Source organism: Hordeum vulgare, chromosome 4H, assembly GCF_904849725.1.
Source record: "Hordeum vulgare subsp. vulgare chromosome 4H, MorexV3_pseudomolecules_assembly, whole genome shotgun sequence".
Lineage (NCBI taxonomy): Eukaryota > Viridiplantae > Streptophyta > Magnoliopsida > Poales > Poaceae > Hordeum > Hordeum vulgare.
In genome coordinates, this window is record NC_058521.1 from 63970887 (window position 1) to 64042975 (window position 72089).

The 72089-nt window shown below is 43.1% G+C and overlaps 2 protein-coding genes across 3 annotated transcripts; both read left to right on the forward strand.

Moving 5' to 3' along the window:
- Positions 1 to 19952: 19952 nt before the first annotated feature.
- LOC123451207 lies at positions 19953 to 23417 on the forward strand. 2 transcript variants are annotated; one of them, XM_045128216.1, is made up of 7 exons: positions 19953 to 20530; positions 20778 to 20934; positions 21059 to 21121; positions 21283 to 21534; positions 21786 to 21851; positions 22007 to 22229; positions 23094 to 23417. In XM_045128216.1, exons 2-6 carry the CDS (start codon positions 20788 to 20790, stop codon positions 22034 to 22036), a joined length of 558 nt encoding a protein of 185 aa, XP_044984151.1. In that variant the 5' UTR covers positions 19953 to 20530; positions 20778 to 20787; the 3' UTR covers positions 22037 to 22229; positions 23094 to 23417. The 2 variants fall into 2 exon arrangements, with proteins under 2 accessions (XP_044984151.1, XP_044984152.1); XM_045128217.1 differs by having other exon boundaries at positions 21807 to 21851; positions 23094 to 23135.
- Positions 23418 to 28084: 4667 nt separating this feature from the next.
- On the forward strand, positions 28085 to 33516 carry LOC123451208 (probable cysteine desulfurase). The gene is made up of 4 exons (XM_045128218.1): positions 28085 to 28408; positions 28511 to 29018; positions 32179 to 32803; positions 32911 to 33516. The coding sequence occupies exons 1-4, from the start codon at positions 28123 to 28125 to the stop codon at positions 33304 to 33306; spliced, it is 1815 nt and encodes a 604-aa protein (XP_044984153.1). The 5' UTR covers positions 28085 to 28122; the 3' UTR covers positions 33307 to 33516.
- The last annotated feature ends 38573 nt before the right edge of the window (positions 33517 to 72089 follow it).

Genomic DNA, 72089 nt, shown 5'->3' on the forward strand with positions numbered 1-72089 from the left:
TTAATAGCACTCAGTCTCAGGCTTGGGTCCATTCTTGAACTTCTTCCCGGCAACTAGTTTACCGGGCGCGGCAACTACTTTGTCATCCTTCTTGAAGTTCTTCTTACCCCTGCCTTTCTTCAAACTAGTGGTCTTATTCACCATCAACACTTGATGTTCCATTTTGATTTCCACCTTCAGTGATTTCAGCATTGAATACAACTCGGGAATGGTCTTCTCCATCCCTTTCATGTTGTAGTTCATCATAAAGCTATTGTAGCTAAGTGGAAGCTACTAGAGGATCATGTCAATAACCGAGTCGTCCGGAAGGTTAACTCCCATCTAAGAACAGCGGTTGTGCAACCCACACATTCTGAGTATGTGTTCGCTGACCGAACCATCTTCCTCCAACTTACAAGTGAACAACTTGTTAGAGACTTCATATCTCTCGACCCGGGCATGAGATTGGAAAACCATTTTTAGCTCTTGGAACATCTCATATGCTCCATGTTGCTCAAAATGCTTTTGGAGCCCCGATTCTAAACTGTAAAGCATGCCGCACTAAACCAAGGAGTAATCATCACTACGCGATTGTCAGGCGCTCATAATGTATTTAGCCGCTGGGAAAATGGGTGCGTGACCTAGCGGTGCATCAAGGACATATATTTTCTTGGAAGCTATGAGGATGAGCCTCAAGTTATGGAGCCAGTCCGCATGGTTGCTTCCATCGTCTTTCAGCTTGGTTTTCTCTACGAACACGTTGAAGTTTAGTGGGACATGTGCGTGGGCCATTGGCTCTACAATATAGATTGCAAAGACAATTTTAGACTAAGTCCATGATAATTAATTTCATCTAATAAAATTATTTAATGAACTCCCACTCAAATAGACATCCCTCTAGTCATCTAAGTGATACATGATCCATATCGACTAGGCCGTGTCCGATCATCACGTGAGACGGACTAGAACTTCTCCATGTTGATTGTATCTCCATACGACTCATGTTAGACCTTTCGGTCTCTCGTGTTCCAAGGCCATGTATGTACATGCTAGGCTCGTCAAATTAACCAAAGTGTTTTGCATGTGTAAATCTGGCTTACACCGTTGTATGCGAACGATAGAATCTGTCACGCCGATCATCACGTGGTGCTTCGAAACAACGATCCTTCGCAACGAGGCACACTTACGGGGGACACATTTCTTGAAATTTAAGTGAGGGATCATATTATTTACTACCATCGTTCTAAGCAAATAAGATATAGAAACATGATAAACATCACATGCAAATAATATAGTGACATGATATAGCCAATATCATCTTGCGCCTTTGACCTCCATCTTCGGGGCGCGACATAATCACCATTGTCACCGGCATGACACCTGATCTCCATCATCATGATCTCCATCATTGTGTCTTCATGAAGTCGTCTCGCCAATTATTACTTCTACTACTATGTCTAACGGTTAACAAAAAAGTAAAATAATCACATGGCGTTGCATCTCATACAATAAATTAAGACAACTCCTATGGTCCCACTAGCCACCTTATGCAACAAGTGCATGTCGCGCGATGGAACCAGTCTCACGTAAAAGTACATGTAAAGTCGGTCCGGGCCGCTTCATCCCACAATGCAGCCGAATCATGATAAGACTAGTAACGGTAAGCAAATTGACCAAATCATCGCCCAAAACTACTTGTGTTCTACTCGTGCATGGAATCTACGCATAAACCTGGCTCTGATACCATTGTTGAGGAACGTGGTAATAACTCAAAAAATTCCCTACATCACTAAGATCAAACTAGGAGAAACCAGCAACGAGAGAGGGAGAGCATCTTCATACCATTGAAGATAGCTAAGCGGAATCGTTACTATGAATGCGATCGATGGAGTCGTACTCGCGGTGATCTGATCCAAGCACCGAATGAACGGTGCCTCCGTGTTCAACACACCTACAACACGACGACGTCTCCTCCTTGATCCAACAAGGGTGAAGGAGAAGTTGAGGGAGAGCTCCGGCAGCATGACGGCTGATACGTCCATTTTGCATCATGCTTTCATGTTGATATTTATCGCTTTTTGGGCTGTTATTACACTTCACGGTACAATACGTATGCCTTTTCTCTCTTATTTTGCAAGGTTTACATAAAGAGGGAGAATGCCGGCAGCTGGAATTCTGGTGTGAAAAAGGAGCAAGTTTCAGATACCTATTCTGCCCAACTCCAAAAGCCGTGAAAATCAACGTGGATTTTTTTGGGATTTATAAAAAATACTGGGCCGAAGAAGTACCACAGGGGCGCCAGCAGGAGGCCACTAGCCTGCTAGGCGCGGTCTCCCCTTGGCCACGCCTAGGGGGCTTGTGGGCTCCCACTTGGCCCTCTAGCTCCCCCCTTTTGCTACAAGAAGGGTTTCGTTCCAGAAAAAATCAAGAGGAGGCTTTTCGGAGGATTCGCCGCCGCCACGAGGCGGAACTTGAGCAGAACCAATCTAGAGCTCCGGCACGACGATCCTGCCGGGGAAACTTCCCTCCCGGAGGGGGAAATCGTCGCCATTGTCATCACCAACACTCCGCTCATTGGAGGGGACTTGTCACCATAAACATCTTCATCAGCACCATCTCATCTCCAAACCCTAGTTCATCTCTTGTAACCAATCTCCGTCTCGCGACTCCGATCGGTACTTGTAAGGTTGCTAGTAGTGTTAATTACTCTTTGTAGTTGATGCTAGTTGGATTACTTGGTGCAAGATTATATGTTCAGATCTTTGATGCTACTCATTACCTCACTGGTCATGAATATGATTATGCTTTCTGAGTAGTTATTTTTGTTCCTGAGGACATTGGATAAGTCATGCTATAAGTAGTCATGTGAATTTGGTATTCGTTCGATAATTTGATGTGTTGTATGTTGCTTTTCCTCTAGTGGTGTTATGTGAACGTCGACTACATAACACTTCACCATTATTTGGGCCTAGAGGAAGGCATTGGGAAGTAGTAAGTAGATGATGGGTTGCTAGAGTGACAGAAGCTTAAACCCTAGTTTATGCCTTGCTTCGTAAGGGGCCGATTTGGATCCACTAGTTTAATGTTATGGTTAGACTTTATCTTAATTCTTCTTTCATAGCTACGGATGCTTGCGAGAGGGGTTAATCATAAGTGGGATGCTTGTCCAAGTAAGGGCGGTACCCAAGCACCGGTCCACCCACATATCAAACTATCAACGTAACGAACGCGAATCATATGAACATGATGAAAACTAGCTTGATAGAAATTCCCATGTGTCCTCGGGAGCGTTTTACCCCTTGCTACAAAAGGGATTGGGCCACTTTGCTGCACCGTTGTTACTTCTGTTACTTGCTACTTGTTGCGAATCATCTCACCACACAACTACTTGTTACCGATAATTTCAGTGCTTGCAGATATTACCTTGCTGAAAACCACTTGTCAGATCCTTCTGCTCCTCGTTGGGTTCGACATTCTTACTTACCGAAAGGACTACGATAGATCCCCTATACTTGTGGGTCATCAAGACTCTTTTCTGGCGCCGTTGCCGGGGAGTGAAGCGCCTTTGGTAAGTGGAATTTGGTAAGGAAACATTTATATAGTGTGCTAAAATTTATTGTCATTTCTCACTATGGAAACTAATCCTTTGAATGGCTTGTTCGGGGTATTTTCACCTTGAACGGAAGCACAAAGAGTTGCTCCTCAACCTTCTGCACCTACTGAAAATATTTTCTATGAATTTCCTTCAGGTATGCTTGAGAAACTTCTGGCTAATCCTTTTACAGGAGATGGAACATCACATCTAGACTTGCATCTAATCTATGTAGATGAAGTTTGTGATTTATTTAAGCTTGCAGGTTTACCCGAGGATGAGGTCAAGAAGAAGGTCTTTCCCTTATCTTTGAGGGATAAGGCGTTGACATGGTATAGGCTATGTGATGATACTCGATCATGGAACTACAATCGGTTGAAATTGGAATTTCATTAAAAGTTTTATCCTGTGCATTTAGTACATCGTGATCGGAATTATATTTATAATTTTAGGCCTCGTGACAGAGAAAGCATCGCTGAAGCTTGGGGGGCTTAAATCAATGTTATATTCATGCCCCAACCATGAGCTCTCGAGAGAAATTATCATTCAGAACTTCTATGCTCGACTTTCTCATGATGATCGCACCATGCTTGACACTTCTTGTACCGGTTCTTTTATGAAGAGAGATATTGACTTCAAATGGAATTTATTGGAGAGAATTAAATGCAACTCTGAAGATTGGGAGCTTGATGAAGGTAAGGAGTCAGGTATGAATTCCAAGTTTGATTGCGTTAAATCCTTTGTTGAAACAAATACCTTTTGTGATTTTAGCGCTAAGTATGGACTTGCCTCTCAGATAGTAGCTTCATTGTGTGAATCATTTGCTGCTCATATTGATCTCCCCACAGAGAAGTTGTTTAAATATCATCCTCCCTTAGAAGTCAATGTAGTTAAACCCAATCCAGTTGAAGAGAAAGTCATTGCCTATAATGATCATGTTGTTCCCAGTGCTTACATTGAGAAACCACCTTTCCCTGTTAGGATAAAGGATCATTCTAAAGCTTCAACTGTGATACGTAGGGGCTACATTAGAACACCTACACCCCCTGAGAAAATTAGGGTTGAACCTAACATTGCTATTATCAAAGATCTCATGTCTGACAATGTTGATGGCCATGATATTCACTTCTGTGAAGATGTTGCTAGAATTGCTAAACCACACGCTAGAGACAAACATAGACATGTTGTTGGCACGCGTGTTGTTTCTGTTAAGATAGGAGATCATTGTTATCATGGTTTATGTTATGTGGGTGCTAGTGTTAGTGCAATACCTCAATCCTTATATGATGTAATTAAAGACGAGATTGCACCTGTCGAGATAGAACCCATTGATGTCACTATTCAGCTTGCCAATAGAGATACTATCTGCCCTGTGGGAATTGTTAGGGATGTTGAAGTCTTGTGTGGTAAAGCGAAGTATCCTGCTGATTTCCTCGTTCTTGCTACCACACAAGATAGCTTTTGTCCCATCATATTTGGTAGACCTTTTCTCAATACTGTCAATGCTCATATTGACTGTGAGAAGCAAACTGTCACTATTGGCTTTGAAGGTGTGTCACACGAGTTCAATTTCTCCAAGTTTGATAGACAACCTCATGAAAAAGAGTTGCCTAGTAAGGATGAAACTATTGCCTTAGCTTCTATTGTCGTGCCTCCAATTGATCCCTTAGAGCAATACTTTCTTGAGCATGAAAATGATATGCATATGGATAAAAGGGATGAGATAGATAGAGTTGTCTTAGAACAATATCCTATCCTTCAGAATAATTTTCCTGTTGAACTACTTGGGGATCCACCCCCACGAAAGGGTGATCCTGTGTTCGAGCTTAAACAGTTGCCTGATACCCTTAAGTATGCTTATCTTGATGAAAAAGAGATATATCATGTTATCATTAGTGCTAGCCTCTCAGAGCATGAAGAAAAGAAGTTACTAAAAACTCTGAGAAAGCACCGTGCTGCGATTGGATAGACTCTTGATGATCTTAAGGGCATTAGTCCCACTCTATGCCAGCACAAGATTAAAACTGATCCTGATTCCAAGCTAGTTGCTGATCATCAATGGAGATTAAATCCTAAGATGAAAGAGGTGGTAAGAAAATAAATACTAAAGCTCCTCGAAGCAGGTATTATCTATCCTGTTGCTCATAGTGATTGGGTGAGTCTGGTGCATTGCGTCCCTAAGAAAGGGAGGCATTACCGTTGTCCCTAATGATAAGGATGAATTGATCCCACAGAGTATTATTACTGGCTATAGGATGGTGATCGATTTTAGGAAATTGAATAAGGCCACTAGGAAAGATCATTACCACTTGCCTTTTATCGACCAAATGCTAGACAGACTGTCTAAACACACACACTTTTTCTTTCTAGATGGTTATTCTGGTTTCTCTCAAATACCTGTTGCACAATCTGATCAGGAGAAAACCACTTTCACCTGCCCTTTCGGTACCTTTGCCTATAGACGTGTGCCTTTGGGCTTATGTAATGCACCTGCCACCTTTCAAAGATGTATGATGTCTATATTCTCTGACTTTTGTGAAAAGATTGTTGAGGTTTTCATGGATGACTTCTCCGTTTACGGGTCTTCTTTTGATGATTGCCTCGGCAACCTTGATCGAGTCTTGCAGAGATGTAAAGACACCAACCTTGTCTTGAATTGGGAGAAGTGCCACTTTATGGTTAATGAAGGCATCGTCTTAGGACATAAAATTTCTGAAAGAGGTATTGAATTTGATAAGGCTAAGGTTGATGCAATCGAGAAAATGTCATACCCCACAGATATCAAAGGTATAAGAAGTTTCCTTTCCTTGGTCATGCTGGTTTCTATAGGAGGTTCATTAAAGACTTCTCTAAGATTTCTAGGCCTCTTATCAATCTCTTGCAAAAGGATATTCCTTTTGTTTTTGCCGATGATTGTGAGGAAGCCTTTGAAATACTTAAGAAGGCTTTGATAACTTCACCTATTGTTCAACCACCTGATTGGAACTTACCTTTTGAAATCATGTGTGATGCTAGTGATTATGTTGTTGGTGCTATCCTAGGGCAAAGAGTTGATAAGAAGTTGAATGTTATTCACTATGCTAGTAGAACTCTAGACAGTGCCCAAAGAAACTATGCTACTACTGAAAAGGAATTTTTAGCAGTCGTGTTTCCATGTGGAAAGTTCAGGTCTTACATAGTTGATTCCAAAGTAACTATACACACTGATCACGCTGCTATTAAGTACCTCATGGAGAAGAAAGACGCTAAACCTAGACTTATCAGATGGGTTCTCCTGCTACAAGAATTTGATTTGCATGTTGTCGACAGAAAGGGTGCTGATAACCCAGTAGCAAATAACTTGTCTAGGTTGGAGAATGTTCTTGATGACCCACAACCTATTGATGATAGCTTTCCTGATGAGCAATTGAATGTCATCAATACTTCACGTAGTGCACTGTGGTATGCTGATTATGCAAATTATATCGTTCCCAAATATATATGCTACGGCAACAAAAGTCCTTCCCTGGCGTGTAGGAATTCTTCTTGTTACTTCTCTGGTTTGCGTCGGTTTTTCCCTTGAAGAGGAAAGGGTGTTGCAGCACAGGAGGAGTAAGTATTTCCCTCAGTTTGAGAACCAAGGTATCGATCCAGAAGTAGGGCCTCGTCAAGTCCAAAGTACATGTGCAAACACAAACAAGCTTGCACCCAACGCTTCAAAGGGGTTGTCAATCCCTTCAAGATTGTTTTCAAAGTGAGATCTGACGGCGGAAAGAGCAACGAAGTAAAAAGTGTAAGGCTGAAAATATGGTGTGGAGTAGACCTTGGGGGCCATAGTGTTCACTAGAGGCTTCTCTCATAATAGAAAATATCATGGTGGGTGAACAAATTACTGTCGAGTAATTGATAGAACCGCGCAAAGTCATGACGATATCTAAGGCAATTATTTAGCATATAGGCATCACGTCCGAGACAAGTAGACCGATACTTTCTGCGTCTACTACTATTACTCCACACATCGATCGCTATCCAGCATGCATCTAGTGTATTGAGTTCATGACGGATAGACTAACGCTTTAAGCAAGATGACATGATGTAGAGGGATAATCTCAAACCAATGATGAAAACCCCATCTTTTTACCCTTGATGGCAACAACATGATGCGTGCCTCGCTACCCCTTCTGTCACTGGGTGAGGTCACCGCAAGGTATGAACACAAAACCAAGCACTTCTCCCATTGCAAGAATCATAGATCTAGTTGGCCAGACAAAACCCACAACTCGAAGAGAATTACAAGGATATGAAATCATGCATAAGAGAGATCAGAAGAAACTCAAATAAGATTCATAGATAATCTGATCATAAATATATAATTCATCGCATCTCGACAAACACACCGCAAAAGAAGATTACATCGGATAGATCTCCATGAAGATCATGGAGAACTTTGTATTGAAGATCCAAGAGAGAGAATAAGCCACCTAGTTACTAGCTATGGACCCGTAGGTCTATGGTGAACTACTCATGCATCATCAGAGAGGTCATGGTGTTGATGAAGAAGCCCTCCGTATCCGAATCCCCCTCCAGCAGGGCACCAGAACGTGCCCCAGATGGGATCTCGACAAACACACCGCAAAAGAAGATTACATCAGGTAGATCTCCATGAAGATCATGGCGAACTTTGTATTGAGGATCCAAGAGAGAGAATAAGCCATCTAGTTACTAGCTATGGACCCGTAGGTCTATGGTGAACTACTCACGCATCATCAGAGAGGTCATGGTGTTGATGAAGAAGCCCTCCGTATCCGAATCCCCCTCCGGCAGGACACCAGAACGTGCCCCAGATGGGATCTTGCGGAGACAGAAGCTTGCGGCGGCGGAAAAGTAATTGCGATCGTCTCTTGATTTTTTTAAGAATATTTGGGAATATATAGGCGCAAGATCTAGGTCAGGGGACCTCCAGGGGGCCACAAGCCTGGATGGCGCCCCCCTGGCCGCGGGGTGGGGGCTTGTGGGGCCCCTGGGGCTCTTCTGGCTTGGCTCCCAAGTTCTCCGATCTTCTTCCGTTCCAAAAAAAATCTTTTCGGGTATTTTCTTCCGTTTGGACTCCGTTTCAAAATCTCCTCTGAAAGGGGTCAAAAACATGGAAAAACATGAACTGGCACTTGGCACTGAGTTAATAAGTTAGTCCCAGAAAACAAATAAAAGGCATGCAAAACATCCGAAGTTTGACAAGATAATAGCATGAAACCATCAAAAATTATAGATACGTTGGAGACGTATCAAGCATCCCCAAGCTTAACTCCTGCTCGTCCTCGAGTAGGGAAGTGATAAAGAATGAATTTTTGATGTGGAATGGTACCTAGAATAGTTGTCCTTTGCAACTTCTTTCACGTGGCATGAATGTTCAGATCCGTAAGATTCAAAACAATGGTTTGCTATTGACATGAAAACAGTAATACTTCAAGCAAACTAGCAAAGTAATCATGAACTTTCAAAATAACAATGCCAAAGAAAGTTATCCCTACAAAATCATATAGTCTGGCTATGCTCCATCATCCTCACACAACTAATGTAAATCATGCACAACCCCGGAATTGGCCAAGTAATTGTTTTCGCACTCTTACTTTCTCAAACTTTTTATAACTGTCACGCAATACATGAGCGCGAGCCATGGATATAGCACTATAGGTGGAATAGAGTGTGGTGGTGGTTATGAGACAAAAAGGAGGAGATGGTCAAATTGACTCGGCGTATCAATAGGCTATGTAGATGCCCATTACTAGATACCAATGTGAATGAGTAGGGATTGCCGTACAAGAGATGCACTAGAGCTATAAGTATGTGAAAGCTCAAGAGGAAAACTAGTGGGTGTGCATCAAACTTGCTTGCTCACGAAGACCTAGGGCAATTTTGAGGAAGCCCATCATTGGAATATACAAGCCAAGTTATAAAACGAAGATTCCCACTAGCATATGGTAGTGATAAAGCAAGAAGCTCTCAATCATGAAGAACATGGTGCTAACCTGAAGCACAAGTGTGGAAAAAGAAAGTAGCATTGTCCCTTCTCTCTTTTCTCTCATTTCTTTTTTTTATTTGGGCTCTTAGGCCTCTTTTTTTTTCTTTTCTCTTTTGTTTTTGTTTTTGGGCTCTTTGGCCTCTTTTTTTTGTTTCCTCACATGGGACAATGCTCTAATAATGATGATCATCACACTTTTATTTTCTCACAGCTCAAAGATCACAATGATGATGACTCCATAGGAAATGCCTCCGGCAGTGTACCGGGATGTGCAACGATCTAGTATGATCATGCAATGGCAATATGAGAGTGACGACACAAGTCATGAGATGGGTGGGAGTTGCATGGCAATATATCTCGGAATGGCTATGAAAATGCCATAGTAGGTAGGTATGGTGGCTGTTTTCAGGAAGGAATTTGGTGGGTTTGTGCACCGGCGAGAATTGCGGGGCACTAGAGAGGCTAGCAATGGTGGAAGGTGAAAGTGCATATATACCATGGGCTCAAATTAGTCATGAAGAACTCACATACTTATTGCGAAAGTTTTTATTAGTAATCGAACCAAAGTGCTAAACGCATACTCCGAGGGGAAGGGTTGGTAGGTGTAAACCATCGCGCGATCCCAACCTCAACACAAAGGATGACAATCAATAGATCAATCATGCTCCGACTTCCTAACTTAGCGGTTCACCATACGTGCATGCTACGGGAATCACTAACTCCAACACAAGTATTTCTAGATTCACAACACCCTACTAACATAACTCTCAGTATTACTGAATCCACGTCTCAAAACTAATTGAGAGGAATCAAAACTTCTCTTTCTATTCAATGCACATGAAGATGGAGGTTTTTACATCCTCTTTGGGTACCTTGTACATTTGGGAATACTTTCATAGCATAAGCCAACTACAAAATCACGCACCACCGTGCTCTAAAGATATAAGTGAAGCACAAGAGCAAAAGTATCTAGCTCAAAAGATATAAGTGAAGCACTAGAGAAAAAGTATCTAGCTCAAAAGATATAAGTGAAGCACTATGAGCATTCTAGCAAAATCACGATGAGTGCATGTCTCTCTCTCTAAAAAAGGTGTGCAGCAAGGATGATTGTGACGCAACAAAAAGAAAAGAATCCTAAGATACAAGACGCTCCAAGCAAAACACATATCATGTGGTGAATAAAAATATAGCTCCAAGTAATGTTACCGATGGATTGAAGACGAAAGAGGGGATGCCTTCCCGGGGCATCCCCAAGCTTAGGATTTTTGGTGTCCTTGATTTTGGCTTGGGATGCCTTGGGCATCCCCAAACTTGAGCTCTTTCCACTCCTTATCTCGTTGTCCATGAGAACGTTACCCACAACTTGAAAACTTCACAACACAAAACTTAAACAGAAACTTGTGATAACATTAGTACAAGAAAACAAACTACCACTTATTTTGGTACTGTAGCAAACTTGAATTCCATCCATATTGATGATGGGCTACTGTATTCTCACTTTTCCATGGCTAGTACCCCCCGATACTAACCATAGTTTTATCAAAACAAGCAACCATCTCAATAAAAAACAGAATCTGTCAAAAACAGACCGGTCTGTAGCAATCTGTATACTTCGTATACTTCTGTACCTCAAAAAATATGAACAATTACGACGGTCTGGGGAAAAAGAATATAAATCATCAGCAAAAAGAATCAACTCAAAATCTCTTTCTGAATAAAAATTAAAATCATCTCGTGAGCGAGAAGTTTCTGTCTTTTTCCAGCAGGATCAAACAACCATTACCAAGACTAGTCATAAAGGTTTTGCTTGGCTCAAACACAAAAAGAAACAGAAAAAACACAATCACAACAGAATTATGAAAGTGTGGACGCAAACAAATAGAAAGAAAACTATAAATTCATTGGGTTGCCTCCCAACAAGCGCTATTGTTTAACGCCCTTAGCTAGGCATAGAAGCGATAGAATCATGTATCGTCGTCTTTGGTGCTCAAACCATAAGTGGCCCTCATCATGGATTCATAAGGCAATCTTATTTTCTTTCTAGGAAAGTGCTCCATGACTTTCCTTAAAGTAAATTGCAATCTAATATTCCCTTCCTTCATATCGATGATAGCACCAATAGTCCTTAGGAAAGGTCTACCAAGAATAATAGGGCATGTAGGATTGCAATCAATGTCAAGCACAATGAAATCCACGGGTACATAGTTCCTATTTTCAATAATAAGAACATCATTGATCCTTCCCATGGGTTTCTTGATAGTAGAATCGGCAAGATGAAAATTAAGAGAACACTCTTCAATCTCATTAAAACCCAGAACATCACATAAAGACTTTGGAATCGCAGAAACACTAGCACCCAAATCACACAAAGCATTGCAATCATAGTTTTTGATTTTGATTTTGATGGTAGGTTACCACTCATCATGAAGCTTTCTAGGGATAGAGACTTCCAATTCAAGTTTCTCTTCAAGAGCTTTTATCATAGCTTCGACGATATGATCGGTAAAGGCTTTGTTTTGGCTATAGTGTGTGGAGAGTTCAACATGGATTGCATAAAAGAAATGCATTCAATCAAGGAGCAACTATCATAATTGAATACCTTGAAATCCACGGTAGTAATTTCATTACTACTCAAAGTTTTAACGTCTTCTACTCCACTTTTAATGCTTTTAGCATCAAGATAGATGGACTCCGAATCCTTGGGGCACTTTTCAACCAAAGTGGATTCATATCCAGCCCCATAATCATTAGGTTTGACACGAGAAAACAAAGATTCAATGGGAGTCACACCAAGCACTTTAAGATCTTCATGATTCTCATCACGAGAACACGCCTTTTTAAGCCATTCATGTCTAGCACGAATTTGGGCGGTTCTTTCTTGGATCTCAATCATGGAAACACGCATAGCTTTCAAAGTTTCATCCATGTTGATTTTGGGAGGAGCACATCTAGCTTTCAAAGCATCAACATCACAAGCAATCCTATCAACGCTTTTAGCCAAATCGTCAATTTTGAGTAGTTTTTCCTCTATGGACACATTGAAAATCTTTTGAGAGTTGATGAACTCTTTGATATTACTCTCTAGATCAGAGGGTAAGCTATTCTAATTTCCATGAGGATTGTTGTAGGAGTTGCCAAAGTTATTAGAGGAGTTACTAGGAAAAGGCCTAGGAACATAGTTTCCTCTAAAAGCGTTGTTGTTGCCAAAGTTATTCCTACCAACAAAATTAACGCCCAAGCTAGCATTGCTATTCTCAATCAAAGAATACAAAGGCATATCATTAGGATCCAAAGGAGCACTTCTACTAGCAACCAAATTCATTAACTCATTCATCTTAGCACTCAACGAGTTAATTTCTTCTATAGCGTGTACCTTCTTACTAGTAGGTGACCTTTCAGTGTGCCACTGAGAGTAGTTCGTCATGATGTTGTCTAAGAGCTTTGTGGCTTCTCCTAACGTGATTTCCATGAATGTTCCACCTGAGGCGGAGTCCGAGATATTTCTAGAAGCGAAATTCAAGCCAACGTAAAAGATTTGCATAATCATCCAAAGACTCAAGCCATGAGCGGGACAATTTCTAATCATTAATTTCATTCTCTCCCAAGCTTGTGCAACATGTTCATGATCAAGTTGCTTGAAATTCATGATATCATTACGGAGAGAGATGATCTTAGCCGACGGAAAATACTTGGATATATAAGCATCTTTGCACTTATCCCAAGAATCGATACTATTTTTGGGCAAAGAACAAAACCAAGTTTTTGCGCGATCTCGCAACGAGAAAGGAAAAAGCTTCAATTTAATCACGTCATTATCCACATCTTTTTTCTTTTGCATATCGCAAAGCTCAATGAAGGTATTGAGATGGGATGCGACATCTTCACTAGGAAGGCCACATAATTGCTCTTTCATAACAAGATTCAGCAAAGCGGCATTGCTTTCGTATGACTCCGCACTAGTGGCGGGAGCAATCGGAGTACTAATAAAATAATTATTATTAGTATTCGAGAAGTCACAAAGCTTGGTGTTTTCGCTCATGATGACTTCAGCAAGCAAGCAAGCACACGAGGAAACAAAGAGCGGGCGAGAAAAAGGGCGAACGAAAAAGGCAAATAGGTGAAGTGGGGGAGAGGAAAACGAGAGGCAACTGGCAAACAAAGTAAATGCAAGAGATGAGTTTGCGAAACCTACTTGGATGAGTTCTTGACTTGATCTTCCTCCCCAGCAACAACGCCAGAAATTCTTCTCCTACGGCAACAAAAGTCCTTCCCTGGCGCGTAGGAATTCTTCTTGTTACTTCTCTGGTTTGCGTCGGTTTTTCCCTTGAAGAGGAAAGGGTGATGCAGCATAGGAGCAGTAAGTATTTCCCTCAGTTTGAGAACCAAGTTATCGATCCAAAAGGAGGGCCTCGCCAAGTCCAAAGTACCTGCGCAAACACAAACAAGCTTGCACCCAACGCTTCAAAGGGGTTGTCAATCCCTTCAAGATTGTTTGCAAAGTGAGATCTGACAGCGGAAAGAGCAACGAAGTAAAAAGTGTAAGGCTGAAAATATGGTCTGGAGTAGACCCTGGGGGGCATAGTGTTCACTAGAGGCTTCTCTCATAATAGCAAATATCACGCTGGGTGAACAAATTACTGTCGAGCAATTGATAGAACCGCGCAAAGTCATGACGATATCTAAGGCAATGATCTAGCATATAGGCATCACGTACGAGACAAGTAGACCAATACTTTCTGCATCTACTACTATTACTCAACACATCGACCGCTATCCAACATGCATCTAGTGTATTGAGTTCATGATGAACAGAGTAACGCTTTAAGCAAGATGACATGATGTAGAGGGATAATCTCAAACCAATGATGAAAACCCCATCTTTTTACCCTTGATGGCAAGAACACGATGTGTGCCTCTCTACCCCTTCTGCCACTGGGTGAGGTCACCGCACAATATGAACCCAAAACCAAGCACTTCTCCCATTGCAAGAATCATAGATCTAGTTGGCCAGACAAAACCCACAACTCGAAGAGAATTATAAGGATATGAAATCATGCATAAGAGAGATAAAAAGAAACTCAAATAAGATTCATAGATAATTTGATCATAAATCCACAATTCATTGGATCTCGACAAACACACCGCAAAAGAAGATTACATCAGGTAGATCTCCATGAAGATCATGGCGAACTTTGTATTGAGGATCCAAGAGAGAGAATAAGCCATCTAGTTACTAGCTATGGACCCGTAGGTCTATCGTGAACTACTCACGCATCATCAGAGAGGTCATGGTGTTGATGAAGAAGCCCTCCGTATCCGAATCCCCCTCCGGCAGGGCACCAGAACGTGCCCCGGATGGGATCTTGCGGAGACAGAAGCTTGCGGCGGCGGAAAAGTAATTGCGATCGTCTCTTGATTTTTTTTGGGAATATTTGGGAATATATAGGCGTAAGATCTAGGTTAGGGGACCTCTAGGGGGCCCACAAGCCTGGATGGCGCGGCCCCCCTGGCCGCGGGGTGGGGGCTTGTGGGGCCCTTGGGGCTCTTCTGGCTTGGCTCCCAAGTTCTCCGATCTTCTTCCGTTCCAAAAAATATCTTTTCGGGGATTTTCTTCCGTTTGGACTCTGTTTCAAAATCTCCTCTGAAAGGGGTCAAAAACATGGAAAAACAGGAACTGGCACTTGGCACTGAGTTGATAAGTTAGTCCAAGAAAATAAATAAAAGGCATGCAAAACATCCAAAGTTTGACCAGATAATAGCATGAAACTATTAAAAATTATAGATACGTTGGAGACGTATCAATATACCACCTAGTTTCACATACGAGCAAAAGAAGAAATTCTTCTTTGACTTGAGACATTACTTTTGGGATGATCCTCACCTTTATAAGGAAGGAGTAGATGGTGTTATTAGACGTTGTGTACCTGAACATGAACGTCAAATAATAGGTAATATCGGTAAACGTCAGGAAATGCCTATGAACTATTCACTTGTCATTGAAACATTTGATGTCTGGGGCTTTGATTATATGGGATCTTTTCCAAAATCCAACGGGTATACTCATATCCTAGTTGCTGTTGATTACGTCACTAAGTGGATAGAAGCTATCCAACCAGTAGTGCTAATTACAACACTTATATCAGGATGCTTAAAGAAGTTATTTTCCCTATATTTGGAGTCCCTAGATATCTAATGACCGACGGTGGTTCACATTTCATTCATGGTGCTTTCTGTAAAACGCTTGCTAAGTATGATGTCAACCATAGAATTGCGTCCCCCTATCACCCTCAGTCCAGTGGTCAAGTAGAGCTAAGCAATAGAGAGATTAAACTAATTCTGCAAAAGACTGTCAATAGGTCTAGAAAGAATTGGTCTAAGAAGCTCGATGATGCACTGTGGGCTTATAGAACTGCTTATAAGAATCCCATGGGCATGTCTCCGTACAAAATGGTTTACGGTAAAGCATGTCATTTACCTCTTGAGCTAGAGCATAAGGCTTATTGGGCAATCAAAGAGCTCAACTTTGATTTCAAACTTACTGGTGAGAAGAGGTTATTTGATATTAGCTCACTTGATGAATGGAGAGCTCAGGCATATGAAAATGCCAAGTTGTTCAAAGAAAAGGTTAAGAGATGGCATGATAAAAGGATACAAAAGTGTGAGTTCAATGTAGGTGATTATGTCTTGCTATATAATTCTCGTTTAAGATTTTTTGCAGCAAGCTTCTCTCTAAATGGGAATGTCCCTACATTGTTGAGGAAGTATATCATTCCGGTGCTATCAAGATCAACAACACGGAAGGTAATTGTCCAAGAGTAGTAAATGGGCAGAGAGTCAAGCATTATATCTCAGGTACTCCCATAAATATTGAAACCAATATTATCAATACCATAACTCCGGAGGAGTACCTAAGGGATATTTATCAGCCTGCTTCAGACTCCGAAAACGAAGAGGTATGTGATTCGGTAAGTAAACAGACTCCAAAACTTTTCCAGTGGGAATTTTTCTCCGTTTTGGAATATTTAGAAAAATAGAAAAAATTGAAGTAGTCCGGAAAGCGCTCAAGGAGGCGACAAGCCTACCAGGCTCGGGCCACCCCCTGGCCGCGCCTGGGGGGCTTGTGGCCACCTCGTGTGCCTCCCGGACTCCGTTTTCTTGCGGAGTACTCCTTCTGGTCTGAAAAAAATCATTATATATTCTCCCGAAAGGTCTGACCCTCGCATCACGCAATTTTCCTCTGTTTTTGTTTCAATCCTGTTTCTGCTGAAGATCTAGATTGCTATGGCTTCCCCAAAAACTCCGAAGGACAAGATCTTCGAGAAGGTCATCAATCCCTACCTTGCGGGAGTGCTGCAACACCCTTAATCTATCGAGATGCGTGAGGGGATGTTGCACAACTGTGACGTTGAGGGGCCCAAGAAGACCATAAGCGTGGAGGCAAGGCTCGAAGCAATGGAGCAACAGGTCTTCAAGTGCCAAGGGATGGTGGAGCGTGGACTCAATGCCAACCACATGATGATGAAGGAGTTCACCAACAAGCACAAGATCGATGCCAATGACATCAGGAAGCACCTCTCGAGGCTCTATGACAGAATTGATCACCTCCAAGCCCAGATCTATGACCTGCGGAACCAAAACTGTGAGTATGAGTATAGATTTAAATCAATACGGTTGGCTGCAGATTTGAGGATTCCGAAGACTCGGTCATCTTTCCATGATGGAGCACCTATGCCTTCGAAGACGGAGGATCAAACCCAAGTTTCAACAACTCCACCACCATCACCTCCAAAGGAAGACAACTGATCATGGGTATGGGAATCCCCTTGGCTTGTGCCAAGCTTGGGGGAGTTGTCTCGGTATCGTATCACCATCACATCTTTTGCCTTTACCTTTGTTTTAGTTTGTTCCTTTTCAGTTTTCTCTTTCTCTAGTAGAATAAAGGTCTTAGTGTTTTAGGCTTGAGTTTTGCTTTGTGTCTCCCCCAATGTATTCGAGCTCGTGAGTCATATAATAAAGAGTGTCTTAGTTAAGGGCCTTGCCTCATGCCATGATCAAGAGAATGATAATGGAGCAAAAGCATGAAAGATCATGTAATGATCTTATGGGAAGTGATGGCTTCACATATAAAAAGAATGTTGATTGAAACTTGAGGTAAATAGTTGGGAGGCGAAACTATAAGCCCCTATCTTTCTCTATGTCCAACTGAAACTTTGATCTCATGAGTACCACGTGAGTTGTAGCAATTGTAGAGAACGAAAAGATAATTGAGTATGTGGATTTTCTTTACAAGCTCTTATTTGACTCTTTCCGATGTTATGATAAATTGCAATTGCTGCAATGACTAAAGGCTATCGGTTGTTAATTCTCGGTAAGGTTCTTGATCCATACTTTACTTTGTGAAGAAATTGTCACTTTAGCATGAGAGATGATATGATGGAATTGCTGTTCTGATCATGATCATGATGCCTGCATGTTTGTATCTTGTTTTGTCGACACCTTTCTCTCTAAACATGTGGGCATATTTATTGATCTCGGCTTTCACTTGAGGACAAGCAAGGTCTAAGCTTGGGGGAGTTGATACGTCCATTTTGCATCATGCCTTCATGTTGATATTTATCGCTTTTTGGGCTGTTATTACACTTCACGGTACAATACTTATGCCTTTTCTCTCTTATTTTGCAAGGTTTACATAAAGAGGGAGAATGCCGGTAGCTGGAATTCTGACCTGAAAAAGGAGCAAGTTTGAGATACCTATTCTGCGAAAGTCCAAAAGCCGTGAAAATCAACGTAGATTTTTTTTGGGATTTATAAAAAATACTAGGCCGAAGAAGTACCAGAGGGGCGCCAGCAGGAGGCCACAAGCCTGCTAGGCGCGGCCTCCCCCCCGGCCGCGCCTAGGGGGCTTGTGGGCTCCCACTTGGCCCTCTGGCTCCCCCCTTTTTCTACAAGAAGGGTTTCGTTCCAGAAAAAATCAAGAGGAGGCTTTTCGGAGGATTCGCCGCCGCCACGAAGCGGAACTTGAGCAGAACCAATCTAGAGCTCCCACAGGACGATCCTGCCGGGGAAACTTCCCTCCCGAAGGGGAAAATCGTCGCCATCGTCATCACCAACACTCCTCTCATCGGAGGGGACTCGTCACCATCAACATCTTCATCAGCACCATCTCATCTCCAAATCCTAGTTCATCTCTTGTAACCAATCTCCGTCTCGCGACTCTGATTGGTACTTGTAAGGTTGCTAGTAGTGTTAATTACTCTTTATAGTTGATGCTAGTTGGATTACTTGGTGGAAGATTATATGTTCAGATCTTTGATGCTACTCATTACCTCTCTGGTCATGAATATGATTATGCTTTGTGAGTAGTTACTTTTGTTCCTGAGGACATGGGATAAGTCATGCTATAAGTAGTCATGTGAATTTGGTATTCGTTCGATAACTTGATGTGTTGTATGTTGTTTTTTCTCTAGTGGTGTTATGTGAACGTCGACTACATAACACTTCACCATTATTTGGGACTAGAGGAAGGCATTGGTAAGTAATAAGTAGATGATGGGTTGCTAGAGTGATATAAGCTTAAACTCTAGTTTATGCGTTGCTACGTAAGGGGCCGATTTGGATCCACTAGTTTAATGTTATGGTTAGACTTTATCTTAATTCTTCTTTCATAGCTACGGATGCTTGCGAGAGGGGTTAATCATAAGTGGTATGCTTGTCCAAGTAAGGGCGGTACCCAAGCGCCGGTCCACCCACATATCAAACTATCAAAGTAACAAACGCGAATCATATGAACACGATGAAAACTAGCTTGATAGAAATTCCCATGTGTCCTCGGGAGCGTTTTACCTCCTATAAGAATTTGTCTAGGCTTGTCCCTTGCTACAAAAGGGATTGAGCCACTTTGTTGCACCGTTGTTACTTTTGTTATTTGCTACTTGCTACGAATCATCTCAGCACACAACTACTCACTACTAGGAAAAGGGCTATAAATGATATAGACACTAATGACGCACGAGAAAAGTAGTGTGCCACTACTATATAGCAGTGACGCACCATGTACAGGTGTGTCATTAGTGTGATGGACACTAATGACGCATCACACACTCGATGCGCCACTACTAACAAACTTTTTTTACAAAAGTACTAATGACACACCGAGACAAAGTGCGTCATTACTAGTTTAACTAGTAATGACGCACCACTCACCAAATACGCCACTACTCTCTCTCTCTATATATATATTATAAAACTACTAGTGGTGCAGTTGGTGCGCCATTAGTAACCACTTTTTGGGATGCGCCATTGCTATCAGATCCGTGGACAGTTGCCGCCGACGCCTCGATCCCTCCCCTCTCCCCTCCCCTCCCCCCTCCCCTCCCCTGACGCCGCCGCCCCAACCTCGACCGCGCGTTGCCGCGCCCCTGGTGCACCCGTGCGCCGGTTCTCCTCCGCCACCCGCTCCCCTGCCGGCTCCGCGCGCCCATGCGCCTCGCTCCGCTTCGCCCTGCATTTGGCCGCTCCACCGCCGGCTTCGCTCGACCTCCGTCTGCGCCTCCGCACCCAGCTGTCGTGCTGCGGCGTGCTCCCGGCCTCTACGCGCGCGCCTCCGCTCTTGCCGGCTCGGCCCCGCCACTCCTGCCGCGTCTGCGGCCGAGCCCGCGTCGCTGCGCTGCACCGGCCCGCCGGCTCCGCCCGCGCCTCCTCCTCAGCGTCTGGCCCGTCGCCTCCGCATTCCCCGTCACCGCGCGCCCGCCGGCTCACCCCCTGCTTCGCTGGCTGGCTCCGGTGCGCTCCTCATCCGGCCCTGCTCCCCTGCGTACTGCGTCGACACCTGAGAGGCAGACTCACGGTGGAGGTCCTCACGCGCTGCAGATCCCCCGTTTCCTTCTGAAAGAAAGACTAGACAAGTAATATACCAGATAATATAGTCTGCCATGATGGAGGCAGATCTTGCGTTGAAGCAGGTAAAACCTTCCTCCTTCATTTTGCTCTTGTCTTGCGATGCTTAGCACCTACTGTTGCTTGGTTACGTTTTCTTGATTCATGAAATGGGGGTTGGGGGGCGGTGTGGTTACTCTGTTCTCCCCTCTATTTAGGCCACTGTTAATGTCTTTTTTAGATGAGGTAGTATAATAAAGGGGTCACGGGTACTGCTGATGTGGGATACACTGTCGTTTTCAACCTAATTTGTGATTCTGCTCTCCGTCTCAGACTGACCGCGATGCGGTCGCCATCGCCGTCGCTGCTCTTGCAGTGCCTGACCGGCTTACTGTCTCATGACAAGGCCGCAGTGCACTGCATCGACATCGTGCCCGGGAGGGATCAGTCCTGCCTACCGTCACCGGCCGCCGAGATGGTCCCATCACAGGTTGCTTGTTTCCAGTGGTTGTTCATGGCAAAGTTACAAGTCCTGCCTGTTCAGAACATGTCCCGTCGAGAAGGGCATTTCGTTATCTGTTGGCTAAGCTGGCGTTGTTTCCATCGGTATGCAGGATGTTCATCTGTACAAGTATGCGAGCAACAATATTGAGATGCACGGCATGAATATATTCAAGGTGATCAATTACTTTTTCCTATACTTGCTACTTGTTCCATCTTATTTTTGACCATTGCGGCTGAACGGTGTAAGGATTTATGGACTTGTGATTTAATCGTACTGGCCATTTTATGTGGTAGGCTTATAATTGGTGATTTTCTGTTTTTAAACTTGTTTCAGGGGAAGTTGAGTGTTGTTGATATTGTGGGACTATCTAGATCAGATCTTGCAGCTACAAAAGGCCAAGGCAAGAGTAATAGCCCCACCAGTTATATCATTGTATTAACGAGTACTTGGAAAGGCGAGGATCTGGATTTATCTTTTGCACTAGGGCCCTTGAAATGCTGTCAGAGTTCACTTGAGCTAGTAAATGTTCTCAAGAATGAGATCTGTGATGGGCTGTTGACATTCAGAAGCAAACGTGTTTTAGAGGTACTACTCTACCTTCAGTCTATGTAATTTCTGATAATGCTATGCTCCTATGCTTGATTGTTTATTACTGCCCTTCCTTAAACTGATCCCTTATACGAAAGACTGAAACACATGTTATTTGAGGAAAAGCCTCTTGCATCGAATCTACTTCTTTTGGCTTGGCCTGCTCTTTAGGCCCCTCAGATGCTAAACACGTGTATGGGCGTTTGAATCTTTGATTAATGTGTGGTTCTTCTGGCAAACTGTTTCAGTTATATATTTATCTGATGCAGCTGAGCTGCGGATATGGGCTTCCTGGGATATTTTCTTGCCTGAAGGTACTGATCCATGTTTTCTCTTTATTTATTATTTCAACAAAGTAACCTCAGATTTCACTTACCATCAGTCTCCCATGTCATTTACCATGGTGGCATGGTGACATATCTATCTGGTATATTACTGTTCATTATTGTTGTGTCCATGTACTTTCTAGGTCAGTGCTTTTTCGGCCGGATCTCATTGACTCAGTCCAGATCTAGTTGGGTTCATTATTTACCATGATGGAGGGAGAGTCAAGTCAACTCAGTCCAGATCTCGTTGGGTTCATTTATATGCGACTTCGGCCGGCTAGCAACGAAGCCATTCATCTCACAAGCCTCATCCCCATTTCGTTGTTCCCTTGCCAGCATCTACCCCAAGTGTTGGATCTTCTCCAGGTCAGTGCTTTTTCTTCTATTACGAACCTTGTTGTTTTTCAGATGATCCTAGCACAACCCTGTTTAGTGGCGAAGCCAGCAATTGGCAAGCTTTGGCTGCTACCATACGTAATTAACACATGTCATGTATACTAGGTCTATATGATACTTCATTGATGATTTGAGCTGAGATACATTTGCTAGTTACCTCTGCCACACCATAAAATTGTGCCTGCATCTGCCACTGGCCCTGTTTATAGTTTAGTTAAAACAAATATGTTATGGCTTTACGCATGTTTTTCCTTAATTAAAAAGGTACACACGTTTCTATAAAACAATATGTTATAAGCTATGGATTTCTGTGAGGCGTTTCCGCAGAGGTAGTAGATTTTATTTCCATTGTTTTGATAAATCCATGTCTTGCAGCAGCTCACATCCATCATTTCTCATATCATCAGTTGATTTAAGTCATTGCTAGTCTGGCTATACTAATAATAACTGATCTGGAGATAACTTCTCGGGGGCGTCGCTGGCACCGGCTTCCTCTCCCACGCCATCAACCTCTACCTCAGATATGAGCGCACCTTGCTTAGCCTAATTGAAGCCAGCGTATCGTACTTAATAGTACTAGTATAACACGTATCGTACTTAATAGTACTAGTATAACACTAATGGCACACCTGTAGAGAATTAGAGAAAGCATATGAAAGTATTTTTGCCTGGTACGTGGAAAACCATTACTTGTACAGATGTATGATTAGTAGTTTTGTCATGATGTATGATTAGTAGTTTTGTCATGTTTCCACTCCCTACGCATATGAGATTTTAACAACTTGATTTGGTTTGGTTCTACTTTCTTGACAAATTTCTGCAAAATGTTTTCAGGTACTCAACCTATTGATGCACATGGACATGATGACTCTCTAGCGTTTATGGACCAACCAACCTGTAATCATGGACCTTATTGTCTTGTAGACCATTTGGTGTTTCGAGTGTTTTGGAGCTTGCACTTTGTGCATGTAGATACAAACTTGTGTGTTTTGGACCATCTGAAGTCTCTTATAGTAACCAATAGTCCTTATCTTTTTGTGACTTGTGTGTTCTAGATGATTGTTAAGATGGTCAAAACTATGCTTCCTCTAGGTTAATTTGTTTGTCAACTTGCGTTCAATGTATGTGCATGTTTATAAACATATTTTCATTGTGGTGTAATATGTGTTTATCTTGAACCTTCTTGTGGGTGTGAGGATAATAATTGAATATTTTTAGAGCTGGTAGTATAACCTGTTGCGCACCATGAGCTATACTAATGGCACACCAGGAAGGCATACTAATGGCGCACCTGGGAGGCATACTAATGGCGCACCTGGGAGGCATACTAATGGCGTGCCTGGGATGCATACTAATGGCGCGCCTGGGGGCATACTAATGGCGCACCTGGGAGGCATACTAATGGCGCACCATGAGCTATACTAATGGCGCAATGCCTGGTGCGCCATTAGTATACCAGATACTAATGGCGCACCCGTTCTAATGGCGTGATGCTAGTGGTGCACCTATAGTGCGCCATTAGTAGCCAAAACAGGCGCGCCACTAGCAGGCCTTTTCCTAGTAGTGACTTGTTATCGATAATTTCAGTGCTTGCGGATATTACCTTCCTGAAAACCACTGGTCAGATCCTTCTGCTCCTCGTTGGGTTCGACACTCTTACTTATCGAAAGGACTAACGGCGTGGTGGTGATGGAACTTGTGGTTCGTCGTCAAGGCTTCGCCAAGCGCCGCGGAGGAGGAGAGGTGGAGAGGTAGGGCTGCGCCAAGGGGTGAAGTTCAAGGTGTGTGCAGCCCTCCCAAAAGCCCCACTATTTATATGAGGGAGGGAGAGGGGGTCGACCACACCATGGAAACCCTAGGAGGGGCGGCGGTGGCCAAGGAGGAGGGGCCATGGCGCCCTAGGGGTGGCTTGCCTCCCAAGTCGGAGGGAGGCAGCCCCACACCCTAGGGTTTAGCTCTAGGCGTTTTGGGCCTTCCTCTGTTGGCTCGCACCAGCCCACCAAGGGCTGGTTCCCTTCCACTTTCGGCTCATTCAGCCCTCCGGGACAGGTGGACCCCTGGTATGTACCCTTTCGGTGGTCCCGTTACAATATCGATAAACACCGAAACTTTTCCGACGATCGAAACTGGACTTCCCATATATAAATCTTTACCTCCGGACCATTCCGGAACTCCCCGTGACGTCCGGGATCTCATCCGGGACACCAAACAACCTTCAGTAACCACATATACAATTCCCATTACAACTCTAGTGTCACCGAACCTTAAGTGTGTAGACCCTACGGGTTCGGGAACCATGTAGACATGATCGAGACTTCTCTCCGGTCAATAACCAAAAATGGGATCTAGATACCCATGTTGGCTCCCACATGTTCCACGATGATCTCATCGGATGAACCACGATGTCAAGGATTCACTCAATCCCGTATGCAATTCCCTTTGTCTACCGGTATGATACTTGTCCGAGATTCGATCATCGGTATCCCTATACCTTGTTCAATCTCGTTACCGGCAAGTCTCTTTACTCGTTCCGTAACACATGATCCCGTGGCTAACTCCTTAGTCACATTGAGGTCATGATGATGATGTATTACCGAGTGGGCCCAGAGATACCTCTCTGTCACATGGAGTGACAAATCCCAGCCTCGATTCATACCAACCCAACAGACACTTCCTGAGATACCTGTAGTGCACCTTTATAATCACCCAGTTACGTTGTGACGTTTGATACACCCAAAGCATTCCTGCGGTATCCGAGAGTTGCACAATCTCATGGTCTAAGGAAATGATACTTGCCATTATGAAAGCTCTAGCAGACGAACTATACAATCTTGTGCTATGCTTAGGATTGGGTCTTGTCCATCACATCATTCTCCTAATGGTGTGATCCCATTATCAATGACATCCAATATCTATGGCCAGAAAACCATGACCATCTATTGATCAACGAGCTAGCCAACTAGAGGCTCACTAGGGACATGTTGTGGTCTATGTATTCACACATGTATTACGGTTTACGGTTAATACAATTATAGCATGAACAATAGACAATTATCTTGAACAAGGAAATATAATAATAACTATTTTATTATTGCCACTAGGGCATATTTCCAACAGTGTGTTGGCTTGGCATGGATCGAGAGAGGGATTTGTCACTCTGTTTGACGAAGAGGTATCTCTAGGCCCTCTCAGTAATACAACATCGCAAGAAGCTTGCAAGCAATATGACTAAGGAGTTAGCCACGGGATCTTGTATTACAGAACGAGTAAAAAGACTTTGACGGTAATGAGATTGAATTAGGTATGGAGATATCGACGATCGAATCTCAGGCAAGTAACATACCGCTGTACAAAGGGAACTGCATACGGGATTGATTGAATCCTTGGCATCGTGGTTCGACCGAAAAATATCTTCATAGAATATGTGGGAACTAATATGGGCATCCATGTCCCACTATTTTTTGTTGACCGGAGAGGTGTCTCAGTCATGTCCACATGATTCTCAAACCCATAGGGTTTGCACGTTTAATGTTCGGTAACGATATAGTATTATTTGGTTATCTATGTTGGTGACCGAATGTTGTTCAGAGTCCCGAATGAGATCCCGGACATCACGAAGAGCTTCGGAATGGTCCGGAGGTAAAAATTTATATACGAGAAGTCATATTTTGGCTAGCGAAAAAGTTTTGGGATTTTTCGGTATTGTACCGGTAAGCTTCTAGAAGGTTCCGGAAACTTCCGAAGGAGACCGGAAGTCCACCAAGGGTTCCACCACGTCCCAAGGGTTTGCATGGGCTGAAGGGAGGCGCCCTGGCCTTATTGGGCCAGACGCACAAGTCCCTGAAGGCCCATGTGGCTTGGGACAGGTGGAAAGTCCACGTGTATATAGAAAGGTAGGAAATTGGACTAGGAGTCCAACTCACCCGTGTGGTTGCGCCCTAGGGCTTGGAGGGGTTGTTCCCCACGCCCCTCCGCCTATATATAAAGGGGAGGGGCGCCTCAAGAGAACACACCAAGCCCTTGACGCCCCTCTCTCTCCCTAGATCATTTTCTCCTTTGTTCGCAGTTTCGATAGCTCTCGGAGTAGCCCTGCCGGGATAGCACCACCACCACCGCCACCACGCCGTCGTGTTGCCGGAGAACTCATTTACTCCGCCCTCGCTCATTGGATCAAGGAGGCGGAGACGACATCGAGCCGAACGTGTGCTGAACGTGGAGGCGCCATCCGTTCGGCACTAGATTGGGACGGAACACGATTGGATCGTGAAGACGTACAACTACATCAATTGCGTTATATACGCTTCCACTTAATGATCTACAAGGGTATATAAATGCACTCCCTACACATCTCCATAGATAGATCTTTGGTGTGCCTATAATTTTTTTATTTCCCAGGCAACATTCGCCAACACACCTCACGAGACATTCGCTCATCACCAGGAGAAGGGGGTCCCATCCATGCCCCTGCGCCACCAGCAAAGGCCCGGCACTCAGGACCACCACGCCAGTCGCCATCCCGCATCCCCCGTAGTGGCACAACTGTACGAAGGCCACCTCCGCCCGAGCAACAGCAACCCCGCCGCCAACGTCGGTCTCCATCGGAAGGCCCCCAAAATCTCGAATAGATCTGTGCGGAGCCCCCCACCCCAACGGGCACACACCGTCCTACGGACTTGCCGGACCAGGTCTGACGCGCCCCCTCGCTCATGCGCTAGCATGCCGTGCACCACAGGTCGCGCCCTGCTCTAGATCTGTCCGGGCGCGCCTGCACGTCATCTCCAGAGCAGGACGACCCCGCTGCTGCCGCACCTCGTTGGGCCGGAGGATGGCGCCGCGCCGCCAAAGACCGACGTTGCATCAACCAACGTGTCCGACGTCACGCTCCGAGCCCCATGGTAGCCCGATGCGTCCCTCGGGCTGCTGTCCCGCGCCAGCCAGGTCCACCGAGCGAAGAGGAAGAGAAAACCCCGTCGCCGCCCACGCCGGCCGGGCTTCGTCCAACTGGAGGAGAGGGTGAGAAGATGGCCGGAGAAGTGGACGAGAGGACAGCGCGCTAGGGTTTCCCTGTCCACTCGTGGGAGTGGCGCGGGGAAGGAGGGGAATAATGCCATAGGGGTCTCTTTGCCTTAAACCCCGAGAGTTGAAAGTGGGCTCCGAGTGAACCTCTCACGCTCAACCCATGTAAAAAAGTCGTGCGATGACGCGTGCTGGGTATAAATAAATCTCCTCGTAGGTCAGCTGATCCGGTATAAAAATCTACAGAATTGTTGGGCGACATGTGTCCAACTGTCCATCGACTAGTAATAGCCGTCGGTTAAATAACCGTGGTGAGATTTCCTTTTTTTTTTTAACAGTGACGAGGTTTCAGCATGTGATATAACTACACTGTGATCCGACCAAATGGAAGCATGGAAAACACCTATACGTACGCTCGGCTCCAGCTGCACGACTTCGATCACGTAGAACATTGGTATTTGTTCAAGCTGGCACCGCAATTTTGCAACCACGACATTGACCAAAGAAACCAAAGGTTTAGTCGTCTATGTGTGATCTCATCTATTGACGTTGGCACTGATCTGCTCGATTTTTAAATGTGTAATTATATAAACTAATTGATCATATGTAGCTACTGGTTTCAAATTTGCATGTGAACATAAGCTTGGACACGTACGTGCATCAAACGACGGCAAGCAACATAATTGCACGGAGCAATGCGCTCATGCCCATGCAAAGGTTAGATAAGCTCGCAAGACAAAGGAAAAACAATATAATACTACAATATACACAAGTATATACACGCCTCCGATCGGTATCGTTTTGTAGAGCATTTGCATTTTGCAAGCAAGCAAGCAAATTAGTTAGCATGCCGTCCCTTCGAGCGGCCATGGCGGACGGCGCCGAGCGCGTCGAGGCCACCACGATCGGCAACGACAAGGAGACCCTGCTGAGCCTGCTCCGCGCCAAGTCAGAGCGGAGCGCCGACGCGGAGGAGAAGGTGGAGTGGGTGCGGTCGCAGATGGTCGGCCGCGACGCCGAGTTCGACACGCCGTTCGGCCGCCGCGCCCTCGTCTACGCCGACCACACCGCCTCCGGCCGCGGCCTCCGCTACATCGAGGACTACATCCTCACACAAGTCCTCCCATTCTACGGTCAGCTCGATCAGCACTAATCTTTGCATGCGGTTGAATTGAACATATACATGCAGAGAGCATACTTGACACGATCGAGGTGCGTGTGTGTGTGATGTTTAGGGAATACGCACACGGAGGACAGCTACGTCGGGAGCAGGACAACGAAGATGGTGAGGACGGCGGCGAGCTACATCAAGCGCTGCATGGGCGCCGGCGCCGACGACGCGCTGATCTTCTGCGGGTCCGGCGCCACGGCGGCGGTGAAGCGGCTGCAGGAGGCGATGGGGATGGCCGCGCCGGCGGGGCCGCGTCTGCGGGCGCGGCTTCTCGCGCAGCTGCGCGCGGAGGAGCGGTGGGTTGTCTTCGTGGGACCCTACGAGCACCACTCCAACCTGCTGTCGTGGCGGCAGAGCCTGGCCGACATCGTGGAGATCGGCGCCGGCGACGACGGGCTCGTCGACCTCGCCGCGCTCCGGCGCGCGCTGGGCTCCCCCGAGTACGCGAAGCGGCCCATGCTGGGGTCATTCTCGGCGTGCAGCAACGTCACCGGCATCGTCACCGATACCCGAGCAATCGCGCGCGTCCTGCACCAGCATGGGGCTTTCGCCTGCTTCGACTTTGCCGCGAGGTACGTCGACGTAGCCAATCCCAATCCTTCTTCAGTGTTATTGTGCACCAACACCATGATCAACCGAGCATCTCTTGAATACATACGTACTACATACTCATTTGTTAAGTTGTTGCGTTTGATCGACATTTATTTAGAACCAATGTACTCTGTGTTCAAAAATAAATAAATAATAGAACCAATGTACTTTCTCTGTAAACTAAACCGAACCCACCGTCCATTACATCCAACAAGTTCATCTCTAGAAACTAGGTAGATAAGTTGCAAACGTGAAATTCCCAACGTACACACATCTTGATGTAGTAACGTATGACCAGAATTTCGGATATATTACATAAAAAATAAAATTAGATTCATATCTGCATCCCTCCCGTTTTCGTGGACATATAATACTGTCGGGGTGTATCTGGGGTTCATCTAGATGAGACTTAACCAAGTCACATCTAAATCATATGCCACTTGTTTTTATTTTTTATACTTTGTTTGAATACTTAAATAATATGTGGAAGTTAGATAAGATTTTATTAATTTTCATCTACATGAGAATTAGCAAATTCGAATACTGCCATTGCTATATATCCAGTAAATCCACGGAGTTCACTCGGTCAAAAGTCGTACCAGTGGATTAATTATATATGATCGGCAGTAGTAGAGTAGTACTATAATTCCTTTTTTCTTCCGGGGAGGCAATACTATAATTCCAACAGAAAACCTACCAATGCGCGTTTCCTCTGGATCAGATTTCCACTGCGCTTTGACATCGCAACTCGCAAGCACGATAAATTTGTCCATTGCTACACTCCACCTGCTCTGCTGGCTGCTGCCATGCCGGCCAGCGCTGCGCCAATTAATATAGCAGCCTGCTGCATGATGGGATATCGGTCGCCACTTTGACCTGGCCGATGCGGCTGCCTAGCTTGTGTCAAGCAATTGCACGCTAATACAGTGCAAACTACAAGCAAACATTGACTTGTTTGATCTTATCGATCTTGTTGATCTTCTATCCGGTCTCTCTCAATATGGAAGTAGCCTGAAGGCCTAGCTCAGTGTTTCTCTATTAGTGTATGATCACAGCAAGTCTGGCTTAGACAGCGAAGGGCATTGACCTGGAAAAGTCGTTGCCCATTAACTTGTGATGAAACTTCATTATTCTTTTGGAAAAAAAAATTGTGATGAAGCTTCCCATCAGCACTCGCAAGACTTCAGTTCTACCGTCTGAAAGAAAAAAACTTAATACACCCTCCGTTCCAAAAAATTTATCTTTGATTTGTTTAGATATGAATGTATCTAGTCATGTGTTAGTATTTAGATACATCCATTTCTATACAAACGTAAGACAAGAATTTTAGGACGGAGGGAGTAGTTTGGAACCTTTTACGATATATTAGGAGCTATGCCCGCCTATATTCGTTCCATAATACCCCGAGTTAAATCTACTGCTCCCTCATTTCCCAAAGGTAGACCCTTCAAGTTCTTCACAAGTTAAATTTTCTCAGGTATGACCAATTAATGATTATAGAAAAGGTAACAACATTTACAGCATCGAATAAATATACTTAGGTTTGACCGAGATTATTAAAAATAGGAACATTTACCAGATGGAATAATTATAGTTTCAATACATATTTGATGATGATCTATTCATATTGAATTAGTATTGTAGGTGTTGATATGTTTTTCCATGAACTTGCTCAACCTTAAGTGTTGGGTATGCCTGAACATTAGTTTTGGAGACACCCTGATTTGAAATACGAGTGATAGGGAATGCTTTGGGGAGTCAGGAATCGAGACACATTTTCCCCCGTCACTCGGCGTTGAGGTACTCGATACCTTAGTCTTTCCGTATGTATTGTGGATCCGAGGAGTTGAAGTCTAAGCCTTGCGAAGGTGACAAGCTTGAAGCTATTTCTGAAGTCAAAACCTAGCGCGAAGGTAGTTCTGGACCTAATACCTAACCCAAAACTTGTTCTGAAGATATAGCCGAAGCAACAGATAACAGACCAACTTGCAAAAATAGACAAACGGTTTTACTGCTCACACATTGGCTCAGAGCATGCCACGAGCTTCGCATGTGTGGGATAGACTGGAATCAGGATGATGAAATCCCCAAAAACTTTGGCCAATTAGAATAAATAGACACAGGCGTATGGGAATTTAGGGCCCCTTTTGTCAACTGGCGTTGGATTAACAATAGAGACAACCCCGTTGCAATGTGATCATCTATCGCCGGAACAGAGTCTACGACGGTTTTGCTGCTACCATAGTTTTTGTGAGGCAGTTGCCAACTTTTGTTCTCCCGCAAAGAACAAAAGATTTCCAACTTCCTTTGACTCTTAATTACGAATCTTAGCTTCCATGCCATCACGAGGGGTCAAACTTTTGTCCGAACCTTCGTCATAGCCGTCAACATCCTCAACCGAATTCCACAAGACACTGCAGGATGATGTGTGTGTGGATCCATTGGGAATAATTAGTCAGTAGGGTGGTAAAGTTGCCGGGGCATGATTACACTGACCTAGATTTAAATCTTGTTGTTGTGTGTCTTGTACTGTATTAGTATGAATTTTGTGAGGTTTATGTTTTCTTCCTCAAAAGATGGATTACCCCGGCCTCTACATCATAGGATACACGCAGCCATCGAATCTATCCCCACGGTGTTTTAGAATGTCTCCTCACACATTCAAACTTCCCATCCGTCTGATGGGGACTCTCTCTCAACACTAGCACTTACGAATGGTGCAAGATGAAAGTTTTCTTGCACGGTTTTGTACGAGAGAAAGCCGTCCAATGCGTAGCTGCTTCCTGCACCTGAAAGGTCGGGTCGGGCACCTATCCTTCATTCTGGCAGAAATATCACTGGTCGTGGCGTTGGTACAATGAATAATGTGTTTTGTGCACTTCACCACCTGTTGTTATCGGAGAAAAAGGACGACGTACCCCTCTTTTCGATTGCCTTCACCCCTTCATGAACTTACTGTTAGCCATTAATACAGCGACCACGCTTTCGAAAAGAAAATTTAACACAGCGACCGCGCGCGCGTAGTACGAGCAAAGAGAATTATTTGTGTGCCGTACGGGCATGTAACGTGTCTGTCTCCATGAAATAATGGTGTGACACATTCCTGTGTGGTACGTAGCGTTGACATTGCGTACGGTGCAGCGGGCCCTACGTGGAGATCGACATGAGGTCGGGCGGCATGGACGGCTACGACGCCGTGTTCCTCAGCCCGCACAAGTTCCCCGGCGGCCCCGGCGCGCCGGGCCTCCTGCTTATGAACCGCTCCCTCTACCGCCTCGCCGCGCTGCCGCCCACGACGTGCGGCGGCGGCACGGTCGCATACGTCAACGGCCGCAGCGAGGACGACACGGTGTACCTCGACGACGTGGAGGAGCGCGAGGACGCCGGCACGCCGCCCATCACGCAGAAGGTGCGCGCGTCGCTCGCGTTCTGGGTCAAGGAGCACGTCGGCCTCGGCGCCATCGCGCTCCGCGAGCGCGTCCACGCCGACGCCGCCATGCGGTGGCTCCTGTCCAACCCCGCCGTCGAGGTGCTCGGCAGCGTCGAGGCGCGCCGCCTGCCGATATTCTCCTTCCTCGTCTACCCCGGCGGTGACACGGCGCCGGGGAGGCGGCTGCCCCTCCATGGCCGGTTCGTCGCGAAGATCATGAACGATCTGTTCGGGATCCAGGCCAGGGGCGGCTGCGGCTGCGCGAGCCCGTACGGGCACGTCCTCCTCGGCGTCCACGACCAGCTCTCCCTACGCATCCGCTCAGCCATTCTTAAAGTAAGTGTTGTAGTAAGAAGAAACATCTCTGGCATTATGTCATTCGGATTTCGGACTAGGTTTTACTGGTCATTAACAAATTTGCTTGAATATTCTTCTTCCTCCAGGGCTATCTCGGTGTGAAGCCGGGATGGACGAGGGTGAGCTTCGCCTACTACATGCCACCGGAGGAGTTCCGGTTCATCCTCGCCGCCATCGATTTCGTCGCGGCGCACGGCCACCGGTTTCTGCCGCTCTACAATTTCGACTGGGCCACGGGCAACTGGACCTTCCGGCGCCGCGCGGTCAAGCACCACCTCATGATGGATGAGCTGCTGCATGATCTTGGCAGCTCTAACACGAAGACCAAGGGGAACAAGAGAGCTGTCGACGACAACGACAAGTTCGAGAGCTACCTGCAGTTTGCCACCAAGCTCGCGCTGTCACTGCCGGAGACGTGTGATGACTATGAGCAGCAGCTTCCCGAAGGAATCGACCCTGACATTATACTTTTTAGGGCGTGAGACGTATAAATTTTCGTGATTTCTAAATGAGCTATGATGCAGATATGCCCATTCACTTCGGAAAATATATGTAACGATTGTCGACTCAGCTATCTCCGGCCATTTGATCAGTGTTGCGTACCTAGTTTTATGTCCGTGGTATGCGTATGAAGAGTGCTAAATTAAAAATGATAACAATGTTATGCATATATGATCCAACGGTTTTGCTAAGTCACATCTAGATATAACATAAGTGTTGCACATCTAAGTCATATATCATTGATTTTACGTGAAGATTCGTGTGGATTTTTTTCTTTCTTTTTTGATCCATTTAGTCATTCACATGTGCAATAATTATGTCACATCTAGATGTGTCCTAGACATACCCATGATTCAATATAGAAATACTAGAGAACTCGGGCACGCAAGTGTGGGAGCATGCATTTTGTGGGCCGTTGATCTGCGTCGAAATCCGCACGTATGTTTGTGTATATAGTCTTTTTGTGTTTTATAACACTTCGTATATGTCTATGTCTGTAATGTTATGTATATCTAACCATCTATATTTTTTTTGCGGGGCCAGAAAACTGTTCGGTGGGGTATATACGGTGTGAATTTGAACGTATACAAGTTCCAAAGAAAACGATCCATTCAGAGTACAGATAGCAGCCTTTCTTCCTGTGTTCTTGTTCATTGCTAGCTATCTCTTTCTTGTTCGATCTCATCTTGCAATAAGTAGGATCTACCAATATTGGCAAAAAAAATGTAGAATCCTCTAATAAAATTAGTTATTACTTGTATCTACTGATATACATACAGATTATCAGCAATACAAGTGGAGTTCTATCGGAAGGTTGGTGAAAAAGGTTTGTTATATTTGCATAATTCTTCTTCATAAATTTTTGGTGTTCTACCATAGCTGAGATCCATAAATATTTTATCGACTGTCCTTGTTGGTTTTGTGTTTGGCACATTGATGATTCATTAGATTGTTTGGTTTGTTTAATAGACATATTGTGTATATTATTCATAAAGACATTATTCTGTTGTTGTTCTTAGCTCTTGTTTCTTCTTATCTTCCTCTTTCACGAAACATCCATGGTTAATCCTACTTTGAATTGGTCCTTGTATATTGAAGGCCTGAAAGATAAGAAGGCATAGGGAGTATATAGGTAGGAAAAGGGACATATTTATTTGAGAAGCTTCATTTTTTTTAATCTAAACGGAACAGATCATCTTGTTTCCTTACAAATTGAAGGGTTTCAAACATATGAACGCCCGGACAAAACTGATGGTTCAAAAACATTTGAAAAGGTTTGGTTTGCTATCGATCTTGTACAACTAAGAAAATTCGTTGTTAATGTTGTTCCTTGTTTGTTTTCAATTTTTCATCCTGGAACACATTTTATTCTCGAGATATAGATTAGGATGAACTGGATCTTAGAATGCAGCTACAATAACTGGCAGTACATGTAACAAGTCTGAGTCACTGAAACTTTATGCTCAGATGATTTATGGAGAAGTTACACGTAATGAAACTTAAGATGAACATAGTACTGATTTTTTTGGTATTTATTTGTATAGATGCATACTTATTTGTGTTGATATAATTCTGATAAACTGATGTTTCTATTAGATTGAATTATAATATAATAGTGATTTAATATTATTAATCATGTTTATTCTTTATATTTATGTTGTTCTTATAAAAAATATTATTTCACATATTGATCGAGATATTAACATTGTAAACAATGCAAGTTTATGATTGACAACATTGTTAATAAAAATCAGTTGATTCACATTTATTCACGTAGAAAATATTGACTTAGGTTACAATGACACGAATTAAATCTTAAAGAACTGTATTCAAGAACTTAAACTGTAAATAACAATACTACTATAGTGAAAGTTGACCGTTAAATTTACGTGAAGCTGAAAAGTTATCAAACAACGATGATTGTGTTTAGAAGAATGTCGAGCAATAATTATTTACAAAAAAAACATTGGCTATTGTGTAAGAATAAATACAAACCCTAAAAGTGAATGCAAATTCTAAAACACAACAGTGACACGGAACAACGATTCCCTCTACACTATAAGCCAAACACTATAACCATCAATGACTAAATAATATTGCTGACATTATTTACCCCACTAGTGTAAACAATAAACCTTAACCTCGAAATGTAAAGCCCAAAGGCCATATTAGATAAAAGAACCCTATACCATATAGACATTAAACCCTAAACCTAAACCATAAGCCCTAAGCTCTAAATCTTAATTGTAAAACCCTGATCCCTAAATCCTAAAACCTAGGCCCTATTCCATAAGCAGTAAACCTTAAACCCTATACTCTAAGCCCTAAAGGCTAAACCCAACATGCTTGTAGTATAAATACAAACAATAGGCGCCTCATAACAAACTTATTAATAAATAAAAATAGTAAAATGAATTGTTATTTAAGGAGTACAAATATTAGGATATAATAGCTATGTGTTGGTCGAAGTAGAGCATATGTATGATTGAATTTTATGTAGTTGTATTTCAAAATGATTTGAGTATAAAAAGATATATCAAAAGATGTGCATATATAGAGTGAAAAGAAAAGTGATTTGATATTTATTCCAAGAATGAATGTTACAAGGTGATAGAAATTAATCTATTTTTGAAAACTAAATTAAGAAAGTGTGTCACATGGGAACAACAGTTGATTTGAATTGAACATAACTTCGCTTGTGAAATATGAACCTTGAACAATTGAGTTTAAGAATGTACGCTGTAACATAACGATATACAATTGCTTAAAGAAAAGAGTACAAATTAAAGATAACTCAACAAATATAAATTATTTTCATATAGAATATTGATCATAAGGGTGAGAAGCAATATGTTTGTGATTTTGGAGTTGCTCAAACTTCATAAATGGGGTCCAGAACCGAAGCGGCTGACCCGCCACGACGGATTCTAGTCGGATGCTCCTTCTTATCAGAGGTAATCGGGCAGGCTATCCATGGGGTGCGCCTTGGGTTCCACGCTCTATGGTGTAAACATCCCGAAGTGCACATTTTCTCTTCTTTTTAGGAATGTGTGTGACATAAATCATGTTCACTTCCTTCACTTCGGAGGGAAACTTTTTTTGGCCGCCGTTGTTCCACCGCCGAGGTTTTTCCTTGTCGTTATTGCTCCTAGACTGGCCCTTGCCTCGATCCTCAGTCAGAGCCTTGTTGACCTGCTTGAACACCCAGCAATTTTGATTGGTGCGGTTAGCGGGTTTATCCAGGATGCCGTGAATTTCGCACGACTTTTCAAGTATTTTGTCCAGAGCACTTGGGCCATCCTCGATTTCCTTGAAGGATTTCTTTTTGGGTCCAACCCGTGAGCCGGTGAATCCTACATGAACTCTCGTGTCCTCGGCATCAATCTCGTTGTTCTTGTTTTGGTGCTTTTTCTTGTTGCGCCTAGGCTTGTCATTCTCGTCCCGGACTTTTGATGTACCGGGGTCACTTCTCTGGGAGTTGCGTGCGAGCCAGTTGTCTTCTCCCGTGCAAAACCAGGTCATTAATGTTGTGAGGGCCTCCATGGTCCTCAGCTTATCATGTGTGAGCTGCTGAGCCAACCATTTATCTCGGATGTTATGTGTGAATGCTGCAATGGCCTCCGCGTTCGGGCAATCAACAATTTGGTTATTTCTAGTTAAGAACCAATTCCAGAATTTTCGAGTTGATTCGCCGTCCTTCTGGGTCACATGGCTAAGGTCGTCGACATCCGGGGGCCGAACATAGGTGCCTTGGAAATTGGAACTGAAAACGTCCTCCAGCTCTTCCCATCTTTCGATATAAATTCTGGGCAGGCTATGGATCCAATGGTGTGCTGGCCCCTTAAGCTTGAGGTGAAAGTATTTTATGGCATGAAAATCATCCTCGGGCCTTGTGCATGTGTAGAAGGAAATATTCTATCCATACAACTGAATATGTTGTGCCATCATATTGATCGATATTGATGGGTTTAAACCCTTCGTGGAACTAATTTTCCATGACCTTGTGTGTGAAGCAGACTCGGTGTGCAGGAGCTCGGTGCCGGAATGTATTCTAGCAGGAGTTGGTGTATGCTTGTTCCCTCCTTAGCTCACGAGCTCAACTTTACATGTCTCTAAACCCAACATATCCCTCCCGTCCAACGGGCACATGGTCCCGGGCTCCGTAAATGGATCGGGGAGGTGATCTATCCTTGCTTATCTTGGTACGTAGGTCATATGGTTCATCCGGTCGCTTCCCATGATGGAGGGGTATCGTCGGGGGTTCTTTATATGCCTCTGTTGGCTGCTCTCGCACTCTAGGAGGCGATCAACCCGTTCGTTGTGGTGTTAATCATGGGCATCATGATTGGCTACCTCTCCCTCAAATTCGGGCAACAAGCGTCATCGTGGGAATGACTTGGCAGCCATGCATTGTGCTTCAAGATCGACATCGGTTGTGAGCAATTTCTCCCACTTGTCATTAATAGTGGCTTCATGTGAGTACAACTCCTCCCGCTTCCGCTTCATGCTTCAAAAATTCGCGGCTGGCGATGCTGCAAGGGTATTTGTTCGGATAGGTCCTCCGGAACTTAAAAGTCAAAGGGTCTCAGACTATTATCGTCCTCAGATTCTGTCACGTAGTCATCATCCATCCTGTTATGAGAACATTCCTTCTGTTTGGGGTTTTCCTCAATGAGTGTGTCCATAGGTCCATTTTGTTGTGCAACATTTGACTTTACATCTCCCGACTGAGGCAAGATTGGGGGGCATGCAAAATCGTTGGTGATTTGTAACTCAGAGGATGCAGAAGATGCTTCGAGCAAAATATAAAAATAAACGTAGAATTGAAGCATCGGTGGTCGAGGCATTCATTACTAAGGAGGTGGAAAACTTCGCTACAACACACTATGAAGCCATAAATTGTCATTTGCATAATCTGAAGCCTCGGTACAATGCTGGCGACCCTAAAAAGGTGGATCCAACCTTAGAATATTCAAAGGGAAGCTCGCACCAACCGGTACTTCAAACCCAATATCATTGGATGTCGAAGAATGGTAGACCATTTCGTTGTATATCTTCAACAACCTAACAGAAGTGCGGCCGTACATCGAGTAAGTTCTCAATACATTTTTCCGCAACTTCTAATTCCTTTGGACTACTCTTATTCCAAGATATGTGATACAGCCGATACGTCGCCAAATTCTCGGATGGAGCGGTGATCCAAAAGGATTCCGTCGAAGAGTATGAGCTTCTGGTAATGCATGGAGCCGGCTATACCGGTTTCATCTCTTGGTTCATACAAACAATAATTATCATCAATGGACCATTTCATTTCTTGGTATAATCTGCGAGTAATGCAACAATTCTTTCGTATTAAACTTGTAGGATAATTCAAAGTCTATGGACGCTGAATTGAGACAAGTCACTAATAGTTTTGACTATCAAGTTCGTTCATTTGAGAAATACAACATTAACGGGTATCGCTTTCGTACCTTTGGCAAAGAGCTCTCTATGGACGACCGGTAATCTACAAATTGTGGTGTATGTGTTATCGGCGAAGGAGGTACCAAGTATTATGGAAGAGCTGAAGAAATTTATGAACTTCGATTCTATGGTGAAAACCCACCGAACATCATAGTCTTCAAATGTTATTGTTTCTAGCGGAAGGAGACTAGGACTCATGAACATATAGGGCTAGTAGAAACCAAACAAAGCACCCATTTAGATGTTCGTGATGTCTATATTACGGCTCAACGAGCTACCCAAGTTTTCTATCTACAGTGGGCCTGCAAAACTGATCAGAATCTCAATAGTTGGGATGTTGTTTATGAAGTGCCGCCACGTGATACGTCTCCAATGTATCTATAATTTGTGAAGTATGCATGCCATGTTTACAATAATTTTATACGATTTTGGTATGATTTTATTAGAACTAACCCGGACTGGCGTTGTTTTCAGCACAACAACCATGGTGTCAATTTTGTGCACAAATGAAAGTTCTCGGAATGGGATAAAAATTTACGGAGAATATTTTTGGAAAATATAAAAAATGTTGGAGTGAAGAGCTAGGCCAGGAAGTGGACTAGGAGGTCACAAGCCAGCCAGGCGTGGCCACCCCTGGTCGCGGCCCTGTGGCTTGTGACCTCCTCGGGAACCTTCCTGACGTGATTCCAATGCTAAGTACTCCGATAAATACCCAAACCTCTGAAAACAAACCTAGATCGGGAGTTCCACCGTGGCAAGCCTCCATAGCCATGAAAACCCAACCGGGAGCCCGTTCCGGCACCCTGCCGGAGCAGGAAACCATCACCGGAGGCCATCTTCATCATCCCGACGGTCTCCATGACGAGGAAGGAGTAGTTCACCCTCGGGGCTGAGAGTATGTACCAGTAGCTATGTGTTTGATCTCTCTCTCTCTCTCTCTCATGTTCTTGAGATGGCACGATCTTGATGTATCGCGAGCTTTATTAATATAGATGAATCATATGGAGTTTCCCCTCTCTATCTTCGTGTGATGAATTGAGTTTTTTTTGACCGGCTACTGTAGGGAAAACCCCCCACAGCCATTTTCCTTTATTCTCATCTATGAAAGCTTTATGTACAAGAGGAGTTTTAGAATGTACAAGGGGGGGAGGAGCAAAGGAATGAATTGAGTTTTCCCTTTGAACTTTTCTTATCGGATTGAGTCCTTAAGGATTTGAGAACACTTGATGTATGTCTTGCGATGGGATATCCGTGGTGACAATGGGGTGTTCTATTGATCCACTTGATGTATGTTTTGGTGCTCAACTTGCGGGTTCCGTAACCTTGGGAATCTATGCATAGGGGTTGGCACATGTTGTCGTCTTGACTCTCCGATAGAAACTTCGGGGCACTCTTTGAAGTTCTTTGTGTTGGATTGAACATGATGAATCTGAAATTGTGTGATGCATATCGTATAATCAAGCCCATGGGTACTTGTGGTGAAATTGGAGTATATAGGTGACATTAGGGATTTGGTTGATGTGTATCTTAAGGTGTTATTTTAGTACAAACTCTAGGGCTGTTCGTGACACTTATAGGGATAGCTCATAACATTGATTGGAAAAGATAACTTTGAGGTGGTTTCGTACCCTACAATAATTTCTTTGTTTGTTCTCCGCTATTTGTTACTTTGGAGTGAGCTCTTTGTCGCACGTGAGGGATTTATATATGATTCAACTATGTTAGTATTGTTGGGAGAACTTGCACTAGTTAAAGTATGGAGCCTAGGCCTTGTTTCCAAGCATTTATACAACGTTTTGCTTGTTGTTTACTATTTTTTACCTTGATGTTTTATATTTTCATTTTACAAAAACTTATATCTACCATCCATATTACACTTGTATCACCATCTCTTCGCCGAACTAGTGCACCTATACAATTTACCATTGTATTGGGTGTGTTGGGGACACAAGAGACTCTTTGTTATTTGATTGTAGGGTTGCTTGAGAGAGACCATCTTCATCCTACGCCTCCCACAGATTGATAAACCTTAGGTCATCCACTTGATGGAAACTTCCTATTGTCCTACAAAACTCTGAGCTTGGGGCCCAACACGAGTCTACAAGAAGAAGGTTGTGTAGTAGACATCAAGCTCTTTTCTAGCGCCGTTGCCGGGGAGGTGAGTGCTTGAAGGTATATATTTAGATCTTGCGATCAATCTTATTGTTTCTTGTTTTTCACTAGCTTGGTTTTATAAAACAAAACTACGAAAAATTGAATTGAGGTTGCCTCATATGCTTCATCTTTTTAATGTCTTTCGTGAAAATGATGGAAAGGAAAATTGTGCTCAAGTGTTAGAAGAAGAAGTTATTGAAATGTTTGGCACTAAATCTTTGACTCATGAGCATGATAACAATATTGTTAGTATGAATTCTGTGGATATTCATGATGCTAAGGATATGCAAAGCCACAAGCTTGGGGATGCTATGCTTGATGAATATGATATTTTTAGTCCCCCAAGTTTTGATGAGTAAAACTATTATGATGATAGCATGCCTCCTATGTATGATGATCATTGTGATGATATGTATGCTATAAATAGTGATAGTAACCATGAAACTTGTTATCATGATTTTAATATTCAAAGTGGTTATGTAAATCAACTACCTCATGATAGTTATTTCGTTGAGTTTGCTCCCACTATTACGAATGAGAAGAAGTTTGCTTATGTGGAGAGTGATAGATTTTCTATGCTTGTAGATCATGAAAAGAATGCATATGTGATAGTTATATGTTTGAATTCCTTCATGATGCTACTGAAAATTATTATGAGGGAGGAACATATGCTTGTAGGAATTGCAATAATATCAAGTTTACTCCCTATGTGTTCAAAGTTTTGAAGTTGTGCTTATTTTGCCTTCCTATGCTAGTTGATTCTTGCTCCCATAAATTGTTTGCTCAAAAAATCCCTATGCATAAGAAGTGGGTTAGACTTAAATGTGGTTCTCATGATATTCATGATGCTCTTTTGCATGTTTCAAGTATTATTCTTATGTGAGCATCATTGAAATCATCATGCCTAGCTAAAAGTCTTTAAAGAAAAGCACTTGTTGGGAGACAACCCAACACTTTTACTTTCTGTTTTTTGGTGTTAACATGATTAAGATACTGTAGTAATCATGTTTTATGCCTTTTATTTCCATAAAGTGCTAAGTAAAGCCTTTGGGATAGTGTGGAAGATAGTTGACTTGATTCTGTCCAAAAACAGAAACATCTGCTCTCAGTCCAGAATTTTTGTAAATTCACTGGATAGTGATTTTGATCTGAAGTTTTTACACATGATTTACATACAAATTTCCTGGATTTTCCTAATTCTTCAGAAATGTTCGAGAAAGGTAAGTATGGTTACGCTACAGATCTTCATAAATTGTTCTGTTTTTTGACAGATTCTGTTTTGCATGCATAGTTTGCTTGTTTTAGTATTCCCATAGCTTATATTCAGTGATATAAATTATGAGAATAATAGAATACAGTAGGTATCATGTGGGAACAATTATGAATCTTTTCTTGACAGTACCTATGTGAATCATTATTATTTATTATACTAACCCATCTCACGTAGTTTCGTTAAGTTTTGTGTGATTGAAGTTTTCAAGTTTTGGGTGATACACTGATATGAGGAGAAAAAGGAGTGACAAGAACCTAAGCTTGTGGATTCCAAGGCACCCCAAGGTAAGATCCAAGGAAGACTCAAGCGCCTAACCTTGGGGATGCCCCGGAAGGCATCCCCTCTTTCGTCTTCAACGTTATCGGTACATCTTACTTGGAGCTATGTTTTTATTCGTCACATAATATGAGTTTTGCTTGGAGCATCATTTTATTTTTTTGTTCTCTGTTAGGTGTTATTTGTAATCTTGTTTTTGATAAAAAGTTCCAAGAATTGCATTAGGATGCTTGCATTTCATGCTTTGATTGATGCTGTGTAAAACAGAAAATGGTGCTCTAGTGTTTGAATTTTCATATTTTACTGAACGTGAAAAGTTTCTGAAATTTTTACAAAGTGTTGTCATATAAATTTTATAGCATGTCCTAAATTTAAATTATTTTTTTGGTTACATAAGTACATTGTTTTCATAAATTGCTACAGACTATTCTGTTTGGACATATTGCTGTTATAGTTTTGCTATCTACTTATCCTATAGTTTCCATAGCATATATTGATAGATATAAATTGTGGAAATGATATTAAACAATAGATGATGTTTGAAAATTATTGTCCAACTTGTCTTGGCAGTATATAAAGAGTTGATTTATTATTATGTGCACTAACCTATCTCACAAGATACAAAAGTTCAAGCTTGGGGATGCCCAAGGCACCAAAATTAAATATGTCAAGAACTCTCAAGCATCTAAGCTTGGGAATGCTACGTAACCCACCTCTCTATGTCAACTATCGGTTAGCCTATGTTGAGCCTAATTTTTTTTTCATTCACATGATGTGTCCTATTCTTGGAGTGCTATTTTTATTTTGCTTGTTGTTTAAATAAAATACTCACATATGAAAATCTTTATTAAGAGAGAGAGATTAATTCCTCACATAGCTACTTAATTGTTTGACTACTCATTGATCTTCACTTATATGTATTGGAGTAGTTTTGTCATTTACTTTTGTGCTTCACTTATATCCTATGAGTAAATGGTTGAATGAATTGAATATCATAAATATCAGATTATATATGTTTTATATGCTTATCCCATGGGGAGTAATGACTTCACATATAAGAATTATAGGTGGTAAAATTTATTGAAAGTTAGCAAACATCGCATTGGTCACTTGAACAATTCATGAAAGAATATTGAAGGAAGAGAGATTTCACATATAAATATACTAACTTTGAAATCTTATATGATTGTGAATACCCGTTAATTGTTTTCAAACTTGAGCAAATTAGTTGAAGTTGGACAAAGGAAGACAACGTAATGAGTTATGCTTGGGTATATTTGTATAGAAGTTATATTGTTATGAATCCTCCAACATGTGGTGCTTGCTTCCACCTCATACTAGCCAAAATTTCCGCACCAAGTATAAATACTACTTGTGCATCCAAACACACTTAAACCCAAAGTTGTTCCATATGAGTACACCATACCTACCTATATGCAGTATTTACCTGCCGTTCCAAGTAAATTTACATGTGCCAAACTCTAAACCTTGAAATAATATTCTGTTTTGTATGCCCGAATCGCTCAATATAGTGACTAGGGGCTGTTAGTATCTTCCGTGCTAGCTGAGTTATTCTCACGATATGTTTTTATTCACTATCATTCACGAGAAAGTGGTTGGTATTCGGGATGCCCAGTCCCATGCTAAAAAAATCAAATCAAAATATAATGAAACAAAACTCCCCCAGGATTTATGTTTGTATGGATGGTACCAGTGGATTCGGCTTGTCGTGGAGTATGATTGATTGGTGGAGGGGGAGTAAAAACTTTACCATTCTGTTTGGGAACCGCCTATAATGTATCTAGCATGGAAGATACCGAGATCTCTCGGTTGTTATGTTGACAATGAAAGCATACCTCTCAAAATTATTATTCGTCTCTATTTTAAAATCTTGAGCTTTGGCACCTTTGCAAATCAATGCTTTCCTCTTTGAAGGGCCTATCTTTTACTTTCTAGTATTTACCTTTATGCAAGAGTCATGGTGATCTTCACCACTTCCTATATTTCGCCTTTTTCTCTTGGCAAGCGTCATGTGTTGGGGAATGATCTAGACACATATATACACACAAATATATTTGGTCATGAATTATTATTGTTGAAAATTATCTATATGATAAATAAGTTGGGAGGCGAGACATTAAGCCCCTATCTTTCTCCGTGTTCGATGGATGCCATTTGTTCTTAAAATATGCTTTGAGTGTCAATAATCATGGAAGACTATATGATAGTTGAGTATGTGGTATTTTCTAAATCAAAGCTCTTACATAGACCATTCATGAAAATAAGATGAATTGCGATTGTTCGATGGCTAGAATTATGGTTTTTTAGTTTTCAAGAAACTTTTTGGTCTATACTTTAACATGTGAACAACTTGTTACTTGATCATGAGAAGTTTATGAGATGAGATACTGTTTATGGTTTATATTGATGCTAGAAAAGTGATTGGAAGTATCATTTGTCAAACTTGTGCACTTGCTAGCATTCACACTTCATAAATTATTTCTTTTATCATTTATGTACTCGAGGACGAGCAGAAATTAAGCTTCGGGATGCTGATATGACTCCAACGTATCTATAATTTATGAAGTATTCATGCCATGGTTATAATGATTTTATATGATTTTGGTATGATTTTATTAGAGTTAACCCGGACTAACGCTGTTTTGAGCAGAACTACCATGGTGTCATTTTTGTGCAGAAATAAAAGTTCTCGGAATGGGATAAAAATTTACGGAGAATATTTTTGGAAAATATTAAAATACTGGAATGAAGAACTGGGCTAGGAAGTGGATCAGGAGGTCACATGACTGCCACGCGTGGGCACCCCCCTTGGTCGCGGCCGTGTGGCTTGTGACCTCCTCGGGAACCTTCCTAGCATGATTCCAATGCTAAGTACTCCTATAAATAACCAAACGTCCGAAAATAAACCTATATAGGGGGTTCCGCCGCCGCAAGCCTCCGTAGCCATGAAAAACCAATCGGGAGCCCGTTCCGGCACCCTGCCGGAGGGGGGAACCATTACCGGAGGCCATCTTCATCATCCCGGTGGTCTCCATGATGAGGAGGGAGTAGTTCACCCTCGGGGCTGAGGGTATGTACCAGTAGCTTTGTGTTTGATATATATATATATATATATATATATATATATATATATATATATATATATATATATATATCGTATTCTTGAGATGGCACGATCTAGATGTATCGCAAGCTTTATTAATATAGATGAATCATATGGAGTTTTCACCTCTCTATCTTCTTGTGATGAATTGAGTTTTCACTTTGAAGTTTTCTTATCGGATTGAGTCTTTAAGGATTTGAGAACACTTGATGTATGTCTGGCGATGGTATATGTGTGGTGACAATGGGGTGTTCTATTGATCCACTTGATGTATGTTTTGGTGGTCAACTTGAGGGTTCCGTGACCTTGGCAGTCTATGCATAGGGGTTGGCACATGTTGTCGTCTTGACTCTCCGGTAGAAACTTTGGGGCACTCTTTGAAGTTCTTTGGGTTGGAATGAACATGATGAATTTGAAATTGTGTGATGCATATCGTATAATCAAGCCCATGGGTACTTGTGGTGACATTGGACTATCTAGGTCACATTAGGATTTTGGTTTATGTGTATCTTAAGGTGTTATTTTAGTAAGAACTATAGGGTTGTTCGTGAAACTTATAGGGATAACTCATACGATTGATTGGAAAAGATAACTTTGAGGTGGTTTCGTACCCTACAATAATTTTTCGTCTGTTCTCCGCTATTTGTGACTTTGGAGTGAACTCTTTGTCGCACGTGAGGGATTTATATATGATTCAATTATGTTAGTATTGTTGGGAGAACTTGCACTAGTTAAAGTATGGACCCTAGGCCTTGTTTCCAAGCATTTATACAACGTTTTGCTCGCTGTTTACTATTTGTTACCTTGCTGTTTTTATATTTTCAGATTACGAAAACCTATATCTACCATCCATATTACACTTGTATCACCATCTCTTCGCCGAACTAGTGCACCTATACAATTTACCATTGTATTGGGTGTGTTGGGGACACAAGAGACTCTTTGTTAGTTGATTGCACGGTTGCTTGAGAGAGACCATCTTCATCCTACGGCTCCCACGGATTGATAAACGTTAGGTCATCCACTTGAGGAAAACTTGTTATTGTCCTACAAAACTCTGTGCTTCGAGGCCCAACACGAGTCTACAAGAAGAAGGCTATGTAGTAGACATCACCCAAAGAAGAGGATTATGAACCTCACATTAACCCAGACACATATGACGGAGAATTCTTCCAAGAAACACGTAGTTCCAAGAAACGTTTCAAGAACCGCTCTACTTCATCCCAGAACATGGAAGTATACAACGACAGTGAATCTGACTTCACCCCTGAGCCGAAAGTAGAAGAGGTTACTGATGCGGATGACCTATCAATGCTTGATCGATTAGAGAAACGCCTTCCACATGTTGATGCCGCTAAACCGGATGAGCACGTCATTCATGAAGACACGTGTGATAGTGATGATGATGATGCATTTATTGATCCCTGAGCATATATAGATGATCCAGACCATTATTAGTTTGTGTGCATCCCAACTTAAATTATGTACATAATATTATTCATGTCAAGTATTCAATTTTTTATGTCATACTAGTTTCTTTTACTCTTTGTCATGGCAGGTGTTGAAAGATGGTGGGAACGGGTCCAGATCGCTCCGCTAGTTCTTCGGCGGCGGCCTGCGGGAGGGGTACTTCCATTCCTCCCCAATCTCTCCGTAGATCGTTGGTAGACAGTCTTGGGACACCTGGGTTTTTTTTTCTGTCGGTGTCGTTGCCCACCGGGAGAGGAGGTCAGGAAGGGAAGAACCAGAAGGGTACAAGTGTGGATGTGGGAGAGGTAGGCGGACTGCTACGCCATCCTCGCCGCCAACCCCAACTCATTTACTCGAGCACATGACTACTAGGATGGACCCGTTTATGGTGGAGGCTACACGGACTCCGGACCACGAGCCTCGGGTCGACGGGCCTTCGGCCCATGAGACTCCGGTCCTAGAGGTTTCAGTCCATGAGACTCCTGGACGAGGGGCTACGTCCTAGGAGACTCTGGTCCCAGAGGCTTCAGCCAACGAGACTCGAGATCCATGGGCTACGTCCCAGGATACATACGGATGGGTTACCTAGCTGGATTCAACCGAGGGGCTGGGTGGCCATGCTAATGGTGGCGGGGATGAGTCTACTGATAGTGAGGGCGAGGTGGTTGAGGGGGTCACCGTGTACCAGCGTGGTCTTACATGCCTCCCGCCAGTGCCGGCGACCAGCGAGCAGAGGCCACTGATTAGGCATAATGGGGAGAAGTAAGTTCATTTACTCTTTTTGTACCTTTTGCCTTCACGTTTCTTCAAATATCTAATGTGTTGACCTTGTCATACTGCAGGGGTTGGGATCACCCCCATGGAGTCCGCAAGTCGAACACCGTCCTTGGTGTGCTTTGTCGGCAAAATTTCCCTGGGTTTGTCACATGGCCGGTGAGGGTCAACTTCCTCATCTAGGATTGAGCTGGGAGCACTACAAGGTTTTCCAGGCCCCGTCGGAGGAGATGATTGATGGTGTCTTGTGCCACACAAGGTACGAGATGGTGATCAACACCTTTTGGGTAATTTCTCCTTTTACACAATCTAAAATTAACAATATAGATAGTTATTGCACTAATCAGTGTTGTCTCGTTTGATTGCAGACCTTCTACACGTGTGAGGAGGCATATGAGGAGACGGCGGCCAGATTTATTGATACCGAGTGCAAGCGCCTATTATAGAACTTACACCACGAGGCTCGGCCGCGGGCTGTTCAAGACTACTGTGCATCGCAATGTCTTAAGAAGGACAAGTCATCGTGTCGCGAAAGTTTCTCAGGAAGGAGCAGTACATGAAGGTAATTACCTATTCTTAAGGCCTTGTAGTTAGTTCCCTTGATTTGATTCGTAGGAGTAGCGCTCAAATTTCTCTTTACTAACTTATAGGCGTCCTCGAGATGGTGTGCGAATAATATGGATTGCTGGGAGGCGTTGGTGGATGAGTAGTGCACAGGCCAATGGCGAGCTGTCCACGACAATGCAAAGGACCAGCGTGCCCAAATGGTTGGTATGCCACAACATCAAGGCAACGCCAACTTATTTCAGTTTGGGCGGAATTTGGTATGTGGTTTTCTTCATGATTCATGCAATTCATTCTTCATGCTATATTGATCCCTTTACAGATACTTTGTTCCTCTCTTTTAGGCACATCACAATAACACAGAGGTGCCAAAGGTGTACGACCTCTATTGCATGGCCCATACTGTTGGGAAACGTCGCATGGGAAACAAAAATTTCCTACGCACACCAAGATCAATCTATGGAGACTAACATATACGAGAGGGGGAGTGCATCTACATACCCTTGTAGATCGCTAAGAAAAAGCATATATAACGCAGTTGATGTAGTCAAACGTCTTCGTGATCTAAATCGCAATCCGTCCCATAATCCCATCACGATCCGTCACGTGATCTCATCATGACACGTCCCGATCTAGAGTCGAACGGACGACACCTCCATGTTCAGCACACATATAGATCTATGATGTTCTCCGCCTCCTTGATCCAGAAAGCGAGGACCGAGAGGTTGATGAGTTCTCCGACAACGCGATGGCATGATAGTGGTGGTGGTGGTGCTGTCCCGGCAGGGCTACGCCTAGCGCTACCAAAACCGCGAACGAAGGAGAAAACGATCTAGGGAGAGAGAGGGGCGCCCCCTCCCCTCTATATATAGGTGGATGGGTGTGGGGAAAAGCCCCTCCAAGCCCTAGGGCGCATCCAAGGGGGGAGGACGTGGAATCCTAGTCCCCTTCCTTCCCTTCCATACAAAGGTGGACTTTCCACCTTTCCCAACTGTGCGCTTGCCTCAATAAGGATCAAATGTCTCGCCTAAGCCCATGCAAACCCTTGGGATGTGGTAGAACCCTTGGTGGACTTCCGGACTCCTCTGGAAGTTTCTGGAACCTTCTAGAAGCTTCCCGATACAATACCGAAAAAACCCGAAAATTATCCCGTAGCCAAAATATAACTTCCAATATATAAGTCTTTACCTATGGACCATTCCGGAGCTCCTCGCGACATCCGGGATCTCATCCGGGACTCCGAACAACCTTCGGTCACCAACATACATAACTCAACTATACCGAAATGTCACCGAACCTTAAGTGTGCAGATCCTGCAGGTTCGAGAACTATGCAGACATCACCTGCAACACTCTCCGGTCAATAACCAATAGCGGGACCAAGATGCCCATATTGGCTCCTACGTATTCTATGAAGATCTTTATCGGTCGAACCACAATGTCAAGGATTAAATCAATCCCGTATACGGTTCCCTTTGTCCATCGGTATGTTATTTTCCCGAGATTCGATCGTCGGTATCTCCATACCTAGTTCAATCTCGTTACCGGAAAGTCTCTTTACTCGTTCTGTAATACAAGATCCCAAGACTAACTCCTTATTCACATTGCTTGCAAGCTCATTATGATGTTGTATTACTGAGTGAGCAATAGATATTCCTCTCCGTCATACGGAGTGACAAATCCTAGTATCAATTCATGCCAACCCAACAAACACCCTCAGAGATACCTGTAGAGCACTTTTATAGTCACCCAGTTACGTTGTGATGTTTAATACACACAAGGCACTCCTCCGGTGGACAGAAGTTGCATGATCTCATGGTCATAGAAACAGATAGTTGACATGCAGAAAATAGTAGCAATAAACTGACACGATCACATGCTATGTTCATAGTTTGGGTCTTGTCAATCACATCATTCTCCTATTGATGTGATCCCATTATCAAATGAAAACTCATGTATATGGTTAGGAAACCTTGACCATCTTTGATCAACGAGCTAGCCCTTTAGAGGCTCACTAGGGACATTGTGTTGTCTATGTGCCCACACATGTATTTGAGTTTCCAATCAATACAATTTTGGCATGGATAATAAACGATTATCATGAACAAGGAAATATAATAATGATTAATTTCTTATTGCCTCTAGGGCATATTTCCAACACTCTTCCACTTGCACTAGAGTCAATAATCTAGTTCACATCACTATGTGATTTACACCCAATAAGTTATGGGGTTTATCATGTATTGCTTCTGAGAGAGGTTTTAGTCAACGAGTATGAACCTTTCAGATTCATATGTGCTTTACAAATCTCTATGTCATACTGTAGATGTTGCTACCACACTTCATTTGGAACTATTCCAAATGACTGCTCCACTATACGAATCCGGTTTCCGACTCACACACATCAGGATTGGTGTCAAAGCTTGCATCAACGTAATCCTTTACGACGAACTCTTTTATCACCTCCATACTCGAGAAATATTTTCTTAGTCATCAAGTTACTAAGGATAATTTTGACCGCTGTCTAGTAATCCCTTCCTGGATCACTCTCGTACCCCTTGGCAGATTCATGGCAAGGCACACGTCAGGTGCGGTACAGAGCATATCGTACTATAGAGCCTACGGCTAAGGCATAGGGGACGACCATCATCCTTTCTCTTTATTCTATCATGGCGAATCTTTGAATCTTTACTCAAATTCACACCTTACAATACATTCAAAAACTCCTTCTTTGACCGATCTATTTTGAACTCCTTCAAATCTTGTTACAGTATGTATTCAGTGAATATTTTATCAAGCGTATTGATCTATCTCTATAGATCTTGATGCTTAGTGTTCAAGTAGCTCAATCTAGGCTTTCCTTTGAAAAACTCCTTTCAAACAACCCTATATGCTTTAGAGAAATCTACGTTATTTCCTATCAACAATATATCAGCCGCATATACATTTAGAATATCTATAGTGCTCCCACTCACTTTCTTGTAAATACAAGTTTCTCATAAATTTTGTATCAACCAAAAAGTTTTGGTCATCTCATCAAAGCATATATTTCAACTCCAAGATGTTGGATCCGGTCCATAGAAGGATTGCTGGAGCTTGCATACTTGTTATCATCCTTAGGATTGACAAAACCTTTGGTCGTATCCCATACAACCTTTCCTCAAGGAAACCGTCTTGGAAACAATGTTTTGACATCCATTTGCAAGATGCACCAACTGCTACCATAATTCCAACATACTTTTAGCATCGCTACGAGTCAGAAAGCCACATCACAGTCAACTCCTTAAACTTGTCGAAAACCTCTTTGCAACAAGTCGAGCTTTCTTAAATGGTGACTTTCACCATCATTGTATGTCTTCTTTTAAAGATCCATCTGTACTTAATAGTCTTACGACCATCAAGTAGTTCCTCCAAAGTCCATACTTTGTTTTCATAGATGGATCCCCTCTCGAATTTCATGGCCTTCAGCCATTTGTCAGAATCCGGGCCCACCATTGCTTCTCCATAGCTCGTAGGTTCATTGTTGTCCACCAACATGACCTTCAAGATAGGATTATCGCACCATTATGTAGTAGCGCGTATCGTTGCCAACCTACTAGGTTTGGTTGTAACTTGATCCTAAGCTTCATGATCACCATGATTGGCTTCCACTTCAACTAGTGTAGGCGCCACAGGAACAGCTTCATGCACCCTTCTACTCTCTGGTTGAAGTGTTGGTTCAATAACCTCATCAAGTTCCTCCATCCTCCCACTCAATTCTTTCGAGAGAAACTTTTCCTCGAGAAAGGACCCGTTTCTAGAAACAAACACTTTGCTTCCGGGTCTGAGATAGGAGGTATACTCAACTGTTTTGGGTGTCCTATGAAGATGCATTTATCCGCTTTGGTTTCGATCTTATCGGACTGAAACTTTTTCACATGAGCATCGCAGCCCCAACTTTCTAAGAAATGACAGCTTTAGTTTCTCCAAACCATAGTTCATACGGTGTCATCTCAACGGAAATACGTGGTGCCCTATTTAAAGCGAATACGGTTGTCTCTAATGCATAACCCATAAACGATAGTGGTAATTCGATAAGAGACATCATAGTATGCACCATATCAAATAGGGCGCGACTATGACATTCGGACACACCATCACACTATGGTGTTCTAGGTGGCATGAGATGTGAAACAATTTTCACATTTTTCTTAATTGTGTACCAAACTCGCAACTCAGACATTCATCTCTATGATCATATCGTAGACATGTTATCCTCTGGTCACGATGATCTTCAACTTCACTCTCAAACTACTTGAACCTTTCAATAATTTAGATGTGTGTTTCATCAAGCAAATACACTAGTATCTACTCAAATCATGTGTTAAGTAAGAACATAACGATATCCACTGCGTACCTCAACACTCATTGGACTGCATACGTCCAAATATATTACTTCCAATAAGTTACTTTCTTGTTCCATCTCACTCGAAAACGAGGCCTTCATTCATCTTGCCCATGTGGTATGATTTGCATGTCTCAAGTGATTCAAAATCAAGTGAGTCCAAACGATCCATCTGCATGGAGTTTCTTCATGCGTTTATACCAATAGTTATGGTTTGCATGTCTCAAACGTTTCAAAAATGAGTGAGTACAAAGATCCATCAACATGGAGCTTCTTCATGCATTTTATACCTATATGACTCAAGCGACAATGCCATAAGTAAGTGGTACTATCATTACTACTTTGTATCTTTTGGCATCAATATTATGAACATGTGTATCACTACGATTGAGATTCAATAAACCATTCATTTTATGTGGAAGACCATTGAAGGTATTATTCAAATAAACAGAGTAACCATTATTCTCTTTAAATTAATAACCGTATTGCGATCAACACAATCTAATCGTGTCTATGCTCAACTCAAACACCAAATAACAATTATTTAGGTTTAACACTAATCTCGATGGTAGAGGGAGCGTGCGATGTTTGATCACATCAACCTTGGAAACACTTCCAACACTTACCGTCACCTCGCCTTTAGCTAGTCTCCGTTTATTCCATAGCTTGTACTTCGAGTTACTAATCACTTAGCAATCGAACCGGTATCTAATGCCCTTGTGCTACTAGGAGTACTAGTAAAGTACACATCAATGTCATGTATATCAAATATACATCTATCGATTTTGCCAACCTTCTTATCTACCATGTATCTAGGGTAGCTCTGCCTCAGTGACCGTTCCCCTCATAACAGAAGCACTTAGTCTCGGGTTTGGGTTTAATGTTGGGTTTCTACATTAGAGCAGCAACTGGGTTTAATCTTGGGTTTAATCTTGGGTATCCCTTCTAGCCCTTGCCCTTCTTGAAACTAGTGGTTTCACATAACCATCAACAATTGATGCTCCTTCTTGATTTCTACTTTCGTAGTGTCGAACATTGCAAATCACTCAAGGATCATCATATCTATCCTTGATATGTTATAGTTCATCATGAAGCTCTAGCAGCTTAGTGGTAGTGACTTTGGAGAACCATCACTATCTCATATGGAAGATTAACTGCCACTTGATTCAAGCGATTGTTGTACTCAGACAATCTGAGAACATGCTCAATGATTTGAGCTTTCCTCCTTTACTTTGTAGGCAAAGAATCTTGTCGGAGGTCTCATACCTATTAACAAGGGCACGAGCATGAAATCTCAATTTCATGTCTTAGAACATCTCATATGTTCTGCGACGTTTCAAAACGTCTTCGGCGCCTTGGTTCTAAGCTATTAAGTATTATGCACTGAACTATCACGTAGTCATTAAAACGTGTATGCCAGATGTTCACAACTTCCACAGACGATGCTCGAGGCGCAGCACACCGAGTAGTGCATTAAGGACATAAGCCTTCTGCGCAGCAATGAGGATAGTCCTCAGTTTTACGGACTCAGTCCGCAAAGTTGATACTACCAACTTTCAACTAAATTTTATCTAGGAACATATAAAAATAGTAGAGCTATAGCGTAAGCTACATCGTAATTCGCAAAGACCATTAGAGAATGTTCATGATAATTAGTTCAATTAATCATATTACTTAAGAACTCCCACTCAAAAAGTACATCTCTCTAGTCATTTGAGTGTTACATGATCCAAATCCACTAACTCAAGTCCGATCATCACGTGAGTTGAGAATAGTTTCAATGGTAAGCATCTCTATGCTAATCATATCAACTATACAATTCATGCTCGACCTTTCAGTCTCATGTGTTTCGAGATCATATATGCACATGCTAGGCTCGTCAAGCTTAACCCGAGTGTTCCGCGTGTGCAACTGTTTTGCACCCGTTGTATGTGAACATTGAGTCTATCACACCCGATCATCACGTGGTGTCTTGAAACGACGAACTTTAGCAATGGTGCACAGTCGGGGAGAACACAATTTCGTCTTGAAATTTAGTGAGAGATCACCTCATAATGCTACCGTCGTTCTAAGTAAAATAAGGTGCATAAAAGGATTAACATCACATGCAATTCATAAGTGACATGATATGGCCACCATCATGTGCTTCTTGATCTCCATCACCAAGCACCTGCACGATCTTCTTGTCACCGGCGCCACACCATGATCTCCATCATCATGATCTCCATCAATGTGTCGCCATCGAGGTTGTGGTGCTACTTATGCTATTACTACTAAAGCTACGTCCTAGCAATATAGTAAACGCATCTGCAAACACAAACGTTAGTTTAAAGACAACCCTATGGCTCCTGCCGGTTGCCGTACCATCGACATGCAAGTCGATATTAACTATTACAACATGATCATATCATATATCTAATATATCACATCACGTCATTAGCCATATCATATCACAGGCATACCCTGCAAAAACAAGTTAGACGTCCTCTAATTTGTTGTTGCATGTTTTATCTGGCTGCTATGGGTATCTAGTATGATCGCATCTTACTTTCGCAAAAACCACAAGGTAGATATGCAAATTGCTATATAACCTCTCCAAGGACCACCTCGATCAAAACCAATTCAACTAAAGTTGAAGAAACCGACACCCGCCAGTCATCTTTATGCAACAAAGTTGCATGTCAATCGATGAAACCAGTCTTTCGTAAGCGTAGGAATAATGTCGATCCGGGCCGCTTCAATCCAACAATACCGCCGAATCGAGAAAATACTAAGGAGGGAAGCAATCCAACATCACCGTCCACAAAACCCTTTGTGTTCTACTCGAGATAACATCTACGCATGAACCTAGCTCTGATACCACTGTTGGGGAACGTTGTATGAGAAACAAAAAAATTCCTACGCACACAAAGACCTATCATGGTGATGACCATCTCCGAGAGGAGATTTGGATCTACGTACCCTTATAGATCGCACAGCAGGAAGCGTTTAAGAAACGCGGTTGATGTAGTGGAACGTCTTCACGTCCCTCAAACCGCCCACGAACCGTCCCTCGATCCGTCCCACGATCCGTTTCGATCTAGTGCCGAATGGACGGCACCTCCGCATTCAGCACACGTACAACTCGACAATGATCTCGGCCTTCTTGATCTAGCAAGCAAGACGGAGAAGTAGATGCGTTCTCCAGCACAACAGCATGGTGGTGGTGGTGGTGGAGCTATTCCAGCAGGGCTTCACCTAAGCACCGCTGAAACTAGACTAGAGGAGAAATAGATCTAGAGAGAGAGGGCAGCATGTGGCTATTTTTCTGTGTCTCAAAAACCCTCAATACCACTAGTATATATAGGAGGGAGGGAGGGGAGGAGGCAGCATCAAACCCTCAAGGTTTGGCCGAAATTGGAGGTGGAGGAGTCCTACTCCAATCCTACTAGGAGTAGGATTCCTCCTTTCCACTTGGAAACCCTTTCCACCTTTTCCACCTTTGGGTTTTTGCCTCTCAAACCTCATGGGCCTTAGTGGGAGCTTATGTCAGCCCACTAGGGGCTGGTTTTGTATCCTTCCACAGCCCACAAGGCCCCTCGGGGCGTGACACTCCTCCCGATGGTCCCCGGTACCCTCCCCAAGATCCCGTGACTTAATCCATACTAACTCAACGGACACCTTCAGAGATACCTGTAGAGTACCTTTATAGTCACCCAGTTACGTTGCGACGTTTGATACACACAAGGTATTCCTCCGGTGCCAATGAGTTATATGATCTCATGGTCATAAAACAGATACATTGACATGCAGAAAACAGTAGCAATAAACTGACACGATCATATGCTACGTTTATAGTTTGGGTCTTGTCCATCACATCATTCGCCTAATGATGTGATCCCGTTATCAAGTGACAACACTTGTTTATGGCTAGGAAACCTTAACCATCTTTGATCAACGAGCTAGTCAACTAGAGGCTTACTAGGGACAGTGTTTTGTCTATGTATCCACACATGTATTTGGGTTTCTAATCAATACAATTATAGCATGGATAATAAACGATTATCATGATCAAGGAAATATAATAATAACCTATTACCTATAGGGCATATTTCCAACAATATGGCCAAAGACATGATGTGATATATTGGATGTATGAGATGATCATGTTGTAATAGTTAATATCGACTTGCACGTCGATGCTACGGAAACCGGCAGGAGCCATATGGTTGTCTTTAAACTATCGTTTGTGTTTGTAGATGTGTTTACTATATTGCTAGGTTGTAGCTTTAGTAGTAATAGCATAAATAGCACGACAACCTCGATGGCGGCACGATGATGGAGATCATGATGATGGAGATCATGCTGTGGCGCCGGTGATGATGAAGATCATGCCGGTGCTTTGGAGACGGAGATCAAGAAGCACAAGATCATGGCCATATCATGTCACTTATGAATTGCATGTGAGGTTAATACTTTTATGCACCTTATCTTTCTTAGAACGATGCTAGCATTATAAGGTGATCCCTCACTTAATTTCAAGATAAAATTGTGTTCTCCCCGACTGTGCACCATTGCAATAGTTCGTCGTTTCGAGACACCACGTGATGATCGGGTGTGATAGACTCAACGTTCACATACAACGGGTGCAAAACAGTTGCACACGCGGAACACTTGGGTTAAACTTGATGAGCCTAGCATGTTCAGACATGGCCTTGGAACACAAGAGATCGAAAGGTCGAGCATGAATCGTATAGTTGATATGATTAGCATAGAGATGTTTACCACTAAAACTACGCTCAACTCACGTGATGATCGGATTTGGGTTAGTGAATTTGGATCATGCCACACTCAGGTAACTAGAAGGATGTCTATTTGAGTGGGAGTTTATTAGTAATTTGATTAGTTAAACTCTAATTATTTTGAACATAGTCTAAGTCCACTTTGCAATATTTTATGTTGTTGATCAATGGCTCACGCAGTAGCAACCCTGAATTTCAATACGTTACGAGAGAAAGCTAAGCTGAAAGATGATGGTAGCAACTTTGTAGACTGGGCTCGTAATCTTAGGCTCATCCTACAAGCTGGCAAAAAGAATTATGTCCTTGATGCTGCGCTAGGAGATGAACCACCCGCTACGTCTAACCAAGATCTTTTGAATGCTTGGCAATTACGTAAGGAGGACTACTCAGTAGTTTAATGTGCAGTCTTGTATGGCTTGGGACCGGGACTTCAACGACGTTTTGAACGTCAAGGAGCATATGAGATGTTCCAGGATTTGAAGTTTATCTTTCAGAAGAACGCCTGGATCGAGAGGTATGAGACCTCCGGTAAATTCTATGCTTGCAAGATGGAGGAGAATTCGTTTGTCAATGAACATGTGCTCAAAATGTCTGGGTACTCAAACTGTCTAGCTGAGCTGGGGATTGAACTCCCGTAAGAGGCTATCACTAGCAGAATTCTTCAATCACTGCCACCTAGCTTCAAGATCTTTGTGTTGAACTATAACATGCAAGGGATGAACAAGTCACCCGGCGAGTTATTCGCGATGCTGAAAGTCGCAGAGTCAGAACTTAGGAAAGAGCATCAAGTGTTGATGGTAAATAAGACCACTGGTTTCTAGAAAAACGGCAAAGCCAAGAAGAGTAACTACAAGAAGAGCGGGAAGACTGTTGCCAATCCGACGAAGAAACCCAAGGCTGGACCTAAGCCGGAAACAGAGTGCTATTATTGCAAAGGGATGGGTCACTGGAAGCGCAACTGCCCCAAGTATTTCGCTGATAAGAAGGCGGCCAAAGCCAAACCAGGTATATGTGATATACATGTTATTGATGTGTACCTAACCAACTCTCGTAGTAGTGCATGGGTATTTGATACCGGTTCTGTTGCTCATATTTGCAACTCGAAGCAGGGACTGCGGAATAAATGAAGGCTGGCGAAGGATGAAGTGACGATGCGCGTGGGAAATGGTTCCAAAGTTGATGCAATCGCCGACGGCACAGTCTCACTTCTGTTACCATCATGATTAGTTATGAACTTAAATAATTGTTATTTTGTGCCTGCGTTAAGCATGAACATTGTATCTGGATCTTGTTTATTGCGAGACGGTTACTCATTTAAGTCAGAGAATAATGGTTGTTCTATTTTTATGAGTAATATCTTTTATGGTCATGCACCCAATGTGAAGGGTTTGTTCATATTGAATCTTGATTGTGATGACACACATATACATAATATTGAAACAAAAAGATGTAGCGTTAACAATTATAGCACCACGTTTTTGTGGCATTGCCGCTTAGGTCATATTGTGGCATTGCCGCTTATGGAGTCACTTGATTTTGAATCTCTTGACACGTGCGAATAATGCCTCATGGGTAAGATGACTAAGACTCCATTCTACAGAACAATGGAGCGCCTAAGTGACTTGTTGGAGATCATACATACTGATGTGTATAGTCCAGTGAGTGTGGAGGCGCGCAGTGGATATCGTTATTTTCTCACCTTCACTAATGATTTGAGTAGGTATGGATATATCTACTTGATGAAGCACAAGTCTGAAACGTTTGAAAAGTTCAAGCAATTTCAGAGTGAAGTTGAAAATCATTGTAACAAGAAGATCAAGTTCCTAAGATCTGATCGAGGGGGCGAATATATGAATTTCGAATTTGGTACTCACTTAACACAATGTGGAATCATTTCACAGTTGACACCGCCTGGAACACCATAGAGTAATGGTGTGTCCGAATGTCATAATCATACTTTGTTAGATATGGTGCGATCTATGATGTCTCTTACCGATTTGCCGTTATCGTTTTGGGGTTATGAATTAGAGACAGCTGCATTCACTTTAAACAGGGCACCATCAAAATCCGTTGAGACGACACCATATGAGCTATGGTATGGCAAGAGGCCAAAGTTGTCGTTTCTTAAAGTTTGGGGATGCGATGCTTATGTCAAAAAGCTTCAGCCTGAAAAGCTGAAACCCAAAGCGAAAAAGTGTGTCTTCATAGGTTACCCAAAGGAGACAGTTGGGTACACCTTCTATCTCAGATCCGAGGGCAAAGTGTTTGTTGCTAAGAATAGAGCTTTTCTTGAGAAGGAGTTTCTCTCGAAAGAATTGAGTGGGAGGAAGATAGAACTTGATGAGGTTGTAGAACCTATGCTCCCTCCAGATGGTGGCGCAGGGCAGGGGAAAACCTCTGTCGAGGCAACGCCGGTTGAGGAGGAAGCTAATGATGATGATCATGAAGCTTCGGATCAAGTTACTATCAGACCTCGCAGGTCGACAATATCACGTACTGCTCCTGATTGGTACGGTAATCCTGTCTTATCTATCATGTTGTTAGACAACAATGAACCTGTGAATTATGAAGAAGGAATGGTGGGCCCGGATTCCAACAAATGGCTGGAGGCCATGAAATTCGAGATAGGATCTATGTACGAAAACAAAGTGTGGACTTTGGAAGTATTACCTGAAGGTCGGAAGGCTATTCAGAACAAATGGATCTTTAAGAAAAAGACAGACGCGAATGGTAATGTGACCGTTTATAAAGCTCGACTTGTGGCAAAGGGTTTTTCACAAGTTCAAGGAGTTGACTATGATGAGACATTCTCACCGGTAGCGATGCTTAAGTCCGTCCGAATCATGTTAGCAATAGCTGCATTTTTCGATTATGAAATCTGGCAGATGGATGTCAAAACGGCGTTCCTTAACAGTTTTCTTAAGGAAGAGTTGTATATGATGCAACCTGAAGGTTTTGTCGATCCGAAGAATGCTAACAAAGTATGCAAGCTCCAGTGATCCATTTATGGACTGGTGCAAGCATCTCGGAGTTGGAATAAGAGATTTGATGAGGTGATCAAAGCATTTGGGTTTATACAAGTTGTTGGAGAATCTTGTATTTACAAGAAAGTGAGTGGAAGCTCTGTAGCATTTCTAATATTATATGTGGATGACATATTTCTGATTGGAAACAGTGTGGAGTTTTTAGAGAGCATAAAGGATTACTTGAAAAAATGTTTTTCAATGAAAGACCTAGGAGAAGCTTCTTACATATTAGGCATTGAGATCTATAGGGATAGATCGAAGCGCCTAATAGGACTTTCACAAAGCACATACCTTGATAAAGTTTTGAAGAAGTTCAAAATGGAGCAGTCCAAGAAGGGGTTCTTGCGAGTATTACAATGCATAAAGTTGAGTAAGACTCAGTGTCTAGTAACTGCGGAAGATACAGAAAAGATGAGTATCGTCCCCTATGCTTCAGCCATAGGGTCTATCATGTATGCAATGCTGTGCACAATACCGGACGATAGCCTGGCCATAAGTATGGCAGGCAGGCAGGTTTCAAAGTAATCCAGGAGTGGATCACTGGATGGCGGTCAAGAATATTCTGAATTACCTGAAAAGGACTAAGGAAATGTTTCTCGTTTATGGAGGTGACGAAAGAGCTCGTCGTAAAGGGTTACATCGATGCAAGCTTTGACACTGATCCGGATGACTCTAAGTGTCAAACCGGATACGTATTTATTCTTAATGGGGGTGCGGTAAGCTAGTGCAGTTCCAAGCAAAGCGTCGTAGCAAATTCTACATGTGAAGCGGAGTACATGGCTGCCTCGGAGGTAGCTAAGGAAGGTGTTTGGATGAAGCAGTTCATGACGGATCTTGGAGTTGTGCCGAGCGCACTAAATTCAATAACTCTGTTCTGTGACAACACTGGTGCCATTGCTTTAGCAAAGGAACCAAGGTTTCACAAGAAGACCAGACACATCAAACGACACTTCAACCTCATCCGCGACTACGTCGAAGGAGAGGACGTAAATATTTGCAAAGTGCACACGGATCTGAATGTTGCAGATCCACTGACTAAACCTCTTCCATGAGCGAAGCATGATCACACCACAACTGTATGGGTGTTAGATTCATTACAATGTAAATCGCATAGCGATGTGAGACTAGATTATTGACTCTAGTGCAAGTGGGAGTCTGTTGGAAATATGCCCTAGAGGCAATGATAAAATAGTTATTATTATATTTCCTGTTTCAAGATAATCGTTTATTATCCGTTCTATAATTGTATTAAATGAAAGCATAGATACATGTGTGGGTATATAGACAAAACAATGTCCCTAGTAAGGCGCTAGTTGACTAGTCAGTTGATCAAGGATGGTTAAGGTTTTCTGACCATATGCAAGTGTTATCACTTGATGACTGGATCACATCATTAGGAGAATGATGTGATGGACAAGACCCAAACTATCAACGTAGCATGTGATCGTGTCATTTTGTTGCCATTGTTTTCTGCGTGTCAAGTATTCATTCCTATGACCATGCGATCATGTAACTCACTAACACCAGAGGAATACCTTGTGTGTATCAAATGTCACAACGTTATTGGGTGACTATAAAGGTGCTCTACAGGTATCTCTGAAGTTGTCCGTTGAGTTAGGATGGATCAAGACCGGGATTTGTCACTCCGTGTGATGGAGAGGTATCTCGAGGCCCACTCGGTAATACAACATCACATATAAGTCTTGCAAGCAATGTGACTCAAGTTTTAATCACGGGATCTTGTATTGCGGAACGAGTAAAGAGACTTGCCCGTAACGAGATTGAAATAGGTATAGGGGTACCGACGATCAAATCTCGGGCAAGTAACATACCGAAGGACAAAGGGAATGTTATACGGGATTATATGAATCCTTGGCACACAGGTTCAACCGATAAGATCTTCATAGAATATGTAGGATCCAATATGGACATCCAGGTCCCGCTATTGGATTTTGGCCGAGGAGTGGCTCATGTCATGTCTACATAGTTCTCGAATCCGCAGGGTCGACACACTTAAGGTTAGGTGACGTTTCGGTATAGTTGAGTTATAGGTGTTGGTGACCAAATGTTGTTCGGAGTCTCAGATGAGATCACGGATGTCACAAGGGTTTCCGGAATGGTCTGGAAACGAAGATTGATATATAGGATTGTTTCATTTGGTCTCCGGAAAGATTTCGGGCATTACCGGCAGTGTACCGGGAGTGACGAACGGGTTCCGGATCTTCATTGGGAGGGGCCCACCCACCCGGGAGTGAACCTGGTTGCCCAGGGGTGGCGCACCAGACCTTAGTGGGCTGATGAGGCCAGCCTAGGAGGGCCATCTCGGCTAGGAAGAAAAACCAAAAAGAAAAGAAAAAAAAGGAAGAGGAAGGTGGGAAGGAAGAGGAGGACTCCTCCTTCCCCAAACCTAATTGGAGTTGGAGTCCTCCTCTCCACTTCGGCCAGCGCCCTAGGGGATCCCTTGATCCCCAAGGCTATCCCCTCCCCTCCTCCTATATATACTAGAGGTTTTAGGGGTTTTGAGACATAACTTTGCCGCATGCAACTCAAACCCATACCTTGTAGTTCTTCCTCTAGATCGACTTTCTACGGAGCTCGGGCGGAGCCCTGCAGGAATAGATCATCACCATCACTGACACGCCGTCACGCTACCGGAGAACTCATCTACTTCCCCGTATCTTTTGCTATATCAAGAATGCGGAGATCGTCATCGAGTTGTACGTGTGCTGAACGCGGAGGTGCCATCCTTTCGGCTTTCTCTCGCCCATGGTTGTCCTCATTGATGTGAGCCTTTCACACCCTTTTTTTCTTCCTTCCCTATCATTATTCTATTTTCCATCCTAATTGCCAACATATCTTGCTTGCGCTCATCCATTGCATGAGTGCTCAAAGTCGAAAGGGAGAGGATCATTTTGACTTGTGCCTGACTAGTGGTCTGGGGATGAGTGAAAATAAGATTCCAAAGGAGACCAAGTGTGAGGTTTAGTAGATTGAGTTCTCAATTAAAAATATATTTTATTCTCTAAACCCACTTCTTGCATGCAAACACCATTTGCAGACATTTGAGTCACAGACAGCGAGAGCTCTTGCACCTTTATGTTCTTACTTTGCTAATTTCAATACTAAATATAGACTCTTGCTTGTTATTGTCTTGACTTGAATTGCATATCTTACTTGCTTTACTTTGAAGTTCTTATATGTGTGTTAGCATGTCACCACAAAAATTATTGTGTTATCATTTACCTACTCGAGGACGAGCAGGAATTAAGCTTGGGGATGTTGATACGTACCAAACGTATCTATAATTTCTGCTTGTTCCATCATCTTTTGCGTGACATTGTTAGATGTTTTGCTTCACTTTTATATATTTTTACACATATTTGGACTAACCTACTAACTCAGTGCACCCACTGCCAGTTTCTGTCTACTGATGTCTTTTTTGTAGGGGCTTTTACACAATTTTCCGGAGCCCCAAAAATCCTGAGAAAAATATATAAAATCAGCCTAACGGAAGTTTCCAGATCACCGAAGATGGGCCAGAGGGGGCCAGGGCCTGCCCAGGTGACCTCCCAGCGCGGCCTGCCCCCTGGTCGCACCCATAGGCCGCCTGGGTGGGTCCCACCTCTTCTGACGCCCTCCTTTGGCCTATATTTACTCCTCTGCGAGGAAACCCTTCGATAACATCCAGAATCGCGAATTTCTCCTTCGTTCCGCCGCCGCAGCGCTTCCGATATCGGGAACGTGAGGAGACCTCTTCCCGGCACCCTGCCGGAGGGAGGATTGACCTCCGGGAGCTTCTCCACCGCCATGGACGCTCCCCGGACGTGCCGTGAGTAGTCCTCCTTGGACCATGAGTCCATGACCAGTAGCTATGTGATGTCTTCTCTCCAATATTGTGTTTCCATGATTAGCCCTTGTGAGCCACCCTACATGATGAAGGCATCTATGTAATTTTTCTGCTATTGCTATGCTCTGTTTGTTGGGATCCGATGGATTATGAGATTATGTTCAGATTGTTATGAGTTATATATTTGATTATCCTTTTATATTATGTTCTTTAGTGATTCATGCATGTTCTCCATTGCTTTATATCGCTTTGGCCGAGTAGTAGATTGTAACTCCAAGAGGGAGCGTTATGCATGATTGTGGGTTCATGCCCCCTGATGTCTAGCTTGAGTGATAGAAACACGAGACTAGGGGATGTGCTGTTGCCACCAGGGAGAAGACAACGGTGCTTGTGACCACAATTGCAAGGATTGTTTATCTTACGCATAGTTCGTTAACGCAGTTGTCCGTTACTTTGAGTTTACACTATGGGTGGAGCTCGCAACTTAATACCAGCGAGATGTTCTGGATAGATATCTCAAGGTGGATGATTAGTAAGTAGATGCTGATGAATAAACGTTTTACTTGTCTTGGCGTACTGCCCATTACTATTGAGCCTCTAACTTTCAAGTAGCATAATTAGCATTGCGGTGCGTTTACAATTCTGTCAATTGCCCAGCTGTAATTTGTTTACCCAAGCCTAGTTGTTTATCGTCTTTTGGGAGAGAGGCGTCACTAGTGAACATCATGTGACTCCGGTCCATATCACTACCATTGCTTACACCTCCATCATTTACTTCTTTCATTTACTTTTCCGTTGCAATCACTATCACTATTCCCGCTTGTGTTTTGATCCTTTACAAACTACAAGGCCGGAGAGATTGAAAACCTCTCTATACTCGTTGGGAGCAAAGTTATTTGTGTGTGTGCAGGTCCACGTCTTCTGCTTGCGCCAAGGCAGGGGACACCTACTTGTTGGTCCTCGGAGCCCTCCTGGTTCGATAACCTTACAGTCTCCGTGTAAGGGAAACTTGCTGCCGACTACATCTCCACCTTCCACTTGGGGTAACCAACGAGGAGCGAGAAGTATATTCATCAACTCGTCATAAGTGTGAAAGTCTTACCGTAGTCAACTCCTTGAACTTGTTAGAAACATCTTTGCAACAAGTCGAGCTTTTATAAATGGTGACACTTACCATCATCGTCTGTCTTCCTTTTAAAGATCCATCTGTACTTAATAGCCTTCCGGCCATCAAGTAGTTCTTCCAAATTCCACACTTTTTTCGTACGTGGATCCTATCTCAGATTTCATGGCCTCCAGCCAGTTGTCGGAATTTGGGCCCACAATCGCTTCTCCATAGCTCGTAGGTTCATTGTTTTCCAGCAACATGACCTCCAAGACAGGATTACTGTACCACTCTGCAGCAGTACGTGTCCTTCTCGACCTACGTGGTTTGGTAGTGACTTTATCTAATGATTTCATGATCACCATCATCAGCTCCCACTTCAACTGATGTAGGCGCCACAAGAACAATTTCCTGTGCCCTTCTACTCTCTGGTTGAAGTGACGGTTCAAAAACCTCATCAAGTTTCAAACACCACGATTTTGGGTTTGAGATAGGAGGTATACCCAACTAATTCCTTTGGGTATCCTATGAAGATGCAATTATCCGCTTTGGGTTCGAGATTATCAGGCTAAAGCCTTTTGACATAAGCATCACAACCCCAATCTTTAAGAAATGACAGCTAAGGTTTCTCTAAACCATAGTTCATATGGTGCCATCTCAACGGAATTAAATGGTGCCCTATATAAGGTGAATGTGGTTGTCTCTAATGCATAACCCCAAAATGATAGTGGTAATTCAATAAGAGACATCATAGTATCCACCATATCTAATAGGGTGCTGCTACGATGTGCGGACACACCATCACACTATGGTGTTGCAGGTGGCATGAATTGTGAAACAATTTCCACATTGTCTTAAATGTATACCAAACTCGCAACTCAGATATTCATCTCTACGATCACATCGTACATATTTCATCCTCTTGTCATGACGATCTTCAACTTCACTCTGAAATTGCTTGAACTTTTCAATAATTCCGACTCTTGATTCATCAAGTAAATACACCTCTATATAAGCAAATCATTTGTGAAGTAAGAACAAAACGATATCCACTGCATGGCTCAACACTCATTGGACTACATACATCAAAATGTATTATCTCCAATAAGTCACTTGCTCATTCCATCTTACTGAAAACGAGGCCTTTAGTCATCTTGCCCATGTGGTATGATTTGCATGTCTCGAGTGATTCAAAATCAAGTGAGTCCAAAAGATCCATCTGCATGGAGCTTCTTCATGCGTTTACACCAATGGGCATGGTTCGCATGTCTCAAACGATTCAAAAATGAGTGAGTCCAGAGATCCATCAGCATGGAGCTTCTTCATGCATTTTATACCAATATGACTTAAGCGGCAATGCGAGAAGTAACTGGTACTATCATTACTACTTTGTATCTTTTGGCATCAATATTGTGAACATGTGTATCACTACGATCGAGATTCAACAAACCATTCATATCCAATCATGTTCATGCTCAACGCAAACACCAAAAAACATTTAGGTTTAACACTAATCCCTAAGGTAGAGGGAGCATGCAATGGTGATCTTATCAACCTTGGAAACACTTCCAACACACATCATCACCTCTCCTTTAGCTAGTCTCCGTCTATTCCGTAGCTTTTATTTCAAGTTACTAAAATTTAGCAACCGAACCGGTATCTAATACCTAGGTGCTATAGGGAGTACTAGTAAAGTACACATCAATAACACGTATATCTAATATACTTCTGTTGACGTTGCCATCCTTCTTATCTACCAAGTTTCTAGGGCAATTCCGCCTCAGTGATCATTCACCTCATCACAGAAGCACATAGTCTTGTGTTTGGGTTCAACCTTTGGTTTCTTCTTTGTATTGACAACAGACTTGTCATTCTCGAAGTTTCCCTTCTTTCCCTTGCCCTTCTGGAAACTAGTGGTTTTACTAACCATCAACACTTGATGCTCCTTCTTGATTTCTACCTTCGCGGTGTCAAACATCACGAATAGCTCAAGGATCATCTTCTCCATCCCTGGTAGGCTATAGTTCATCATGAAGCTCAGTATCATAGTGGGAGTTACTTTGGAGAACTATGCCAATCACTATCTTATCTGAAAGATCAACTCCCACTTGATTCAAGTAATTGTAGCACCCAGACAATCTGAGCACATACTCAACGATTGAGTTTTTCTCCTTTACTTTGCGAACAAAGAATCTTGTGAGAGGTCTTACACCTCTCAACACGGGAATGAGCCTGAAATCCTAATTTCAGCTCTTGGAAAATCTCATGTTCCGTGGCGTTCAAAATGTTTTGGAGCCTCAATTCTAAGCCGTAAAGCAAGACGCACTAAACTATCATGTAGTCATTAAAATGTGTATGTCAAATGTTCGCAACATCTACAGACGACGCTTGGGGTAGTTCATCGAGCGGTGCATTAAGGACATAAGCCTTCTGAGCAACAATGAGGACAATCCTCAGTTTACGGACCCAATCCGCATAATTGCTACTATCATCTTTCAACTTAAATTTGTATAGGAACATATCAAAACAAAAAGGGGAGCTACAGTGCAAGCTAATCATCTACAACATAATTCACAAAGACAGTTTGACTATGTTCATGATAATGAGTTCAATTAATCATATTACTTTGGAAATCCCACTCAAATTGGCATCCCTCTCGTCATTCGAATGGTACATGATCCAAATTCACCAACCCAAGTCCAATCATCACGTGAGATGAGTTGGTTTCAATGGTGAATATCTTCATGTTGATCATATCAACTATATGACTCATGTTTGACCTTTCGGTCTCTTGTGTTCCAAGGCCATGTATATACATGCTAGGCTCGTCAAGTCTAACCCCGGGTTCCGCGTGTGCAAAACTGTCTTGCACCTGTTGTATGTGAACGTAGAGTCTATCACACCCGATCATCACATGGTTTCTCGGAACAACGAACTGTCGCAATGGTGCACACTCGGGGAGAACACAATTTTATCTTGAAATTTTAGTGAGGGATCACCTTATAATGCTACCATCCTCCTAGGAAAAATAAGGTGCATAAAAGGATTAACATCACATGCAAATCGTAAGTGACATTATATGGCCATGAACTTGTGCTTTTGATCTCCATCTTCAAAGCACCGGCATCATATCCATCTTCAAAGCACCGACATGTTCTCCATCATCGTGCTGCCATCGAGGTTGTCACTCCAACCATGCTTGTACTACTATTGCTACAGTTTAGCTATAAAGTAAAGCATTACCTAGCGCTTAATGAGTGACACGAAGGTCATACAATAATTAGAGACAACCCTATGGCTCCTGCCGGTTGCCGTAGCATCGACATGCAAGTCTATATTAAGTATTACAACATGATCATCTCATACATCAAATATATATCATCATATGTTTGGCCATATCATATCACAACATATCCTGCAAAAACAAGTTAGACATCCTCTAATTTGTTGTTGCATGTTTTACGTGGCTGCTATGGGTATCTAGTAAGAATGCTTCTTACCTACGCAAGAAACCACAACGGTGATATGCAAGTTGCTATTTAACCTTCTACAAGGACCGCCTCTGTTAAATCTGATTCAACTAAAGTAGGAGAGATAGACACCCGCCAGCCATATTTATGCAATAAGTTGCATGTGAGTCGATGGAACCAGTCTCTCGTACGTGGACGAGTAAAGTTTGTCCGGGCCGCTTCATCCCACAGTACCGTTAAACCAAGAAAATACTAAGGAGGGAAGCAATTTGAATATCAACGCCCACAAACTCCTTTGTGTTCTACTCGTGATGTCATCTACACATAAACCTGGCTTTGATACCACTGTTGGGGAACGTCGCATGGGAAACAAAAAAAAATCCTACAAACACTAAGATCAATCTATGGAGACTAACATCTATGAGAGGGGGAGTGCATCTACATACCCTCATGGAAAGCTAAGCGGAAGCGTATATAACATGGTTGATGTTGCCGAACGTCTTCGTGATCCAAGTCGCAATCCGTCCCGCGATCCCATCACGATTCGTCTCGATCTAGTGCCGAACGGACGAGACCTCCGCATTCAGCACACGTATAGCTCAATGACGTTCTCTGCCTAATTGTTCCAGCAAGCGAGGACAGAGAGGTTGATGTGTTATGTGGCAGCGCGGTGGCGTGACGGTGGTGGTGGTGTTGTTGTCCCGGCATGGCTACGCCATGTACTACCGAAACCGCGAACGGAGGAGAAAACAATCTAGGGAGAGAGAGGGACGCCAAGGTCTTCTTGTGTCCTCTTGGGGTGCCCCGTACCCTCTATATATATGTGGAGGGACATGGGGAATGGTTGTCATGGGAACGAACGTGACAGTAGAGGTTAGGGGTACGAAAGGAGAGGGCAGAGTCCTAGCTACGACAAGCTTGTACACACGATGTATGAGTTCACGCCCCTCTTGTGGAGGTAACAGCCCTACGTCTTAGTGCTCAAGAGCTCTTGTCATGTGGAGTGTGTGTTACAGGGGGTGCGAACCCTTGTGCCAGAGGGGAGGGGTGGCTTATATAGAGTGCACTACCCCTCATCAAGGCTTAGGCAACCAAGGGTTCGAGTAACGAAGACAAAGGTGTGCGTTACTCATACTGTACGTAATAAATGTTACTTATGATGACCAGTCGAACACCTGCTCTTTGGCCTCCCTACAGTGACTCCTGAGCTTCTGCGGTCGACTGGCTTCTTATTCTTCCGAGTATAAGTCTTATGTCGAGTGGAACGAGAAATTCTCTGAGTGGATGCTCTATCGAGTGACCCATGGCGAGTCAGTCGGAATCTTCCTGGAAATCTTTAAGTCATTAACGTTGTGTGTCGTGGTTTTGCCATAGCAGATGTCCTCGTGAAAGGACTTAGTGATGGAGCCATCGCACCTTGGTGGCGACTCAAAGGGGTTGATCGGAAGCGGGACTCGGGTTTACATAGGTTCGGCCCTTCCGATGGAGGTACAAGCCTACGTCCTGCTTTGTGTATATTTGATGGTGGAATCGATTACAAGGGTGCATAACTCGCCTGACCTAGCTCTCGATGGTTTGTAACTTAATATTTCTACCCTAGAGACTTGCATTTATATACACGTCGGGGCCCTAGGTTTACAGGATTCCAGGTCACATAATGAATCGTGACCCGATACATCTCTAACCCGCCGTGTCTCTCAAGCAAGGAAACCTTCCAGCGATCCTTCCTTTTCTACGGTCTTGAGTCGCCCTCTGGGCTCATGGGCTGAACTGGCCCTAAGGAGCTAGACCACCTCACGCCTCCTGTGGCCTTAGACCTTGAGTCGCCTTGAACCTGACCCGTCCCAATGGGGCGAGTCACACAACGGGTAATATCCCGAACATTAGGCCCCATATTGTCTTGAATTTATTCATGCCAATAAACCTTTACTCCTCATTATGGCGACTCAAACGGTATTTCTGACCTGGCCTTTTTGTTCAAAAAATAACAAGCCGCCAATCTCTCCGCTTCGTTTGGATCCCCAGATTACTGACATCACCTGCCCCATCATTTCAGGGATCTGGTGACGTTATCGTAACAGATATTTTTTGACTTTATCATGTCACCCCGAAAATCCACGCGCCATCAATTGCTGATTTTTAATATGTCTCCTTGATTCCCGTGACTGCCGTTCCAACTCCATCCCGAGGTCTTTAAATAGCCGCAGGGGAGGGGTCCATTTCCTCCGCGTGCACTGTCACTTCTCTTCTTCTTCCTCGAGCTGGTGCTGCGAGTGCTCCGCCACCACAGTGCTCTCGCTTCAGATATACTTCCCTTGGATCGTTCGGGCTTGGCACCCGGCGCAGATCTTCAACGGGGCCACTTCCGCCAACGTCCGCATTTTCCAAGTAAGTCTCATCTCCCCCTTTAGATCTAGGTTATCCATCATCTTAGTTTCTAGGGCGGAGCTGTAGTTCTTCAATCTTCTGTAGCCTATGCCATAGATCCTTGAAGGTGCCATCTTGAATCCGTAGTTTAGTAAGAAGCCATAGTAGATTTGTTTAGTAATGACAACAAATCTGTTGGTATTTCTCATGGCTCCACAAGATCCCCTTATGGACTCTGCGGTGCTTCTGCATCCTTAATGTTCTTAGAGCACGCAAGATATATTATTATACTTCTCTTATTTAGGGAACCCGTAGATCCATATTTCCTAGCACCGCGTGGGAAACATGTTTGCCTCATATCCAGAAAATTTACTAAGGAAAATTTGGAAAGCATTCATCCTTAGGCTGCGGCGAGTCATAACCTTTGTCTAGACTTCTCTGAGGCTATGGCGAGTCAAGATTTCCGTTTAGACGCCTCCCGGGATGTAATGAGTCATAATTTCTGTTTAGATGCCTCTCCAACCACTTGTTGGCGGGTTAGCATTTTCCATAGAACCTTATGACCCGCCCATCGCCTTTACGCAGATTTCTGCCTCTGTGCCTTCGCGACCATGGGTCACATCTCCAAGTGCAATTGGTTGCCGAAAAATTTCAGCGAAGAGGCCCTCGAAGATTTCGTCAAAGTGG

What these genes read in the sequence shown, in the direction of transcription:
- LOC123451207 (XM_045128216.1), top strand. Translation starts at nt 20,788, where the DNA reads ATGCGGTCGCCATCGCCGTCGCTGCTCTTGCAGTGCCTGACCGGCTTA. An exon ending in CCGAGATGGTCCCATCACAG is followed by an intron (nt 20,935 to 21,058) that starts GTTGCTTGTTTC and finishes ATCGGTATGCAG; the next exon opens with GATGTTCATCTGTACAAGTA. An exon ending in GGATATTTTCTTGCCTGAAG is followed by an intron (nt 21,852 to 22,006) that starts GTACTGATCCAT and finishes TGTACTTTCTAG; the next exon opens with GTCAGTGCTTTTTCGGCCGG.
- LOC123451208 (XM_045128218.1), top strand. Translation starts at nt 28,123, where the DNA reads ATGCCGTCCCTTCGAGCGGCCATGGCGGACGGCGCCGAGCGCGTCGAG. An exon ending in TGCTTCGACTTTGCCGCGAG is followed by an intron (nt 29,019 to 32,178) that starts GTACGTCGACGT and finishes CGTACGGTGCAG; the next exon opens with CGGGCCCTACGTGGAGATCG. An exon ending in TCCGCTCAGCCATTCTTAAA is followed by an intron (nt 32,804 to 32,910) that starts GTAAGTGTTGTA and finishes TTCTTCCTCCAG; the next exon opens with GGCTATCTCGGTGTGAAGCC.